Source organism: Capricornis sumatraensis, chromosome 9, assembly GCF_032405125.1.
Source record: "Capricornis sumatraensis isolate serow.1 chromosome 9, serow.2, whole genome shotgun sequence".
Lineage (NCBI taxonomy): Eukaryota > Metazoa > Chordata > Mammalia > Artiodactyla > Bovidae > Capricornis > Capricornis sumatraensis.
Window position 1 is genome coordinate 9,085,055 of NC_091077.1, and position 72,089 is coordinate 9,157,143.

At 40.6% G+C, this 72,089-nt stretch overlaps 3 protein-coding genes and 1 pseudogene across 3 annotated transcripts; 1 reads left to right on the plus strand and 3 right to left on the minus strand.

Annotated features, from left to right (window-relative positions):
* Positions 1-8,053: 8,053 nt before the first annotated feature.
* LOC138085906 (olfactory receptor 10H4-like) lies at positions 8,054-8,992 on the minus strand. The gene has a single exon (XM_068980518.1). The coding sequence runs from the start codon at positions 8,900-8,902 to the stop codon at positions 8,054-8,056; it is 849 nt and encodes a 282-aa protein (XP_068836619.1). The 5' UTR covers positions 8,903-8,992.
* A 26,207-nt stretch (positions 8,993-35,199) lies between these two features.
* LOC138085901 (olfactory receptor 10H3-like) lies at positions 35,200-36,138 on the plus strand. The gene has a single exon (XM_068980512.1). It carries the CDS (start codon positions 35,290-35,292, stop codon positions 36,136-36,138), a length of 849 nt encoding a protein of 282 aa, XP_068836613.1. The 5' UTR covers positions 35,200-35,289.
* A 12,171-nt stretch (positions 36,139-48,309) lies between these two features.
* LOC138085888 (olfactory receptor 10H1-like) lies at positions 48,310-49,242 on the minus strand. The gene has a single exon (XM_068980492.1). The coding sequence runs from the start codon at positions 49,240-49,242 to the stop codon at positions 48,310-48,312; it is 933 nt and encodes a 310-aa protein (XP_068836593.1).
* A 22,510-nt stretch (positions 49,243-71,752) lies between these two features.
* Positions 71,753-72,089, minus strand: part of LOC138085152 (olfactory receptor 1f45-like) — a 923-nt pseudogene continuing 586 nt past the window's right edge.

The following is a 72,089-nucleotide window of genomic DNA, read 5'->3' on the forward strand; positions in this document are numbered from 1 at the left end:
TTTGATCTCAGTTATTGCATTATTCATTATATATTGACTCTTTTTTATTTCTTCTAGGTCCTTGTTAAATTTTTCTTGCATCTTCTCAATCCTTGTCTCCAGAATATTTATTGGTAACTTCATTTTGTTTTCAAGAATTTGGATCATTTTTACTATCATTATTCTGAATTCTTTTTTAGGTAGACTCCCTATCTCCTCTTTTGTTTGGTTTCACGAGCTTTTATCATGTTCCTTTACCTGCTGAGTATTTCTCTGTCTTTTCATCTTGTTTAGATTGCTGTGTTTGGGGTGGCCTTTCTGTATGCTGAAAGTTTGTGGTTCCTCTTTATTGTGGAGGTTCCTCCCTGTGGGTGGGGTTGGATGAGTGGCTTGTCAAGGTTTCCTGGTTAGGGAAGCTTGTGTTGGTGTTTTGGCGGGCGAAGCTGGATCTCCTCTCTGTGGAGTGCAATGAAGTGTCCAGTAGTGAGTTTTGAGGCGTCTATAGGTTTGTGTGACTTTTGGCCACCTGTATTCTAATGATCAGGGTTATGTTCCTGCATTATTGTAGAATTAGCTTGGTATGTCTTGCTCTGAAACTTGTTGGCTCTTGGATGGAGCTTGGTTTCAGTGTAGGAATGGAGGCTTTTGGATGAACTTTTGTCGATTAATGTTCCCTGGAGTCAGGAGTTCTCTGCTGTTCTCAGGATTTGGATTTAAGCCTCCTGTCTCTGGCTTTCAGTCTTATTCTTACAGTAGCCTCAAGACTTCCACATCCATACAGCACTGATAATAAAACATCTAGGTTAATGGTGAAAAGATTCTCCACAGTGAAGGACACCCAGAGAGGTTCACAGAGTTACATGGAGAAAAGAAGAGGGAGGAGGGAGATAGAGGTGACCAGGAGGAGAAGAGGGGGAATCAAACCGGGAGAGAGCAATCTAGCCAGTAATCAGTTCTCCATGTGCTCTCCACAGTCTGGAACACTCAGGGCAGTTCACGAAGTTACATAGAGGAAAGAAGAGGGAGGAAGGAGATAGAGGTGACCAGAATGAGAGGAGGGGGAGTCAAAAAGAGAGACACAGATCTAGCCAGTATTCAGTTCCCTGAGTGTTCTCCACAGCCCAGAACACCCAAAGAGATTCATAGAGTTGGGTAGAGAAGAGAAGGGGGAAGGAGGAGATAGAGAAAAAGGAGAGTCAAAAGGGAGACAGAACAATCAAGCCAGTAATCACACTCCTAAGTAAAAACGAGTGCTGAAGATTGGCTCCTTAAAGGTACAAAATTGATAACAAATACCAAAAAGCAAAGATTAAAAATCTACAGTAGAGGTTAGACTCTCAAAAATACAATATTAAAAAAAGACTAAAATTATAAAATATATATATATATGAAATTTGCTTTTAAAATGGGGTCTTTTTTTGCAAAGTAATAGGGTACAAAAATGAAAATTAATGGGGTAGTAAAGAATTTAAAAATTAAAAAAATTAAAAATTAAAAGATGATGATAGTAAAATATATCTTGGAATTTCTCTGAATCTGTTGAGGGCAATGTGGGGTCAGTTCAGTTTCAAATAGTTTCTTATTCCAGCTTATACTTCTTCTCAAGGTCTATAGGCCCCTTCCAATGTAGTCAATGCTAACTACAGGGTTTTAATCTTTTGCACCTGTCACTTCCAGATCAGCTCCCTCTTCTTTGTTTCTTTTGGATTCCTCTGTTTGCAAGTCTCTTCAGTGTCTATTTTCTGCCCTGATACATGGGGGCGAAGGTGATCACTTATTTAGGCTCACTTGTTCAGTTGTGCTGTGGGGAGGGAGGAACACTTCAAACAAACATCACTGGCATTTGTGGGGAGTGCTCACAGTGTCTCGGCCACACTGGGTTTGCCCCTGCTCATAGCGTGTGTGCTTTCCTGGTCTACACTACTCAGGCTCTAGATTGCTCTGCAGGGGAAGTGTTTAAAGTGGGCCCTGCATTGCATGCACTTCCCAGGTCTAAGCCCCTCAAGTTGAGGTTCTTGTGTACTCCACAAAGTCGCAGAGTTGGTTGGGCCTGCGTTTTGTTCCCCTCCCAGGTCCAAGCAGCTCAGGCAACCAGGTGCTTGGCGAGCACATTCTCCTTCAGTGCAGTGCATCTTATCACCTCCCCAGTTCCAGCCCCTCAGTTTCCTGGGTGTGCAGTGAGAGCGCCATCTCAGGTGTGCAGTATGTCTCCTCTGGGGAGCTAATCTCTGACTGCAAACCTCCTGGCAGATGTCAATTGCCCAGGATCCCAGGAAGACTTGGTTAGCTACTGGGAGCCTGCTCACAGTTTGGTGGTGGATGCATCTCTGGAGAAGAGATTGCCCCTCGTCTTCCTGCTCTGGCTGTCGCCCACCTGCTTCTCTGCCTCTGGTGGGGGGATGGGCCAGTCCACAGCCGGCTAGCTCTCCTCTGGTATTCGCACAATCCTTTGTTCTGTGAGCAGGCTGGCAGTGCCTTAGAGCTTTTTGTGGGAACGCTCTCTCTCTCTCTCTCTCTCTCATTTTTTTTTTCTCTCAGGCTATCCCAGTTTGGGTTGCTATCTCACATTAGCTCCCTCAGATTGTCCTCTGGGCATTCAGGCCTGGTCCTTACCCTAAGCATGCAACCCGTGCCTCCATGTTCAGCCCCTGCTCGCTGCTGGTGGCCACGAGTGTCTGGGCTACTTCTCCCCTGGGAATTGCGGTTAGGTGCATAATTTGTGGGATTTTTGTTTTTGCTTTTCCCCTCACAGTTATGTTGCCTTCTGAGATTCCAAAACTCCCCACAGACCCACCAGTGAGAGGGTTTCCTGATGTTTGGAAACTTCTCCTTCATGACTCCCTCCTTGAAATGGGTCTCCATCCCTAACTCTTTGTCTCTCTTTTTATCTTTTATATTTTGTCCTACCTCCTTTCAAAGAGAATGGGCTGCCTTTCTGGGTGCCTGGTATCTTCTGCCAGTGTTCAGAAGTTGCTTTTTGGAATTTTCTCAGCGTTCAAATGATCTTTTGATGAATTTGTGGGGGAGAAAGTGGTCTCCTTGTCCTATTCCTCTGCCATCTTAGGACCACCCCCCAAAAGCATCATTTCTAAAGAAGGCTGAGTGCCGAAGAACCAATGCTTTCAAACTGTGGTACTGGAGAAGACTCTTGAGAGTCCCTTGGACAGCAAGGAGATCAAACCATTCAATCCTAAAGGAAATCAACTCTGAATATTCTTTGGAAGGATTGATGCTGATGCTCCAATACTTTGGTCACCTGATGTGAAGAGCAGACTCATTGGAAAAGTCCCTGATGTTGGAAAAGGCAATGGCACCACACTCCAGTACTCTTGCCTGGAAAATCTCATGGGCGGAGGAGCCTGGTAGGCTACAGTCCATGAGGTCGTGAAGAGTCAGACACAACTGAGCGACTTCACTTTGACTTTTCACTTTCATGCATTGGAGAATGAAATAGCAACCCACTCCAGTATTCTTGCCTAGAGAATCCCAGGGATGGGGAAGCTTGGTGGGTTACCGTCTATGGAGTTGCACAGAGTTGGACACGACTGAAGCAACTTAGCAGCAGCAGCAGCAGAGGCCAGGAGGAGAAGGAGACGACAGGAGATGAGATGGTTAGATGGCATCACTGACTCAATGGACATGAGTTTGAGCAAACTCTGGAAGATGGTGAAGGACAGGGAAGTCTAGTGTGCTGCAGTCCATGGGGTCACAAAGAGGCAGACATGAGAAAGGGACTGAACAAAGACAACAACAACAATTACTAGTGGGTTAAGAAATCTCTATTGTTTGTTAGCCATATGGATTTCTTTTTTGTTTTATGCTTATTCAAAGCCTTCCCCTTTTTCAAGATTGCTTTGTTCCTATTTATTTGCAGGCATAGAATTAGAGATTCTAAATCGTAACTTTGCCTATGAATCTTTTCCCTTTGGCTTCTGTTTCTTGTGCCTTAATCCTGTTTCTGTCAGAAACATTCTTCTTGGTTTCTTCTAATGCTTTTATACAATAAGTTTAGGGGTGAAAAACTGCACCATGTGGGGTCACTGCCTGTTTTTATAAAGTTTTACTGAAACCACACTCATGAAAATTCATTGACATATTGTCTATGGCTGGCTTTGTGGTATGACAGCAGAGTTGAATAGTTGTGATGGAGGTAGTGTGACCGGCAGAGCTGAAAATATTTATTATCTGATCAAGGATGGGACGATTTGAGAGAATAGCATTGAAATATGTACATTACCACATGTAAAATTGATTACCAGTGCAAGTTTGATGAAAGAAGCAGGGCACCCAAAGCCAGTGCTCTGGGACAACCCAGAGGGATAAGGTGGGGAGGGAGGTGGGAGAGGGGTTCAGGATTTGGTGGGACACATGTATACCTGTGGCCAATTAATATTGATGTATAGCAAAAATCATCACAATATTGTGACTATCCTCCCTTCCCTCATAGCTCAGTTGGTAAAGAATCTGCCTGCAATGCAGGAGACCTGGGTTCGATTCTTGGGTTGGGAAGATCCCCTGGAGAAGGAAATGGCAATCCACTCCAGTATTCTTACCTGGAAAACCCCATGGACAGAGGAGCCTGGTGGGCTACGGACCATGGGATCGCAAGAGTCGGACACGACTTAGGGACTAAACCACCACCACCATCCTGCAATTAAAATTAATTAATTAATTTTTAAAAAAGGAAAAAATTGTCAACCTCTAAAGCTTTAATCAACCAAAAATATTGTGCAACCATTTCAAATTTGGTTTCAACTAATTATTTTTTAAGACAATTTTTTTCAGAGTAGTTTCCATTTCACAGCAAAATTGAGAGGAAAGCAGAGATTTTCCATTTACCCTGTACCCCCTCACACATACACAGAGTCTCACATTATCAATTTCCTCTACCAAAGTGGTACATTTGTTGCAATTGATGAACCTAAGTTGACATAGTATCATCACCAACGTCCACAATTTACATTATGGTTCACTTTCATTGTGTCTTTTATGGATTAACATATATAGTGAGATGTATCCATTGTTATAGTATCATGCGGAGTATTTTCACTGCCTTAAAAATCCTGTGTTCTACCTAGTCATCCATCCCTCTCCCTTATCCTTTGGCAAACACTGGTCTTTTTATTGCCTCCATTGTTTAGCTTTTTCCACAGTATCATACAGTTGGAATCATATAGTTCATAGTCTTTTTAGATGGGCTTCTTTCACTTTGTAATGTGCAATAAAGGTTCCTCAAAGTCTTTTGATGGATTGATAACTCAAATTTTTGGTGCTAAATAATATTCCATTGTCTTGGTGTTGTTGTTCAGTCACCAAGTCATCTCCAACTCTTTGCGACTCATGGACTGCAGCACCCCAGGCTTCCCTGTCCGTCACCAACTCCCAGAGCTGATCAAACTCATGTCCATTGAGTCAGTGATGCCATCCAACCATCTCATCCTTTGTTGTCCCCTTCTCCTCTTGCCCTCAATCTCTCCCAGCATCAGGGTCTTTTCTAAGGAGTCTGCTCTTTGAATCAGGTGGCCAAAGTATTGGAGCTTCAGCTTCAGCATCGGTTCTTCCAATGAATATTCAGGACTAATTTCCTTTAGTATTGCTCAGCTTATTTATCTATTCACCTATTGTAGGATATCTTGATTCTTTCAAGTTTTGGCAATTTTGAAAAAATATGCTATAAACATCGGTGTGCAGATTTATTTTTTGTAAACCTAAGTGTTCAACTCCTTTGGGTAAATACTAGGGAGTGTGTTTTATGGATTATATAGGAAGATTATGTTCTGTTTTGTGGGACATCACCAAATTGTCCTCCAAAGTGGCTATACCATTTTGCATTCCTAGTAATGAATGAGAGTTTCTGTTGTTTCACATCCTTACCAGCATTTAGTGTTGCCACTGTAACAGACTTTAGTCATTCTAATAGGCAAGTTGTGGTAAAATGTACTTTTTAATGGATAACTAATTGCCCCAACAAGATTTAGTGAATAGTTTATGGTTTTGAAATTGGGTTATTCCATGACACTTATGCCATTCCACTGTTTTACATGTCTGTTTCTGTACAATATTGCTTTTTAAAAATGTTTTTAGCTTTCTAAATTAATTTTAGTGGTAGTAAAATATTTATAGTGTGGTATTTATATAACATGATAGTGATAATAGTTATAGTAGTTGATAGTGACTAAGACTTAGTCACTACTCTGACTCTGGTAGTCAATTATGATTTAATTATATAAGCAGATACATATGTAAGTCATTAATCCTCACAATAACCATATGAGCTAGGTACTTATGATATCTGCATTTCTCAAATTTAGGAAACAGAACCGTAAAAAATTACATAGCCATGGTTACATAAAAAAGTTACATAGCCATAGCTACATTGGCCATGAAGAAGTATATTTTTTCCTATGTGTATCTCTCCTTTTTAAAAAATTTATTTTTGCTGAGGTAACATTGATTTATAACATTATGTATGTTTCACATGTACAAAGTTATATATCTACTCTGTACACATTACAGTTACTATCAAAAATTTATTTTCTATTCATCTCTACACAGTTGACCTCTTTCCCCATTTTACCTTCATCTCTCCTTCCCCTCTGTGTCATGTTTATTTTTGTTTCGTTTTTTCATTTATTGTGGTCTTTATTTCTTTGGGTTTTTTTATATTGCACAAATGAGTGAAATTATATGCTATTTGTCTTTAACCACCTGAGTTATTTCACTTAGCATAATATGCTCAAGATCCATCCATGCTGTCACAAGTGGCAAGGTTTCATATTTCTCATGGCTGAATAGTATTCCATTATGTATTTAGATATATCTCACATCTTCCTTATCCCATGGTTAAGTTGTTTCCACTTCTTGACTATTGTAAAATATGCCATGATGAACATAGAGCTGCAAACATCTTTTTGAATTAGTGTTTTTGTATTCTTTGTATAAACACCCCCAAAATGGAATACCTGGATCATATAGTAGTCCAAGGTTTAATTTTTTTGAGGAAAATCCGTACGGTCTCCCATGTTGGCTGCACCAATTTACATTTTCTACAATGTTGCACGAGGATTCCCTTACCTCCACATCTTTGACAACACTTGTATTTTCTTGGTAGAAGAACTTGAGCTCACTTCCCCTCCTGAAAACACTAAAATCTAACTGCTGCATAACCTGGACAAAAAGACTGGAATCTGTTTTTCTGAGCCTCTTCTAAAATTTGCAGAGGAAGGACACTCTCAAGCTCATTTTATGAGGCCACCATCACACTGAAATCAAAACCACACACACACACAAAAGAGGAAATTGCAGGTCAATATCACTGATGAAGATAGAGGCAAAAATCCTCAACAAAATACTAGCAAATCAAATCCAACAACACATTGAAAGGATCAAGTGAGATTTATCCCAGAAATACAAGGATTCTTCAATATACACAAGACAACACATCAACAAACTGAAGAATGAAAATCATATGATCACCTCAAAAGATGCAGAAAAAGTTGTTGACAAAGTTCAACACCCATTTAGGACTAAAAATAAAACACTCTACAGAAAGTGGGCACAGAGAGAACCTCCTTAACTTAATAAAGGCTATATATAACAAACCCACAGCAAACATCATTCTCAACAGTCAGTAATTACTTTACATGTCAGTGTTTCATATATGGAAAAGACCCAGTCCTGGTGGTATTTCTTATTATCTTTAGGTAATTTTATTCATTTTTATTTTGGGGGATGGGGAATTAAAATCTACTTTTGCTAGTCCATTCAAGGATAACCACCTGTATCAGGGTCCTGATACATGCATTTGGTGCTTCCCACCTGCTTATAGACAGATAGCACATTCTTAGGTATAGATAATGGGATAAAGTTCATTTTACTGGTAATAAATAAAAGATTATGATGAGACAAACTATGTAACAGGGGGAAACATTGGAGAAAAGTGAGTAGCTAGTATGCATCAAACTCTGATGGAGTGTGAGTATTTTACAGACCTGAATCATTACAAGAGTTCTATGGAAACAGATAATATTAAACCCCTCTCATCCATTACAGATCCATATCACCAAACTGGCCATCAGAACCTTAGGGGACAGAAAGTTCTGTGCAAATTTCTCTTTATGCCAGTTTTCAGCTCCTTATTCCTGAGACTGAAAATGATGGGGCTAAGAAAGGGGGTAAAGACTGTATAGATGGTGGTCATCAGAGTGTTATTGTCCATAGAATGGGGGCCTTTGAGTTTCAGATAGATGATGGAGGCAAAACCGTAGTGCACGACCACTATGGTGAGGTGGGAGACACAGGTAGAAAAGGTCTTGTGCCGGCCCTCAGTGGAGGGGATCCTCAGAATGGCAGCCACAATGAAGACATAGGAGAGGAAGATGAGGAATAAGCACCCCATCAGGGCTGTGACGCAGACCAAGATTACAACTATGGTGACAGAGGCTGTCCCCTTCCCACAGGCCAACTTCAAGAGGGAAAGCACATGGCAGACAAAATGGTGTATCTCCTTAGACCCACAGAAGGTGAGATGAAAAACTATCAATGTCACCATCAACCCCACAGCTGAGCCACCAGCCCAGCACCAGGACACAAGACGGGCACAGTCACGGGTGCTCATGAGCACGTTGTAGCGCAGGGGGTGGCAGATGGCCACGTAGCGGTCATAGCCCATGATCATGAGCAGGAAGGAGTGGCTGTAGCCAAACGTAAAGGAGAAGAACATCTGGCTGGCACAGGCCACAAAGGTGATGGAGTGATGGGTGGAGAGCATGTCCGCCAGCATGCGAGGGGTGACCGCAACAGTGAACAGGATCTCAGAGATGGAGAGGGCACACAGGAAGAGGTACATGGGGGTGTGGAGGCTGTGCTCCCTCCAGATGGTGCCCATGATGAGCAGGTTGCCCAGGAGTGTGAACAGGTACATCAGCAGATACAGCAGGAAGAAGGTGGGCAGGAGCTGCTGAGGGAAGTTGGAGAAGCCGATGAGGATGAATTCAGACACTGTGCTATAGTTCTGAGCAGACGAGGATGCTGCATCTGGGGACATCAGAAAGAGAATGAAGGCATAGTGATTAAAACAGAGGCTCTAACATAGATTAATGGCAATTGAGGAGTTCTATACTATATGTTCAAGGGTTTCTCAGCAGTAAAGAATTCACCTGCAATGCAGGAGATGCAGGTTCAATACCAGGATTGAAGAAGATTCCCTGGAGAAGAAATGGCAACCCATTCCTGCATTCTTTCCTGGGAAATCCCATGGACAGAGGAACCTGGCAGGCTACAGTCCATGGGGGTCACAAGAGTGGGATATGACGTAGTGACTAAACCACCACCATCCTAAATATTCATTTGCTTAGCTTCTCTGGGTCTCACAATCTTCATCAGTAAGATGGAATAAATCATAATATTTACCATTTAGTAGTGTGATAAAGATAAAATGAGATCCCGTACATTAAATGCTGAAGACACAGTTTGGCTTCTAAGTTTTTGTTAACAGTGATGAAAAGAAATAAAAGATTCAGGTTTGTAATCAAGACAGACATAGGTGGTCAGAGTCATATTCTTTTGAATACTGTGCTTGTTGTCAAAAATATGTTTGGATCTTGGATTTATAAATTTTCACTGAAAGTCTTTGCCTTTAATTGAGTAACCAATTCATATTTATTTTAATACTATTTTATTAGTACTCATTTCTGTCAATGTATCTCATATTTTGTATTTACTCTTTCATAGGAACTGAAGAGAATGCTTGAAAATAAAAAGATGGACAAATATATGCACCAAAGGAATGATGAGGAAACAATCCTGAAAGCAAAAAAAAAAAAGAAAGAAAGAAAAGGAAAGCAATTGAATGAAACAATAATCATAATACCTATGTTGAAAGAAAGTGAAAGTGAAGTCACTCAGTCGTGTCCAAATTTTTGTGACCCCATGGACTGTAGTCTACCAGGCTCCTCCTTCCATGGGATTTTCCAGGCAAGAATACTGGAGTGGGTTGCCATTTCCTTTTCCAGGGGATCTCCCCAACCCAGGGATTGAACCTGGGTCTCCCACATTTTATATAGGCAGACACTTTACCGTCTGAGCCACCTGGGAAGTCCCTATACCACATGCCAATAAAAGGAACCAGGTTCCCTGAAGAAATACCCCAGGGCATGGGAGCAAGCCTAGGACATCTCTGCAACAGTTCAATGGAACTTTCACTGAGCAATTGTTAATGTTAAAGACTGTGGAAACCAGATTGAAAATGTGTCCACTGGAATAGGTGAGCATCAGAAAGATTGATCATATACAGAGGATGAAGGAACAAGCTAAATGACACCATGAAAACACAATCAGAAAATACAGAACCCAATATGTTCCACAGAATAATTTGTCTGGTCTTATGGGAATGGCATTCCAATCCAGTATTCTTGCCTGGAGAATCCCATGAACAGAGGAGTCTGGCGGGCCACAGTACATGGGGTTGCCAAGGGTCGGACATGACTGAGCGACTAACACCACTACTACACTACATCAATAAGCCAGGGTCATGAAATTCAAGGGACAAAACAATCATATGCAATATAGGGTAGTAGATTAGATGTTAATTTACATAAGATATTTATAAGTTTTTAAGGAATTAGAGAAGACTTTTATTATGGCATGAATGAATGATGGGTTATGAATAATATCAAGGGATTATTCTTAATCTAATTATCCATTTTTAACTGCAATGTTGTTGCAAAAAGGCTGTGAAGGAAAATATTACTATAAAAGCACACGAAAGTGGAAAATTTATGCACATAGGAAATGTCAAAGGGGAATATTTTATGAAAGTTAAAATAACATTGTAGCGACCTGCATATATACAATTAACTTATATAATGATATACAGGTTGAATATTAGGAATAAATATTTAAAATAACTTCAGTGAAATAGTTATAAAGTCAGTGCTAGATAGATATTTAAATTAAAGTTGGAAATTTTAACAGTTCTAAAATGAAATGCAATTTGGAAGTTATTAAATGAAATTAAGAGTGAAAGGGGAGAGTGAAAAAGCTGGTTGGAAACTCAACATTGGTAAAACTAAGGTCATGGCATCCAGTCCCATCACTTCATGGCAAAAGAAGGGGAAAAAGCAGAAGTAGTGACCAATTTTATTTTCTTGGGCTCCAAAATCACTGTGGATGGTGACTGTAGCTTTCACTTGCTACTTGAAAAGAAAGCTATGACAAACTTGCTGTTGCTGCTGCTGCTAAGTTGCTCCAGTCGTGTCCGACTCTGTGCGACCCCATAGATGGCAGCCCACCAGGCTCTGCCGTCCGTGGGATTCTCCAGGCAAGAACACTGGAGTGGGTTGCCATTTCCTTCTCCAATGCATGAAAGGGAAAAGTGAAAGGGAAGTGGCTCAATCCTGTCTGACTCTTAGCTACCCCATAGACTGCAGCCTACCAGGCTCCTCCATCCATAGGATTTTCCAGGCAAGAACACTGGATTGGGTTGCCATTGCCTTCTCCAATGACAAACCTAGACAGTGTATTTAACAGCAGAGACATCCCTTTTCTGACAAAAGTCCGTATAGTCAAAGCTATGATTTTTCCAGCAGTCATATATGAATGTGAAAGTTAAAGAAGGCTGAGCACTGAAAAATTGATGCTTTTGAATTGTGGTGTTGGAGAAGACTCTTGAGAGTCCCTTGGATTGCAAGGAGATCAAACCCATCAGCCCTAAAGAAAATCAACCCTCAACACTCATTGGAAGGACTGTTGCTAAAGCTCCAATACTTTGGCCACCTGATGCAAACAGCCAACTCATTGGAAAATACCCTCATGCTGGGAAAGACTGAAGGCAGAAGGAGAAGGGGGCTGCAGAGGGTGAGATGGTTATATAGTATAACCAACTCTATGGACATGAATCTGAGCTAACACTGGGAGATAATGGAGGACAGAGGAGCCTGGTGTGTTGCAGTCAATGGAGTCACAAAGAGTCAGACACAACTTAGTGAGTGAACAGCAACAATTCCAATGGATTCATAACATTCAGATGTTAGCTCCTGGACATAAGTAGTCTGTGTACTAAATGAGATTAAATATTTCTTTCATGCACATAGAGGACTTTAACAAAAATTTACCTATCAGAGCTATCAGAGTCCCTTGGACAGCAAGGAGATCAAACCAGTCAATACTAAAGGAAATCAGTCCTGAATATTCATTGGAAGGACTGATGCTGAAGCTGAAGCTCCAATACTGTGGTTCCCTGATGCGAAGAACTGACTCCCTGGGAAAGACCCTGATGCTGGGAAAGATTGAAGGCAGGAGGAGAAGGAGATGACAGAGGATGAGATGGTTCGATGGCATCACCAAGTCGATGGGCATGAGTTTGAGCAAGCTTCGGGAGGTGGTGATGGTCAGGGAAGCCTGTCATGGTGCCGTCCATGGGGTTGCAAAGAGTCGGACATGGCTGAGTGACTGAACTGACCGACCTTGTTTTAGGACATAGAGAAATCCTCCATTCATTTCAAAGTACAAATAATATGTAGATTATAATACACTGAGTTAGATTTATTAAGCAATCTTTTTTGTCAATATTAAATTGATGAAGAAATATTTACAAAGTAATTTAAGTATCAAATGTCAAAGTCTTAAGCTAAAAGAATACTACAATGGGAATGCACATTTTAAAATGTATGTAGAAGAAACATTATCCGGAAAATCATACTTAATACAGCTTAAATTGGGTGATAGATTAAGATAAAGCAAAGAAGAAAATACCAATGAAAAAGCATAAAATTAAAATTGGAAATAATTATAGAAACAATGGATATCTTAAAATGAATGAAATAGTAATAAAATATAAGAAATGGAATGAACTCTCAGAGACACATAAAATTGCAAAACTAGTATGAGAAAGAAATAGAAACCATTTCAAAAAAGTTTTAAAGAAGTTGAAATAGTTAGAGACCTTCCCTTCCTATAATTCATTAGACCCAGTGAGTTTACAAGTGAATGCTCATAAACCTTTAAGGAACAACTGATTAAATCTTATACATGCTCTTCACATAAAAGGGGAAAAAAGGGAAAAATCTGAAATCTGCTAAGCTGATTTCATCATTCTAAATTCTAAAACCAGGTAAACTGTTGTAAGAAACAGTTATGGGCCACTTTATCTATCCAAGCAAATTTTAAAATCTATTGTAGGATGTCACCTAATCAAAAACAATGTATAAAAATTAGTAAATTATTGTCAAGTGGTGTTGGTTTATCCCATGAATGGCAAGATGGTGCAGCATCATGTGATTCATCACATAAATAAACTAAAAGAAAAAAATGATAGAATTCTTTTGATCAATGGAGGTGTACATTTTCTAATATTCAACTCCAATTTATGATTTTTAAAATTTGTATATTATTTTTGTAATACTGCATGAGTTTTAGGTTACAACATAATGTTTTGCTATGGGTATGTTGACTTTTGATTTTTTTTGCAAACTTTTTTACAATGTGAAATTGAAGGGGACTTAGCCAGATAAAGAATACACACTAGAAAACAAATAAATAGTATATAAGTGGGACTTTAACATGCACTATTTTGTAATCAGAAAGAAGGCAAGGCTACTCACTCTTTCTGCTGTTCTTCTCCATGGAATTGAAAGTCATGAATGGTGCTACAAGGAAAGAAAAAGAAAGAAGATACATAATGATAGGAAGGGATGTGACCTGATCATCTATCCAGAAAAGATAAAAGAATCAAGGTGTAATATGTTAGCACATAAGAGGGCAGAATGCTGCAAAAAGCAAGATCAACTTCAAAAAATATAGTATGTATCAAAGTATTACACCAGCAGTAATCATTCAAAATATAGAATTTAAGTTAAAATTAAGATAAACTCTCCATAGTGACACAAACTGTAAACAACCATTTTTGGTTTCAAGATCCTTTTACAGTCAAACATGGCTGAGGTCCTTAAAGGGCTTTTGTTTGGGTGAGTTGGAGCTATCAATCTTTATCATACTAGAAACTAAAACAGACAATCTTTTTTTTAACTTGGAACAGAGTACGTGATTTTATTTATTTATTTTTCTTATTTATTTATTTATTTTTAAAATTTATTTATTTATGTTTAATCCGGATTCATGTTGATGTATGGCAAAACCAGGACAATCTTTAAAAATATTTAGCTATTAGTACATTTAAAAGAACAATAATAAACTTGATACATGTTAATATTAACAACATATGTATACAAGAGTAACGATATTTTCAAACGACATTTATTGAGAAGAGTGGCCTGGCTTTACACTCTGGCAAATATACCTAAGGCCTACATTGTAGGACACAGCTTGATGCTCACATCTGCTTCTTTATTTAATCTGTGTTCATATACTGTTTAGTACTTCCCTGGTGGCTCAGATGGTAAAGTGTCTGTCTACAATGTGGGAGACCTGGGTTTGATCCCTGGGTTGGGAAGATCCCCTGGAGAAGGAAATGGCAATCCACTCCAGGACTATTGCCTGGAAAATCCCATGGACAGAGGAGCCTGGTAGGCTACAGCCCATGGGGTCGCAAAGAGTCGGACACGACTGAGCGATTTCACTTTCACTATATACTGTTTTGGGCTCCACAGGGGGCGCTAGTGGTAAGGAAACTGCCTACCAATGTAGGAGACATAAGGGACACTGGTTCGATCTCTGGATGGGGAAGATCCCCTGAAGGAGAAAATGGCAACCCACTCTAGTATTCTTGCCTTGGAGAGAGGAGTCTGGAGGGCTACAGTCCATAGGTTCATACAACAGAGTCAGACAGGACTGAAGCTACTTAGCATGCATTAATATACTGTTTTAATTAGAGTATATGATGAAAACACAACCTCACATGTAATTGGAAAAGTTAGGACTTGATGAATCCCCCAAATGAGTTTCCAGGATTCCCAGGGTTCCTTACAACACGTTGAAAAACTTGCTTATATACAGAAATTAGGCCAAAACATACAATACTGCCAAAGACAATTTAATCATTAATAAAATTAGAACATGATTTGAATACTTGAAAACAGTCTACACTCTGTTGATGAGTTGAGCTAATTTGTAATGATATCACTTCTTTGCCAAATGCTATCATCAACACAATTGCAGTTACAGTTCCAGGAACTGACTGTGAAGCTGCTACAACTAACCTAAAATTCCTTCTTAAAATTAGTATAAAACTATACCTCTTAAAATTAGTACAAAACTTATGAAAGTGGAGTAAATAGGAAGATACGCCTTCCTGGGATACTGAGACACATTATACATAGTCATTTTTTTAAAGTATGAATTAAATTGCAAACATTAATTAACTTGAATCTATATCTCAGAAAATACCTCTCTATTATTAAAAATCTAATGTATAATAAGGTCAAAGCACATATCAAAGGGAAAAGATAAGATTGTTTGGTATTTTCCAGGAGGAAAACTGTTCATTTTAGGAAGCAAAGTAAACTTGAATTTCTGCCCAAGGACAAAATGCAAAGTAGAATCTAGATAGATTCAAAAAACATAATATGTAATATCAACTATAAAGTCAATAGGAGAGAGGGCAAAAGAATTGGTTTGTTAATTTTCAAAGGCACAAATGTTAAGAATATACTTTAAAAGATATGAAAACGTCAACATTAAAGATTTTTATTCAAAGGAAATCCTGGATAAAGGTATCAGGCAGATGGAACATTGGGAAAAACAATCTGCACTCTGTAAAACTGATAAAGGAAAACTATTTACAAAAATGGACAGGAAGTAGGAACCTCAGTACAGATATGGGTAGAGAAAGGACAGAAAAAATTACCCAGGCAAATATATAGATGCTCAGTTAAAAAAAAAAAAAAAGTGGAGGAGAGACAGAGAGAGGAATGGAATTTTGCTGAATAACTATTCAGTTCACCAAATTAGAAAATGCTGTATTCATTGGATTATGGGGAGAAAGGAATCCTCCTGCAATGCTGGTGAGAATGTAGAATGATGAGAATTCAGAATATATAAACTCTGCTACTGTTTAACCATTCAGACATGTCCAAGTCTTTATGACCCCATGGACTATAGCCTGCCAGGCTCCTCTGTCTATGAGATTTCCCAGGCAAGAATACTGGTGTGGGTTGCCATGCCCTCCTCCAGGGACCCACATAATCTTTCCCTTAGTAATCTCACTGAATGAAAAGGCAAAAAGATAGGACACTGAAAGACAAACTCCTCAGGTCAGTAGGTGCCCAATATGCTACTAGAGATCAGTGGAGAAATAACTCCAGAAGGAATGAACAGACGGAACCAAAATGAAAACAACACCCAGTTGTGTATATGGCTGGTAATCGAAGTACAGTCTGATTCTGTAAAGAGCAATATTGCATAGGAACCTGGAACGTTAGGTCCATGAATCAAGGCAAATTGGAAGTGGTCAAAAAAGAGATGGCAAGAGTGAACATCGACATTTTAGGAATCAGCAAACTAAAATGGACTGGAATAGGTAAATTTAACTCAGATGACCATTATAACTACTACTGTGGGCAAGAATCCCTCAGAAGAAATGGAGTAGCCATAGTAGTCAACAAAAGAGTCTGAAATGCAGAACTTGGAGGCAACCTCAAAAATGACACTATGATCTGTTTGTTTCCAAAGCAAACCACTCAATATCACAATAATCCTGACCAGTAATGCTGAAGAAGCTGAAGTTGAAGGGTTCTATGAAGACCTTCAAGACCTTTTAGTTCCAGACCCCTATAAAAAACATGTCCTTTTCGGTATAGGGGACTGGAATGCAAAAATAGGAAGTCAAGAAATACCTGGAGTAACAGGCAATTCGGCCTTGGAGTACAACATGAAGCAAGGCAAAGGCTAATAGAGTTTTGACAAGAGAACACACTGGTCATAGAAAACACCCTCTTCCAATAGCACAAGAGAAGAATCTACGCATGGACATCACCATAAATCAGATTGAGTATATTCTTTGCAGCCAAACATGGAGAAGCTCTATACAGTCAGCCAAAACAAGAGTGGGAGCTGATTGTGACTCAGATCATGAACTCCTTATTGCCAAATTCAGACTTGAATTGAAGAAAGTAGGGAAAACCACTAGACCATTCAGGTATGACCTAAATCAAATCCCTTACGATTATACAGTGGAAGTGACAAATAGATTCAAGGGATTAGATCTGATAGACAGAGTGCTGGAAGAACTATGGACAGAGGTTCATGACATTGTACAGGAGGCAATGGTCAATACCATCCCCCCAAAAAAAGAAATGCAAAATGGCATAATGGTTGTCTGAGGAAGCCTTACAAATTGCTGTGTAAAGAAGAGAAGTGAAAGGCAAAGGAGAAAAGGAAAGATATACCCATCTGAAAGCAGAGTTTCAAAGAATAGCAAGGAGAGATAAGAAAGCCTTCCTCAGTGATCAATGCAAAGAAATAGAGGAAAACGATAGAATGGGAAAGACTAGAGATCTCTTCCATCCAGTCCCATCACTTCATGGCAAATAGATGGGGAAACGGTAGAAAAAGTGGCTTTATTTGGGGGCCGGGGCACTCTGAAAGCACTGCAGATGATGATTTCAGCCATGAAATAAAAAGACACTTATTCTTTGGAAGGAAAGTTATGACCAACCTAGACAGCATATTAAAAGCAGAGACATTACTCTGCCAACAAAGGTCTGTCTAGCCAAGGCTATGGTTTTCTTCAGTAGTCATGTTTGGATGTGAGAGCTGGACTACAAAGAAAGCTGAGAGCTGAAGAATTGATGATTTTGAACTGTGGTGTTGGAGAAGACTCTTAAAAGTCCCTTAGACTGCAAGGAGATCCAATCAGTCCATTCTAAAGGAGATCAGTCCTGGGTGTTCATTGGAAGGACTGATGTTGAAGCTGAAACTCCAGTACTTTGGCCACCTGATGCAAAGAGCTGACTCATTGGAAAAGACCCTGATTCTGGGAAAGATTGAGGGCAGGAGGAGAAGGGGACGGCAGAGGATGAGATGGTTGGATGGAATCACCGACTCAATGGACACGAGTTTGAGTAAACTCTGGGAGTTGGTGATGGAAGGGAGGTCTAGTGTGCTGCATTTCATGGGATCACAAAGAGTCAGACACAACTGAGTGACTGAACTGAACTGAACTGAACTGAGAGATCTCTTCAAGAAAATTAGAGATACCAAGGGCACATTTCATGCAAAGACGGACTCCATAAAGGACAGAAATGGTATGGACCTAACAGAAGCAGAAGATATTAAGAAGTGGCAAGAACACTCAGAAGAGCTATACAGAAAAGATCTTCATGACCCAGATAATCACAGTAGGGTGATCACTCACCTTGAGCCAGACATCCTGGAATGTGAAGTCAAGTGGGCCTTAGGAAGCATCACTATGAACAAAGCTAGTGGAGGTGATAGAATTCCAGTTGAGCTATTTCAAATCCTAAAAGATGATGCTGTGAAAGTGCTGCACTCAATATGCCAGCAAATTTGGAGAACTCAGCAGTGGCCGCAAGACTGGAAAAGGTGAATTTTAATTCCAATCCCTAAGAAAGGCAATGCCAAAGAATGCTTCAACTACCACACAATTGCACTCATCTCACATGCTAGCAAAGTAATGCTCAAAATTCTCCAAGCCAGGCTTCAATAGTATGTGAACTGTGAAATTCCAGATGTTCAGGCTGGTTCTAGAAAAAGCAGAGGAACCAGAGATCGAATTGCCAACATCCATTGGATCATCGGGGAGAAGGCAATGGCACCCCACTCCAGTACTTTTGCCTGGAAAATCCCATGGATGGAGGAGCCTGGTAGGCTGCAGTCTATGGGGTCGCTAGAGTCGGGCACGACTGAGCAACTTCACTTTCACTTTTCACTTTCATGCATTGGAGAAGGAAATGGCAACCCACTTCAGTGTTCTTGCCTGGAGAATCCCAGGGACGGCAGAGCCTGGTGGGCTACCATCTATGGGGTCACACAGAGTCGGACACGACTGAAGCGACTTAGCAGCAGCGGCAGCAGCGTTGGATCATCGAAAAAGCAAGAGATTTCCAGAAAAATATCTATTTCTGCTTTATTGACTATGCCAAAGCCTTTGACTGTGTGGATCACAATAAACTGTGGAAAATTCTGAGAGAGATGGGGATACCAGACCACCCGACCTACCTCTTGAGAAATCTGTATGCAGGTCAGGAAGCAACAGTTATAACTGGACATGGAACAACAGACTGGTTCCAAATAGGACAAAGAGTATGTCAAGGCTGTATATTGTTACCCTGCTTATTTAACTTATATGCAGAGTATATCATGAAGAACATTGGGCTGGATGAAGCACTAGCTGAAATCAAGATTGCCAGGAGACATATCAATAACCTCAGATATGCAGATGACACCACCCTTATGGCAGAAAGCAAAGAAGAACTAAAGAGCCTCTTGATGAAAGTGAAAGAGGAGAGTGAAAAATTTGGCTTAAAACTCAACACTCAGAAAACTACGATCATGGCATCTGGGCCCATCACTTCATTGCAAATAGACAGGGGAAAAAAAGGAAACAGTGACAGACTTTATCTTTTGGGGCTCCAAAATCACTGCAGATGGTGACTGCAACCATGAAATTAAAAAACATTTGCTCCTTGGAAGAAAAGTTATGACCAACCTAGACAGCATATTAAAAAGCAAAGACATTACTTCGCCAGCAAATGTCCGTCTAGTCAAAGCTATGGTTTTTCCAGTAGTCATGTATGGATGTGAGAGTTGGACTATAAAAAGAGCTGAGCAAAGAAGAATTGATGCTTTTGAACTGTGGCGTTGGAGAAGACTCTTGAGAGTCCCTTGGACAGCAAGGAGATCCAACCAATCCATCTTAAAGGAAATCAGTCCTGAATATTCACTGGAAGGACTAATGCTGAAGCTGGAACTCTCAGTACTTTGGCTACCAGATGCGAAGAGCTGACTCATTTGAAAAGACCTGATGCTGGAAAAGATTGAAGGCGAGATGAGAAGGGGACGACAGAGTGTGAGATGGTTGGATGGCATCACTGACTCAATGGACATGAGTTTAAGTAAGCTCCAGGAGTTGGCGATGGACAGGGAAGCCTGTCGTGATGCCGTCCATGTGGTCTCAAAGAGTCGGACGTGACTGAGTGACTGAACTGAACTGAATCTCACTAGGGCTTTGCCTCTAAGTATTCTTGACTGTAGGAGTCAACCTGGACAGGGAATCACCAGGACAATGAGAAACTTGTTTGGAGTGAGGATTGTCTTTGGAGTGAGGAAGACTATAGTTTAACTGGAAAAGGAAAGCAAAAATGCACCCACTCAGAAAACAAGACTCTGGCATCAACATCCTTCTGGGCTTCATTTCTCCCTTGAGCATTCATGTCCCCACTAAGTAGTTCTGGATTTTTCTGTCTCCTCTCCATCCATATGGCTCCATTTCCTGTCTCCTGGACTACAGCTCCAGGTTCCACCCATGCCTCCCCCTCTGTTCCCACTCCACTCTGGCTTCCAGAGAAATTTTTTGAAACATACACAAGGTATGCAGTCATCAGACCCGGGGTTCAAACCCCAGCTCTTACTGTGTGTCTTTGAGAAGGAACATTCCAGTGCTGAGCCACCCTGCCACAATGGAAAACGAGAGTACATAGAGGACTCCTTTCAGAGATACATGAGGATTCGCATAAGGGCTTAGGGTTTATCAAATAAATGTAGTTATCACTGACTTTGAGATTGCATTTCTGATCTGGTTTGCTGTCATCCTTCTATACCTGATGGTACCAATTGGCCCCATTTTAAATGCATGGTCTCTGAGCACCATGGAGCACTTAGAACCTCACTTAATCACACAATGCAGTCCCCCCAGGAGTCTGATTGAACCTCCACTCTTTTCTCCAACTCATTGACTATCATTGCTATAGTCTACCTTTCCATTTCCCACTTGGTGGGCCATGATTCTTGAGGCTGGGGCTCTCCCAGTTCCTATGACAGGTGAACTGAATTCTGTCTTTCTGGTCTCATGGAGGAGTGCTCACACAGAGATGCTGAGCACAAATCACACACACATCACATGAGAGCACCCAGCGTATACCTCTGTCTCCCCTGGAGCCTCCTTCCCAGATTAGCAGGGGCCACTTTGGGCCAGACCACAATAGAGCAGCAAAGACAAGACATACATAGAACAAGGTTTCTCAGCATCAGTACTCACGATATTTGGGGCCAGATTATTCCTTGGCTGTCCTTTTCACTGTTTAATGTTCAGCAGAAACCTTAGGTTCAACCAACCAGATGCCATTGGCATCCCCTTCTCACCATATATTTTGAACAACCAAAAAAATTCCTGATGTGTCCAAACGTCCACTGTCAAGTAGAATCACCCTGGGCTGAAAACCCCTGACCTAAAAGCCACAAAGGGCACCTAGGTTAAGCAGGAACTAGGGATACAGATGGGCAAACTAAGAAGATCCCAACAGCCTCCCAGAAAAGAAGATCCTCTCTTATGACCCTTCTTCCCAGCCCTGACCTCATGCCCAGGCTAGATAGCACCATCCACACCTGTAGGATTCTTCCTTCCTACACTCTCCCTCTTGATCCCCCTTTGCCCGGGCTGCCTCTCCCAAGAAATGCCAGCAGAGGAGGACAGAAGAAGGTCTCCTTCTTGTTGCTGTCAGCAGCATCCACAGGCAGGCATGCAGTCAGATCTAAGGGATCCTGGAACTAATAGGGTGCTTTATCCCTGCTGCAGGTTCCAACAGGCTGATCCCAAGAGTTTCTCCATGAACCAACCTGAAACAGCAGTCCTCTGGGCCTGGAAAGGCCAGAAGGGACCTCAGGGGGTCTGCTGGGATCTTCAGTCTCTATTTGCTCTTCCAACTATCAACACAAAACAGGATTCCCTGTTGCCTCTCTCTGCCCAGAGAAGCTGCAGTCCCTACCAAGGGCTGAGGAGCACCTTATCTTGGGAAAGACAAGACTGGACACAGATGCCCAAAACCCTCAGGGTCAAGTCAAAGGGAAGGCAGGAGCTAAGGGAGCACAGAGCGAGAATCTAGGGCTATGCTCCCTTGTGTAAGGACACCTGGAAATCTTCCCAGAATAAGGGTGATTTGGAGAATGGTTTCTCTGGAGTATTATAAGTGCTCAGTGTCTTCTAACCAAACTGGAAAGCCTTACCTCTCTTCTCAATCAGGTTCTATCTAAACCCTCTTGCCCTGTTGATCTAAAGCAGAAAATGTGATATTGACATATGTCTCCCTTTGATAAAATATAAATATTTGATTTTTTGGCATTTGTCTCTCATTCCTTATACTCAGCCTAAAAAACTCCTAGTATCTTAAGATTGGGGCTTCCCAGGTGGTGCTAGTGGTAAAGAACTCCCTTGCCAATGCAGGAAACGTAAGGGACACAGGTTTGATCCCTGGGTCAGGAAGATCCCCTGGAAGAGAACAGGGCAACCCACTCCAGTATTCTTGCTTGGAGGAATCCACGGGCAGAGAAGCCTGGCTCCTTTGGCTACAGTCCATAATGTCACAAAGAGCCAGACGCAACTGAAGTAACCTAACACACACACACACACACACACACACACACACACACATCTTAGGACTGGTAAGAGTGTCCTTTTTATGCTGAGATAACTAGAGCCTGGGGGTATAGATAGCTTCAGGGAGGGGGCTGGTCTCCAGAAAGACTAAGCATGATAAGGGGACGAAGCTGTCAGTCCCACCCCTTAGACATCCAGTGAGAGGAGAGGGGCTCTAGACTAAGGTAAGCACAAATGGCCAATGATTTAATTAATCATAGCTCTGTGATGAAGCCTTTATAAATGTTCTCCGAACAACAGAATTGGGAGTTTCGAAGTTGGTGACCATATGGAGGTGCTGGTAGAGTGATGTATCCAAAGAGGGATGGAAGTTCCTTGCACCTTCCCCCACACCTTGCCCTATGCATCTCTTCTATTGGGCTGTTTATGAGTCATGTCTTTTATAATAAAAAATATATGAGCTGTGAACTTCCAGATGTTCAAGCTGGTTTTAGAAAAGGCAGAGGAACCAGAGATCGAATTGCCAACATCCGTTGGATCATAGAAAAATCAAGAGAGTTCCATTAAAAACATCTATTTCTGCATTATTGACTATGCCAAAGCCTTTGACTTTGTGGATCACAATAAACTGTGGAAAATTCTTCAAGAGATGGAAATACCAGACCACCTGACCTGCTTCTTGAGAAATCTGTACGCAAGTCAGGAAGCAACAGTTAGAACTGAACATGGAACAATGACTGGTTCCAAATAGGAAAAGGAGTACGTCAAGGCTGTATATTGTCATCTTGTTTATTTAACTTCTATGCAGAGTGCATAATGAGAAACGCTGGGCTAGATGAACACAAGCTGGAATCAAGAGTGTCAGGAGAAATATCAATAACCTCAGATATGCAGATGACACCACCCTTATGGCAGAAAGTGAAGAACTAAAGAGCCTCTTGATGAAAGTGAAAGAGGAAAGTGAAAAAGTTGGCTTAAAATTCAACATTCAGAAAACAAAGATCATGGCATCTGGTCCCATCACTTCATGGCAAATAGATGGGAAACAGTGGAAACAGTGGCAGACTTTATTTTTTTGGGCTTCAAAATCACTGCAGATGGTGATTGCAGCCATGAAATTAAAAGATGCTTATTCCTTGGAAGAAAAGTTATGACCAACCTAGATAGCATATTAAAAAGCAGAGACATTACTTTGCCAGCAAAGCTCTGTCTAGTCAAGGCTATGGTTTTTCCAGTAGTCATGTATGGATGTGAGAATTGGACTATAAAGAAAGCTGAGCGCTGAAGAACTGATGCTTTTGAACTGTGGTGTTGGAGAAGACTCTTGAGAGTCCCTTGGACTGCAGGGAGATCCAACCAGTCCATCCTAAAGGAGATCAGTCCTGGGTGTTCATTGGAAGGACTGATGTTGAAGCTGAAACTCCAATACTTTGGCCACCTGATGCAAAGAGCTGCCTCATTGGAAAAGACCCTGATGCTGGGAAAGATTGAAGGTGAGAGGAGAAGGGGATGACAGAGGATGAGATGGTTGGATGACATCACCAACTCAATGGGCTTGAGTTTGAGTAAACTCCAGGAGTTGGTGATGGACAGAGAGGCCTAGCATGCTGCAGTTCATGGGGTCGCAAAGAGTCAGACACAACAGAGTGACTGAACTGAACTGAACTGAATAGCAACTGAAGCACTTGCCTGAGTTCCATGAGTCATTCTGTCAAAGTGTGGAACCTGAAAAATGGGTGTGTTGTGGAAAGTTCCAACTTTTTGACCAATTAGAATGGAAGTGTGAGTCCCACAGGCACCCAGTACTTGCAACTGATGTCTGAAGTGGGGACAGTTTTGTGGGCCTGGGCCCTTCACCTCTGAAATCTGGTAGCTGGTGTCAGAATTGAATTGAATTGTAGGACACTGAGTTGGTGTCCAGAGTTGGAGATCTATCGTTGATATGGAAAGAAGCCACAGATTTGATGTCATAAGTGTTATGGGTAAAAACAATTGACTCCTTTCTCCCTCTGTCTTGTCAGCAACACTGTCCACTTCACTCCTGGAATCAGCTTCAAATCTGGCTATTCAGCTCAGTCCAGAGTGCCTACACATACCTGTCCTCACCTCTCCCCATATCTTCCTAGGTCTCACCACACCCAGCCTACTCCCCTCACAGCATCCACAAAGAGCTTTCTACATCAAGAATCTAATGATGTTTCTTGTGCTTGAAACCAACTCTGGTATCCTCGCTTTGGAAAATTGATTGGCAGCATCTATTCCAGGTGAACTTAGATCTCTGCTATGATTCAACAATTACACACCTAGGTGCAGACCCAATGGAACACAAATAAGCATTATTTACTAAAGGACATGTACTAGTTATTCACAGGAATACCATTATAGGATCCCTAAAGTGGAAACAACCCAAATGTCTATGAATATGTTCATATCATGGAATATCTTATAAACATTTTGTAAGTGTATTTAAAATATTTATGGTACTGCCATTGCCCTTATAACAAACTCTTCAAATGGCCCTCATAGTCTTGCCTACTCTTACCCTTCCCACCTCTATGCCTTCATATTCCAGAAACCCCTGAACCACATCTAATTCTACAGGGCTCACCAGACACACCATTGTCCCTGAATGCACCATGATTTTGTCGCCTTGATATTTTGTACTTTTCTGTTCCCTCTATGTAGAAATCCCTGATCCTATTTCCTACCTCAGCTTCACCACATCTACTTACCCTCCAGGTCTCATTTTAGACATCATTCCTCTCTAGCAGTTTTCTTTAAGCCCCAGGCTAGTCTTTGATTGACACTCAGCTCCCGCAGACCCTTAAGATTCCCTCATCACACCTCAGACCCTTTGTGTTGTCATCTTTTCTTACATGACAGCTTCCCCACTGGACCCTAAGAAGCCCAGGGAACAGATCACCTCTGTCTTTGGCCACTGCTGTGCACCATAATTCTATTTCAGCATTGGGCCCATGATACAAGATATCCGTACAGATGAGAATCAGTTGATTTATTTGGAGAAAGAACCTGATTTTAGACTTCTGCTCAACTCTATCATGAAAGGTCCTTGCCAGTTCTCAGTGAAGCTGAGGAGGCTATTCCAAGTTAAGCAATCATTCTAAATGCATGTCTCTTTAATTGCATGTTGTCATAGACATTCCCTTACACTTTTATTCTCTTACCATTATTTTAATTTTTATTTATTTATTTTAATTGGAGGATACTTACAATATTCTAGTCAGAATGGCGACCATCAAAGAGTCTACAAACGATAAATGCTGGAGATAGTGTAGAGAAAGGGAACCCTCTTGCACTGTTGGTGGCAATGCAAACTGATATAATCATTATGGAGAAAAATATGGAGATTCCTTAAAAAACTAGGAATAAAACTACCATAAATATGACCCAGCCATCCCACTACTGGGCATATACCCTGAGGAAACCAGAATTGAAAAAGACACAAGCACCCCAATGTTCATTGCCTCACTATTTACAATAGCTAGGACATGGAAGCAACCTAGGTGTCCATTGGCAGGTGAGTGGATGAGGAAGCTGCAGTACATATTATTTTAATTTTAAGTGTGGATCCAACAAGGAGGGATAATGGAACTAACTTATCTGGAATGTCCTCTATTTTCCAGATTCACTGCAAAACATACAAAATCCATTATCACATTTGCTCTTCACACGCATCCTACAAGGTTCAGTTCAGCTCAGTTGCTCAGTCATTTCTGACTCTTTGCAACCCCATGGACTGCATTACACCAGGCTTCCCTTTTCATCACCCACTCCTGGAGCTTGCTCAAACTCATGTTCATCAAGTTGGTGATGCCATCCAACTGTCTCATCCTCCCCCATCTTCAATCTTTCCCAGCATCAGGGTCTTTCCCAATGAGTCACTTCTCCACATCAGGTGGTCAGAGTATTGGAGTTTCAGCTTCAACATCAGTCCTTCCAATGAATATTCAGGACTGATTTCCTTTAGAATTCACTGGTTGTATCTCCTTGCTGTGCAAGGGACTCTCAAGAGTCTTCTCCAACACCAACAAGGTGAGAGCTATTTGTCAAATAAAGAGAGTGAGGCTCCAAGAGCTTTTAATACATTCCAAAGTGGTGGTAACAGGAGATGATTTCAAGAACAAGTAGCATCATTGGATTCTTGATATAGAGAGCTCTTTCTGGATGTTGTGAGGAGAGTACGCTGCTGACAGCAGGGGTGGGTGTGATGAGACCTAGGAAGAGATGGGGAGAGGTAGGGGGAGGGAGGGGCAGGCACCCTGGACTGTTGAATGGCCATATTTGAAGCTGACTACAGGAGTGGAGTGGGCAGGTTGCTGACTAGACAGAAGGAGATAAGGTCTAATTCTTTTTACTCACAACACTTAAGACACCAACTGTGTGGCTTCTTTCCACACCAAGGATAGTTCTCCAACTCTGCACACCAATTGGGTGTAGTACAATTCATTTCAACTCAGACACTAACTACCTGAAATTACTGTGAGACTTCAGAGGTGAAGGGCTCACTTCAGATATCAGTGGTAAGTACTGAGTGCCTGTGGGACCCATACTTCCATCTGAATTGGTCAAAAAGTTGAACTTTCCACAACCCACCCCCTTTTCAGATTTCACACTTTGATAGAATGACTCATGGAACTCAGGCAAGTGCTTCAATGGCTATGACCATTTTATCATCAAAGACACAGCTCAGTTCAGTTCAGTTCAGTCGCTTAGTCCTCTCCGACTCTTTGCAACCCCATGAATTAAAGCACGCCAGGCCTCCCTGCCCGTTACCAACTCCCGGAGTTCACTCAAACTGACGTCCATCGAGTCAGTGATGCCATCCAGCCATCTCATCCTCTGTTGGCCCCTTTTCCTCCTGCCCCAAATCCCTCCCAGCATCAGAGTGTTTTCCAATGAGTCAACTTTTTACATGAGGTGGCCAAAGTATTGGAGTTTCAGCTTTAGCATCATTCCTTCCAAAGAACACCCAGGACTGATATCCTTTAGAATGGACTGGTTGGATCTCCTTACAGTCCAATGGACTCTCAAGAGTCTTCTCCAACACCACATTTCAAAAGCATCAATTCTTCAGCACTCAGCTTTCTGCACAGTCCAACTCTCACATCCATACATGACTACCGGAAAAACTATAGCCTTGACTAGATGGACCTTTGTTTGCAAAGTAATCTCTCTGTTCTTCAATATGCTATCTAGGTTGGTCATAGCTTTTCTTCCAAGGAGCAAGCATCTTTTAATTTCATGGCTGCAATCACCATCTGCAGTGATTTTGGAGCCCCCCAAAATAAAGTCTGACACTGTTTCCACTGTTTCCCTATCTATTTGCCATGAAGTGATGGGACTGTATGCCATAATCTTCATTTTCTGAATGCTGAGCTTTAAGCCAACTTTTTCACTCTCCTCTTTCACTTTAATCAAGAGGCTTTTTAGTTCTGCAAATACGAAAAGGAGTACATCAAGGCTGTATATTGTCACCCTGCTTATTTAAGTTTTTTTACCCTTATGGCAGAAAGTAAAGTGAAGTGAAATCGCAAAGCAAGGGTGGTGTCATCTGCATATCTGAGGTTATTGATATTTCTCCTGGCAATCTTGATTCCAGCTTGTGCTTTTTCCAGCCCAGCGTTTCTCATGATGTACTCTGCATAGAACTTAAATAAGCAGGGTGACAATATACAGTCTTGATGTACTCCTTTTCCTATTTGGAACCAGTCTGTTGTTCCATGTCCAGTTCTAACTGTTGCTTCCTGACCTGCCTATAGGTTTCTCAAGAGGCAGGTCAGGTGGTCTGGTATTCCCATCTCTTGAAGAATTTTCCACAGTTTATTATGATCCACACAGTCAAAGGCTTTGGCGTAGTCAACAAAGCAGAAATAGATGCTTTTCTGGAACAGCCAAATAGAAGGGGAGGCATAGGCAAGGTGTGGGTGAAGGTGTAAGGAGCTTCCATCCTTCCCTGGACACACCACTCTACCAGCACCTCCATGTGGTCACCAGCTTAGTAACTCTCTAATTTGTGCTGTTTGGGAAGCATTTATAAAGGTTTCATCACAGAGCCATGGTTAATTAAATCATTGGCCATTGGTGCTTAACTTATTCTATAGCCCCTGGCCACTTGATTCAAAGAGCTAACTCATTGGAAAAGACCGTGATGGTGGGAAAGATTGAAGGCATGAGAAGACAGGGACGACAGAGGATAAGGTGGTTGGATGGCATCATCAACTCAACGGACATGAGTCTGAGCAAACTTTGGGAAAGAGTGAAGGACAGGGAAGCCTGGGATGCTGTAGTCTGTGGGATCACAAATAGAGATGACTGAGTGACTGAACCACAGCAGCCTTTCCTTTCAAGACTGGGCTGTCCAACCTCTTATGACAGGTGGACTGAATTCTGTCTCCTCTGGTCTCATAGAAGATCATTCGCACACCAGTGCTGAGCAAATACACATACACATCACAAGAGTGCACCCGTTTCACACCTCTGTCTCCCCCAGAGCCTCCTTTCTAGGTTAGCAGCAACCACTTTGGGCCAAACCAGGATAGAGCAGTAGTGACAAGGCATAGATAGAAGAAAATTTCTCATCGTTGGTCTTTCTGGAGAGCAGCCCTCATCCTGAAGCTGCCTTGAGGCCCCCAGCCTCCAGTCATCTCATCAGCATAAAAAAGAAACTTATCACTCCTAAGACACTAACAAGTTTACGTACTGTCAGGAACAAGATGAAGAATGAGAGATGAAATATGTGTATTTTATCCTAGGGACACATATGCTAATGTCAGACTGTCTGGTTTAGATCAGCAAGACAACAGGAATAGGGTAGAACTTGACTGAGAAGAGAGGTGAGGTTTTGCAATTTGGCTAGAAATTCACCCCCAAGAGAAGTCGTTCTCCAGGACCAAACTCCAAGTTACCCTTTTTCTGAGAAGTCTTCCAACTGCCCTTTCCCTGAGGGCACCACAGCGGATTCTCTCTCTGGACTCCTCTAGCTCCTGCCTTCCCTCTGACTTGACTCTGAGGGGGTTGGGCATCTGTATTCAGTCTTTTCTCTCCCACAGCTAGTTGCTCCTCAGCCCTCAACAGGGGCTGCAGTCTCTCTAGTTCACAGAGGAAGCAGAGAGTACAGGTGCCAGACAGTCCTCTGAGGTCCCACCTGTTTTCTCCATACCCAGAAGACTGCCCTTTTGGTCTGGTTTCATGGACAGACTCTTGGGGAACAGTCTGCTGGAGACTTCAGCAGGGATAAAGCACACCGTATCAGGGAGAGGAGCCCTTAGGTTTGACCCCACCCCTGCCTGTGGATGCCACTGACAGCAACAAGCAGGACACTCTCTTCTGTCCTTCCCTGCTAGCGACTTCTTGGAAGAGACAAACCAGGCAGAGGGGGGCCAGAAGAGAGAGGGTAGGAAGAAATGTGCGTCCCTAGTTCTTGCTTAGCCTGTGTGCCCCTGGCAACTTCTAGGACTGCGGTTCTGAGCCCAGGCTGATTCTGGTCCACAGTGCACATTTGGACATAAACAGGAATTTTTTTAATTGTCACAGTTCATGCTGAGAAGGGGATGTTATTGGCATCTGGTTAGTAAAGGCCAGTGTTTCTTCTAAACACTGTGCAATGAAAACGACAGCCCAAAGAATGATGTGGCCCCAAATTATCCTGAATGCTGAAGCTGAAGCTGAGTACTCTGATCTGTATATGTTCTTGCACGTTTGTCTAGATTTCCATTTGCATATCTTTTAAATTTTTTAATTCTCAAAATAATGGGCTTTAATTTATTAGAGACCTTTTAGTTTTACAGACAAACTGATCAGAAAGTATACGGAGTTCCCACTTGCTTCCTTTGCCATATAGTTTCTTCTGTCATTTACATGTTGCATTAGTGTGAGACATTTGTTATAACTGAGGGACCTATATAGATACATAATAATTAACCAAACTCCAAGTTTACATTAAGCTTCACTCTCTGTGTTACATGCTATGGATTTTGACAAATGTGCAGTGACATGTATCAACTGTTCCCCTTTCATATGATGTAGTTTCATGTGCTATATTTTTAGTGTGGAATTATAGAGAGGGCTGCCATCTCTGGGGTCGCACAGAGTTGGACACAACTGAAGTGACTTAGCAGCAGCAGCATAGAGAGTTCACTCTGTTTTCTGCTTTATTCACTCAATTTTATTTTTAAAAATCCACTTACAATGCTATGTGTACACCTGGTTGGGGCTCCAGTGTTTGCATCCATCCCATCTTTCTGCCTTCTGCAGGCTTGTCCAAGTCTCCCACTAATAAAGGGAACATCCTCTTACCTGCTCCCCTATAAATAGGTTTGAGAAATTGAAATATACTTATGACCAAATTTGCTGGAGTACGGAGCGAGCCTATTCTGAATTTCCATCATTCTACATTCTCTTTAGCATTGCAGGAGGATTCTTTTCTCCCCATAATCCAAGCATTTTCTAACTGGGGGAATTAAATAATTATACAGTGAAATTCCCCTCTGTGTGTATGTGTGTGTGCCCACTCCCCTTCCCTGTTTTACTGAGCATCTTCACATTTGGCACATCTTTCTAATTCGTGTTCATTCTTCTAGATGGTATTTCTTTGTCAGTTTTACACAATGCAATTATTTCCCCCAATATTCCATCTGCCTAATAACTTTGTCCAGGATTTCCTTTGTGAATAAAAATCCTTAATGTTGATGTTTGCATTTTTTAAAATATCCTTAGCATTTCTGTCTTTGAATACCAACAAACTAATTCTCTTGCCCTTTCTTCCATTAATTTTGGTTGAGATTACATATTTATGCTTTCATATTACATATTTATGTCTTGAATCTGTCTGAATGCCACTTGTGCATTTGTTCTTGGGCAGAAATTCAGATTTACTTTGCTTCATGAAATGAACAGTTTTCCCATCAAAAAGAAGTTAACAATCTTATCTTTTCCCTTTGAATTATGCTGCCACCTTTATCATATTAGGTTTTGGATAATGAAGGGATATTTTCTGAGATATGAAATTGATTTAATCAGTGCTTCCCTGGTGGCTCAGTGGTAAAGAATCTCCCTGCCAATGCAGGAGATGCAGGAGATGTGAGTTCAATCTCTGGGTTGGGAAGATCCCTTGGAGAAGGAAAATGGCAACGCACTCCTGTATTCTTGCCTGGGAAATCCCACAGACAGAGGAGAATGGCGGGCTACAGTCCATGGGGTTGCAAAAGAGTTAGACATGACTTAGCGACTAAACAACAAAAACATGTCTAATCCAGGTTCACACTTTTAAAAACTGGCTATGACTATAATGTTCTCACTACCCGGGAAGGTATGTCTCTCTTGTTTACTTAATTTTTAACATTTTACACCTTGATTTTTTAAATTTTTTTCTGGATAGATGATAAGGTCACTTCCCTTCCTATCTTTATGTATCTTCTTTCTTTGTAGATGCTCATGGCTTTCAGTTCCATGTTAAAGAACAGCAGAGACTGTGAGTAACCTTGGCTTATTCCTGTTCCTATAGAATGGTGCATGTAAAGGTCCACACTTAGTTTATAGTATTAGCTAGGTTTCTAGTATGTATTCTTTAGCCAAGAAAATCCCCTTCAAGTTCACGTTGTAAAAAGGTTTTTTAAAGAATCACAAATAAACATACATATATCAAATCATTATGCTGTACATGTAAAACTAATACAAGGTTATATGTCAATTATATAAAAAAATTTAAAAATCATAAATAGTAGTTTAACTTTAGAAAATATGTTCCTTCCTGGATCAAAAGAATTTTATCATTTTTCTTTTTCACTTTGTTTATGTGATGAATTAATGATGCTGTATCTTCCTGTCATTCATATGATAAATCCACATCACCTGATCATAACACACTAATGTTAATACATCATTTTATTTGTTTAAGTAATATCTTTTAATGGATTATAAAATTTGCAAGGATAGGTAAAGTGGACCTGTAATTGTCATTTCTTATGACATTCCTACCTGGCTTTAGAATCAGATTGCATTAACCTGATGAAATGAGCTCAGCGGATTTCATTTTTTTTAAAGCATATGTGTAAGATATTCATCAAGTGTTCCTCAAAGGTTTAAGAGCACTCAGTTGTAAACTGGGACTAATGATTATAGGAAGAGAAAGGCTTTATCCATTTCAGTTTCTTTAAAACTTTTTTGAATATCTAGGGTCTCTATTATTTTCTTGTAGTAGTTCTGTAATTTTATATGCTTCTGAAAATGCATTCATTTCATTTTCTGTTTCAATTCCTTAACTTATATTTTATTACTACCATTTCTATTCACTTAAAGGTGAAAGTGAAGTCGCTCAGTCGTGTGCGACTCTTTGCAATCCCGCGGACTGTAGCCCACCAGGCTCCTCCATCCATGGGATTCTCCAGGCAAGAATACTGGAGTGGGTTGCCATTTCCTTCTCCAGGTGATCTTCCTGACCCAGGGATCAAACCCGGGTCTCCTGCATTGCAGGCAGATGCTTTAACCTCTGAGCCACCAGGGAAGCCCAAGCATCCCTTATTTTTGTAGTTAGTTCCAATTTAATTTTAGGTTTTTTTTTATTGGCATTTTCTTCTTGTTTCTATCTTATTAATCTGTTCCAATCACCTGACTTTCATTGTATTAAGTGTTATTTTCTGGACAAAGTAGCTTGATAAATATATTTAAAGATGTGTACACCCCTCATAGTAATGTTTTAGGTTATAACTTTGACATTTGATGCTTACATTATTTAATTATAAATATTTCTTCATTTATTATATTATTTAATACTGAAACAAATGATTATTTAATGTTTATTTCCCACTTATGGAATTTGGAAAGCTACTGGTTCTCTACTGATTTCCATTTTTAGCACATTTTAATCTATTTATTATTTATACTTCCAAGTGAATGAAGGATTTCCCTATGTCCTAAAACAGGGTAAGATTTGGTTAAGGCCCTCTGTGTACTTAAAAAAATGTTTAATTTTGTTTGGTGAAGAACCTATGTATGTCTAGGAGCTAATGTTTGAATATTATTAAGGAATTGCAATGAATAATTCCCAAATTGCATTTCTAAGCTCTGTTTGAACTTCCAACTTCATTTTTTAAATCTATCTAGTACTGATTTAACTATCTCTATTTTTAACTATTTCATTGAAGTTATGTTGAATATTTCTTCCTAATATTCAAGTGTATATTGTTGTATGTGTTAATCATATATATGCAGGTTGCTACAATTTTCTTTCATAAAATATTCCTCTTACATAATACATTTCTTACATAAAACATTCCTCTTAGGCCCATCCTGTGTGCATATGTGTAATTTTTATATTTCAATATGATTTTAAACTGGTTATATTTTCCTTCACAGCCTTTTTATAACAAAAATCACATTCAAATGAATAACTAAATTAAGAATAATCCCTATTATTTGTATTTTATCATTCATTCACACCAGAAGAGACTCTAGCTCCTTAAAAATACTTTCCAGCTACTTCTCTAAATCAATACCCAGTATTGTATATTATTATTATGGCCTTTGCATGTCTATTCATTTTTTCTTGATTCTGGCTTATTGATGAGAACAGACCAACTGTTCTGTGTAGGGTTTCACCTTCTAGATTTTCTGATTGATCCCTCATGGTGTCATTTAGCTTATTCCTTCATCCTTTGCACATGATCACCTTTTTTGATGCTCAGTGGGCATCTGGTATCCTTTAACATTAACACATTTTCAGTGGAAGTTCCATTTTACAGTTGAAGAGATCTCTTAAGCTTCCTTCCATGACCAGATCACCTCTCCAGGGAACTTGTGTTTTTTTTTTTGTTTTTGTTTTTGTTTTTACTGGCATATGGTAACAGATTTTATGGCTATTATTACAATTAATTTCATTGTTCTTGCTTTCAAGATTGCTGCCTCACATTTCCTTTGGTGCACATTTTCCTGGCATACATTTGTCCATTTTTTCATTTTCAAATTTTCCATTTGGTTCTTTAGAAGAGCAAGTACAAAATGTGAGATAGGATGCCAGAAGTGAGTACCAATAAAATAGTATGAAAATAAAGATGAATGGGTTACTCAATAAAAGGACAAAGATTATCAGAGAGAAAAGATTTTTCAGAACACTAATAACCAAATATATGTTTTCTAGAACAGGAGCACTATTCAAGAGAATATGACCCAAATCATCCATGTCTGTTTTAATGATTACAAATCTAGATTATTTCTTTCCATCACTGTTAATAAAAATAACCCAGTAGCCAAACAATATCTTAAGCACTTAAGGAGCAGATGTTAGTTTATCAATATCACATTAATAAATGGTTAAGTATTATGGGCTCCCAGGTGGCTCAGTGGTAAACAATCTGCGTGCCAATGCAGGAGACATGGGTTCCATCCCTGGGCCAGAAAGATCCTCTGGAGGAGAAAATGGCAACCTGCTCCAGTATTCTTCCTGGGAAATCCCATGGACAGAGGAGTCTGGCAGGCTACAGTCGATGGGGTCACAAAGAGTCGGACATGACTGAGCGACTGACCATGAGCATGAGCACAAAGTACTATTATGATTTACTACATCTCACTGATGAAGATTGTGAGACTAGTATAGATGTCTTCGATTGCCATTTAACCTATGTTAGAGCCTCTGTTTTAACCACTGGGCCTTCATTCTCTTTCTGATGTCCCCAGATGCAGCATCCTCGTCTGCTCAGAACTACAGCACAGTGTCTGAATTCATCCTCATCGGCTTCTCCAACTTCCCTCAGCAGCTCCTGCCCACCTTCTTCCTGCTGTACCTGCTGATGTACCTGTTCACGCTGCTGGGCAACCTGCTCATCATGGGCACCATCTGGAGGGAGCGCAGCCTCCACACCCCCATGTACCTCTTCCTGTGCACCCTCTCCGTCTCCGAGATCCTGTTCACTGTCGCGGTCACCCCGCGCATGCTGGCGGACATGCTCTCCACCCACCGCTCCATCACCTTTGGGGCCTGTGCCAGCCAGACGTTCTTCTCCTTCACGTTTGGCTTCACCCACTCCTTCCTGCTCATGATCATGGGCTACGACCGCTACGTGGCCATCTGCCACCCCCTGCGCTACAACGTGCTCATGAGCACCCGTGACTGTGCCCGCCTTGTGTCCTGGTGCTGGGCTGGTGGCTCAGTCATGGGGATGATGTTGACATTGATAGTTTTTCACCTCACCTTTTGCGGGTCTAAGGAGATTCACCATTTTGTCTGCCATGTGCTTGCCCTCTTGAAGCTGGCCTGTGGGAAGGGGACAGCCTCTGTCACCATGGGTGTGATCCTGGTCTGTGTCACGGCCCTGATGGGGTGCTTGCTCCTCATCGTCCTCTCCTATGTCTTCATCGTGGCTGCCATCCTGAGGATCCCCTCCACTGAGGGCCGGCACAAGACCTTCTCCACCTGTGTCTCCCACCTCACCATCGTGGTCGTGCACTACGGTTTTGCCTCCATCATCTACCTCAAGCCCAGAGGCGCCCATTCTATGGACAGTAACACTCTGCTGGCCACCACCTACACAGTCTTCACCCCCTTTCTTAGCCCCATCATTTTTAGCCTCAGGAATAAGGAGCTGAAGAACGCCATACAGAGAAGCTTCCGCAGAACTTTCCATCCCCTAAGCTCCTGATGGCCAGTTTGGTGGTATGGAAGGTGACAGATGGTTTGGGTTTAATAATTTCTATCTCTATAGAACTCTGCAGTGATTCAGGTCTGTGAAACACTCACACTCCATAGGAGTTGGATGCACACTAGCTATTAGTTTTTCTCCAATTTTCCACCTCCTGCCATAGACTCTATCATCACAATCTCTTTTTTTAAACTGGAGTATAATGGCTTTACAATGTTGTGTTAGTTTATGCTTTATAACAAAACAAATCAACTGTATGCATAGATATATCCCTTCCTTTTGAACCTCTGTCCCACCCACTCCACATCCTACCCCTCTGGGTTATCATGGAGCACCCAGATGAGCTCCCTATGCTATAAGAGCAGGTTCCCACTACTCAACTATTATACACATGATAGTGTATATATGTTAATCCTAATCTCCCATTTCATCCCAATTCCCCTTCCCCCCAACTATGCCCACATGTCAGTTCTCTATGTCTGTGTCTCTATTCCTGCCCTGAAAATAGGTTCATCTGTACCATTTTTTAGATTCCTCATTTATGTGTTAATATATGATCTTTGTTTTTCTGTTTCTTACTTACTCCAGTCTGTGCCTGAAAAGGAATGAATATATGTACATGTATAACTGAATCAATATGATATACACTTGAAACTAATGCAGCACTGTAAATCAGCTATATACAAATTTTTAAAAAATGTTGTTAAAGATAAAAGACAGACTCTAGGTTCATCCTCAGTTCAACTGACTCACTTTTGTTCCTTTTTATGGCTGAGCAATATTCCATTGTAGATATGCACCACATCTATCCATTCATCTGTTAATGGATATCTAGGTTGCTTCCATGTCCTGGCTACTATAGATAGTGTTGCAGTGAATATTGGGGTGCATATATCTTTGTGCCCAGTGAGATGAACTTATCCCATTATTTTTGCCTAAGAATGTATTATTTATCTATAGGCAGGTGGAGAGCACCACATGGATGTGTCAGGACCCTGATGCAGCTGATTCTTCTTTAATGGATTAGTAAAAGGAGATTTTATTTCCCCATCCTCCCAAATTAAAAAAAAAAAAGCTAGAATAACCTGAAGATAGTAAGAAATGCTACCAGGACTGTGCCTTTTTCATATATGAAGCACTGTGTCTAGTGTTTTGTTACTTTTGTCTTTTTTTAAAAAATTTTTATTGGTGTATAGTTGATTTACAGTGTTGCATTACTTTCAAGTGAGCAGCATATTGATTCATGTTATAACATATACATATATTCATTCCTTTTCAAATTCTTTTCATATATAGGTTATTACAGAATATTGAGTAGAGAGAATTCCCTGTGCTATACAATAGGTCCTTGTAAGTTATCTATTTTACATATAGTATTGTCTATATGTTACTCCTAAATTCATAGTTTATCCCTCCCCCTCATGTTTCTCCTTCAGTAACTGTAGCTTCTTTTCAAAGCCTCAGAGTCTGTTTCTGTTTTCTAAATAAGTTCATTTATATCACTTTTATTTATTTCTTTTTTAGGAAACAACAATAAAACAATATTTTATTTTACTTTAAAAAATTTTTATTTTCACTTTATTTTGCCTTATAATACTGTATTGGTTTTGCCATATATTGACATGAATCAGCCACAGGTGTACATGAGTTCCCAATCCTGAACCCCCCTCCCACCTCCCACCCCATATCATCTCTCTGTATCACCCCCGTGCACCAGCCCCAAGCATCCTGTATCCTGTATTGAATATAGACTGGCAATTTGTTTCTCACATGATAGTATACATGTTTCAATGCCATTCTCCCAAATCATCCCACCCTCTCCCTCTCCCTCAGAGTCCAAAAGTCCATTCTAAACATCTCTGTCTCTTTTGCTGTCTCGCATACAGGGTTATCATTACCATCTTTCTAAATTCCATATATATGTGTTAGTATGCAGTATTGGTGTTTTTCTTTCTGGCTTACCTCACTCTGTATAATAGGCTCCAGTTTCATCCACCTCATCAGAACTGATTCAAATGTATTCTTTTTAATGGCTGAGTAATACTCCATTGTGTATATGTACCACAGCTTTCTTAACCAATCATCTGCTGATGGACATCTAGGTTGCTTCCATGTTCTGGCTATTATAAACAGTGCTGCGATGAACATTGAGGTACACGTGTCTCTTTCAATTCTGGTTTCTTCAGTGTGTATGCCCAGCAGTGGGATTGCTGGGTCATAAGGCAGTTATATTTGCAATTTTTTAAGGAATCTCCACACTGTTCTCCATAGTGGCTGTACTAGTTTGCATTCCCACCAACAATGTAAGAGGGTTCCCTTTTCTCCACACCCTCTCCAGCATCTATTGCTTGTAGATTTTTGGATCGCTGTCATTCTGACTGGTGTGAAATGGTACCTCATTGTGGTCTTGATTTGCATTTCTCTGATAATGAGTGATGTTAAGCATCTTTTCATGTGTTTGTTAGCCATCCATATGTCTTCTTTGGAGAAATGTCTATTTAGTTCTTTGGCCCATTTTTTGATTGGGTCGTTTATTTTTCTGGAACTGAGCTGCATAAGTTGCTTGTATATTTTTGAGATTAGTTGTTTGTTAGTTGCTTCATTTGCTATTATTTTCTCCCATTCCGAAAGCTGCCTTTTCACCTTGCTTACAGTTTCCTTTGTTGTGCAGAAGCTTTTAATTTTAATTAGATCCTGTTTGTTTATTTTTACTTGTATTTCCAGTATTCTTGGAGGTGGATCATAGAGGCTCATGCTGTGATTTATAATAGGCCAGTTAGATCTAACTGATATCTATAGGACATTTCACCCCCAAACAATGAATTTCACCTTTTTCTCAAGTGCTAATGGAACCTTCTCCAGGAGAGATCACATCCTGGGCCATAAATCTAACCTTTATAAATTCAAAAAAATTGAAATCATTCCAAGCATCTTTTCTGACCATAATGCATTAAGATTAGATCTCAATTACAGGAGAAAAACTATTAACAATTCCAATAAATGGAAGCTGAACAACACGCTTCTGAATAACCAACAAATCACAGAAGAAATCAAAAAAGAAATCAAAATATGCATAGAAACGAATGAAAATGAAAACACAACAACCCCAAACCTGTGGGACACTATGAAAGCAATGCTAAGAGGAAAGCTCATAGCAATACAGGCATACCTCAAGAAACAAGAAAAAAGTCAAATAAATAACCTAACTCTACACCTAAAGCAGCTAGAAAAGGAAGAAATGGAGAACCCCAGAGTTAGTAGAAGGAAAGAAATCTTAAAAATTAGGGCAAAAATAAATGCAAAAGAAACAAAAGAGACCATAGCAAAAATCAACAAAGCCAAAAGCTGGTTCTTTGAAAAGATAAATAAAATTGACAAACCACTAGCCAGACTCACCAAGACACAAAGGGAGAAAAATCAAATCAATAAAATTAGAAATGAAAATGGAGAGATCACAACAGACAACACAGAAATACCAAGGATCATGAGACTATTATCAGCAATTTTATGCCAATAAGATGGACAATGTGGAAGAAATGGACAAATTCTTAGAAAAGTACAACTTTCCAAAACTGAGCCAGGAAGAAATAGAAAATCTTAACAGACTCATCACAAGCACGGAAATTGAAACTGTAATCAGAAATCTTCCAGCAAACAAAAGCCCAGGTCCAGACGGCTTCACAGCTGAATTCTACCAAAAATTTAGAGAAGAGCTAACACCTATCCTACTCAAACTCTTCCAGAAAATTGCAGAGGAAGGCAAACTTCCAAACTCATTCTATGAGGCCACCATCACCCTAATACCAAAACCTGACAAAGATGCACAAAAAAGAAAACTACAGGCCAATATCACTGATGAACATAGATGCAAAAATCCTTAACAAAATTCTAGCCATCGGAATCCAACAACACATTAAAAAGATCATACACCGTGACCAAGTGGGCTTTATCCCAGGGATGCAAGTATTCTTCAATATCTGCAAATCAATCAATGTAATTCACCACATTAACAAATTGAAAAATAAAAGCCATATGATTATCTCAATAGATGCAGAGAAGGCCTTTGACAAAATTCAACATCCATTTATGATAAAAACTCTAAAGAAGGCAGGAATAGAAGGAACATACCTCAACGAAATAAAAGCTATATATGACAAACCCACAGCAAACATTATCCTCAATGGTGAATAATTGAAAGCATTTCCCCTAAAGTCAGGAACAAGACAAGGGTGCCCACTTTCACCGCTACTATTCAACATAGTTCTGGAAGTTTTGGCCACAGCAATCAGAGCAGAAAAAAAAAATAAATAAAAGGAATCCAAATTGGAAAAGAAGGAGTAAAACTCTCACTGTTTGCAGATGACATGATGCTCTACATAGAAAACCCTAAAGACACCACCAGAAAATTACTAGAGCTAATCAATGAATATAGTAAAGTTGCAGGATATGAAATCAACACACAGAAATCCCTTGCATTCTTATACACTAATAATGAGAAAGTAGAAAAAGAAATTAAGGAAACAATTCCATTCACCATTGCAACGAAAAGAATAAAATACTTAGGTATATATCTACCTAAAGAAACTAAAGACCTATATATACGAAATTATAAAACACTGATGAAAGAAATCAAAGAGGACACTAATAGATGGAGAAATATACCATGTTCATGGATCAGAAGAACCAATACAGTGCAAATGAGTATACTACCCAAAGCAATCTATAGATTCAATGCAATCCCTATCAAGCTACCAGCAGTATTTTTCACAGAACTAGAACAAATAATTTCACCATTTGAATGGAAACACAAAAAACCTCGAATAGCCAAAGCAATCTTGAGAAAGAAGAATGGAACTGGAGGAATCAACCTGCCTGACTTCAGGCTCTACTACAAAGCCACAGTCATCAAGACAGTATGGTACCGGCACAAAGACAGACATATAGATCAATGGAACAAAATAGAAAGCCCAGAGATAAATCCATACACCTATGGACACCTTATCTTTGACAAAGGAGGCAAGAATATACAATGGATTAAAGACAATATCTTTAACAAGTGGTGCTGGGAAAACTGGTCAACCACTTGTAAAAGAATGAAACTAGATCACTTTCTAACACCATACACAAAAATAAACTCAAAATGGATTAAAGATCTAAATGTAAGACCAGAAACTATATATCACTTTTAAAATTAGATTCTACATATGAATGTTATCATGAATATTTATCTTTCTCTGTCTGACTTACTTCACTTACTATGATAATCTCTAGTTCCATCCATGTTTCTGCAAATGGCATTATTTCATTCTTTTTTATGGTAGAGCAATATTCCTTTATATATATATATACACACAGATACATATATGTGTGTGTATATATATATAAAAAAATATATACACATCTTCTTTACCACTCTTCTGTCAATGGACATTTAGGTTGCTTCCATGTCCTGGCTATTGCAAAGAGTGAACATTGGGGTGCATATACATTTTCTAATTATGGTTTTCTCTATGTATATGCCCGAGTGAGATTGCTGTATCAGATGGTAACTCTATTTTAATTTTTAAAGAAACTTTCATAGTGGCTGTACCAAATTACATTCCTGCCAACGATGTAGGAGGGAAGCCTTTTCTCCACACTCTCTCCAGTATTTATTGTTTATAGCCTTTTTGATGGTGGCCATTCTGACTGGCCTGAGGTGATGCCTCATTATAGTTTTGATTTGTATTTCTCCAATAATTACCAATGTTTGAAAGGTTGTTGTTGACCCAGAAAAAGACACCGAGATTCTTGGCCTCTGGAGGAGAAGAATTCCAATCCGAGGCCAGAGATGAGGCTCGATCGCTCAGAACTTTTGTGTAATAAAGTTTTGTTACAACATAAAGGAGAGAGAGAAAGCTTCTGACATAGGCATCAGAAGGGGGCAGAAAGAGTACCCCCCTGCTAGTCTTCAGCTGGATGTTATATAGTCACTAGCAGTCTGTTAATGAAAGAAAGGAATGTCTTAAAACTCAGGATGGCACCAGGCCCCTCACCCATAACATGTATTTTGGGATAATCTTGGCACCAGACAGGCCATCAAAAGATTGATTTGAATCTTGTAGAAGGGCAGATTACCATACAAATAGTTTCATTTACATAGATTAGGGGAACAATGCCTGAGTATAACATACTGGTTTGTCAAGTGGGTTCTGAGCCATTAGGCAGAACCGACTTGAAGACAGAGTTTAGGGTAAATGCATAGTATATTAAGATAGATAGACAAACATTTCCATAAGAAAACTGCATTGGTTAACTCAAGGTTTGAAAATAGTTACCTTCAGGTGAAACCAGGTGTCATTATGGCAACACAGTATTTTAAAAGAAACCTCCTTTTAAATGTGTATAGAGAAGGAAAAAAATATTGCTAGTTTGTTTCCTCCTGCCACTTAAGAGAGAAAAAAATGTCTGACGCTTGCAGCCTATTTCCTCCGTTTGGAGACCCCTGGCCTTCCTGCCTGTTGAGCATCTTTTCATGTGCTTTTTCACCATCTGTTTGTCTTTGAAAAAAATGTCTACTTAGATCTTCCACTGATTTTGGATTGAGTTGTTTGTTGTTGCTATTTTATATATATTGAGCTGCATGAGCTTAAAAAGTACAACTTTTCAAGACTGAACCAGGAGAAATAGGATATGTAAACAGACCAATCACAAGATTTGAAACTGAAACTGTGATTTCAAAACACCCAACAAACAGAATTCCAGGACCAGATGGCTTCAAAGGCTAATTCTATGAGACATCTAGAGAATAGTTAACACCTACCCTTCTTAAACTTCCCAAAAAATTGTAGAGGAAAGAACACTTCCAAGCTCATTTATCACCTTGATACCAAAACAAGTCAAAAATACCATAAAAAAGCAAAATACAGGCCAATATCTCTGATGAATATACACACAAAAATTCTTAACAAAATACTAGCAAACAGCATATTAAAAGGATCCTACACCATGTTATGCCAGGGATGCAATGATTCTTCAGTATATACAAATCAATCAATGTGATACACCACATTAACAAATTGAAGAATAAAAACCATATGATCATCTCAATGGATGCAGAAAAGCTTTTAATGGACTTTTAAATTTGATTTCCTAGTATTTTGTTGAGATTATTTGTACCTGTATTCGTCAAGGATATTGGCCTGTTATTTTTTTTAATCTTGTAGTGTTGTTATCTTGTGATGTCAGGGCAAAGCAGTCATTTAAACTGAGTTTGTAAGGGTTCACTTTCTTCAATTTTTTAGAAGAGTTTGAAAATGATTGGAATTGATTCTTTGTAGAACTAATCTGCAAAACAGCTGGTTCTGGGCTTTTCTTTTCTAATTCTATGAAACATTTAGAGAAGGGTTAACATCTAAACAAAAACTGGACTCAAGGTTTTTGATTATTGATTCAATTTCTTTATTTGTTTTGATATGTTCATATTTTCTATTCCTTTATGAGTCAGTCTTTGGATTTTGAGGAGTTAATCATTTCTTCTTCTAGGTTGTCCATTTTGTTGTGTATAATTGTTACAGTCTCTTATGATCTTTTTCATTTTTGTGATATCAGTTGCAATATTCCCTTTTTCATTTCTAGTTTCATATGCATTCTCTTTATTTTTTCTGTTTAGTCTACATAAAGGTTTGTCTATTTTGTTTATCTTTCCAAAGAATCAGCTCTTATTTTCATTGATCTTATCTGTTATTTTTCTAGTCTGTTTTTTACTTCTGCTTTTACCTGTTTTATTTCCTTCTTTCTACTAACTAGTGAATTAGTTGGAGAAGGCAATGGCACCTCACTCCAGTACACTTGCCTGGAAAATCCCATGGACGGAGGAGCCTGGTAGGCTGCAGTCCATGGGGTCGCGAAGAGTCAGACACAACTTTACCTGTTTTTTTTTTTCCTTCTTTCTACTAACTTTAGCCTTTGTTCTTCTTTTTCTAATTCCTTGAGATTGAAAATTAATTTCTTTATTTGAGAGTCTCTGTTTTCTTCTTAACATAGATGTTTATCAAAATAAACTTCCCTCTTAGAACTACTTTTGCTGTATCCCAAGTTTTGGTATGTTGCATATCCATTTTTCTGTCTTCCAATATTTTTAAAAATTCTCTTTTGTTTTCATTATTGACCTAATGGTTGCTCAGCAAACAAAAGTCTAGGACTGGACAGATTCACAGGAAAATTCAATCAAACATATAAAGAAGAGCTAATATGTATCCTTCTCAAACTACTCCAAAAAGTTGAAGAGAAGGGATCACTTGAAAAGTGACCTGTCTGCTTATACCCTTGGGACACAGTATAAACTCTCCTGTGGTCAAGAGATCATGCTTCATCTTCAACATTATATCCCAGCCCTCCCCAGCTCTCCAGCTTTTCTAACTTCCTGGCTGTTCCTGGAAAAAAACCAAGCATGCTCAGACATCAGGGACTTTGCACATGCTGTTGATTCTACCTGAAATACCCTTCCTCTGGCATATTCTACACATCCTTGAGTCTGACCTTAAATGTCACCTTCTCAGGAAAGCCTTCCCTAATTTTCCCATACTAGGTCATCACTCCTGTTATAAGCCCTCATAGTGACTTCTTTCTTTTCCTTGTACCTTTTAATCACAATAGATCATGTATATTAATTAGTGTGATTTTTAAAAAATAGTCACATCTTTATCTCTCCACTACTGTTTGCTTTCTTGAACACTGGAATCAGGGTCACATCTAAATACTTCAACAATGGATCCCCTATAGCATCTAAAAAAGTGTTTAACACACATAGTGGGTGCTCAATAAATGTTTGTTAAGTATTACATCAGGGTTTATTACTTGGCACTATTGACATTTGGGACTGGCTCATTCTTTGCAGTGGGATCTGTTTTGTGCATTGTAGGGTGCTGAGCAGCATCCCTTACCTTTACCCACTAGATATTATAGCACATTTCCTCCTCCTTTGGTTGTAACAACCAAAAATGTCTACAAAACCTTCCCTACAGAACTAAGTGTCCTCTGGAAGCACTGGTGAGAGCTGCTGGAGTACAGAATGAGGGAAGACCTGGCTGATGCTCCCCAGCTGCAGAGTCATGCCCCTTTTGGTGGTTCTTAGCATCTGGTCCATATCTTGGTGAGAGCCCTGACATTTCTCTGTATGTCTTTCCACCACGGATCATGGGAACTCTTCAAAGACAGGGGCTAGCAATAAACCCATCTCTATTCTCCCAAAACTCTATTCTCCCAAAACTAGAACAGGATTTGGCACACAGGAGACCTCAAATAATTATTAAACAGAGGTTCAACTTATGGAGAAAGACTGAATGTAGATTTGAGATAAATGATGTATAGTTACACTTCAACTTAAACATGAATACTCATTTTTTTTAACTTTGGCTAATTTGATTAATTTATTGCTTATGCATTTCAACTCTATTTTGTTATTGTGTACATGGACTTCCCAGAAGGCACAATGGTAAAGAACGTGCCTGCCAATGCAGGAGACACAGGGGATGTGAGTTCGATCCCTGGGTCAGAAAGATCCCCTGAAGTAGAAAATGGCAACACACTCCAGCATTCTTGCCTGGAAAATTCCATGGGCAGAGGAGCCTGGTGGGCTACAGCCTGTTTGGACATGACTGCAGATGGTGGTTGCATCCATGAAATTAAAAGACGCTTACTCCTTGGAAGAAAAATTATGACCAACCTAGATAGCATATTGAAAAGCAGAGACATTACTTTGCTGACTAAGGCCCATCTAGTCAAGGCTATGGTTTTTCCTGTGGTCATGTATGGATGTGAGAGTTGGACTGTGAAGAAAGCTGAGCGCTGAAGAATTGATGCTTTTGAACTGTGGTGTTGGAGAAGACTCTTGAGAGTCCCTTGGACTGCAAGGAGTTCCAACCAATCCATTCTGAAGGAGATCAGCCCTGGGATTTCTTTGGAGGGAATGATGCTAAAGCTGAAACTCCAGTACTTTGGCCACCTCATTGAAGAGCTGACTCATTGGAAAAGACTCTGATGCTGGGAGGGATTGGAGGCAGGAGGAGAAGGGGATGACAGAGAATGATATGGCTTGATGGCATCACAGACTCAATGGACATGAGTCTGAGTGAACTCCGGGAGTTGGTGATGGACAGGGAGGCCTGGCGTGCTGAAATTCATGGGGTCGCAAAGAGTCAGACACGACTGAGCGACTGAAATGAACTGACCACACATTTGTGGTTCATGGTTGTTGTTGTGTGTAGCAGTATCACCATAACCTAGTCTCCATTAAGTGTTATAAATTGTTATTTTAAATAGCTGTAAAAATTCATATTCCAAAACAATTTCACTTTGCCAATGAAACTTTTTTAAACATTGAGATATGATTGCCAGATAACATCGAGTAAGTCTATGGTATACAGTATGATTTGATACATTTATTTATCACAATATGATTATCACTGCAGTGTTAACCAACACATCTCTAATATCACATAATTATTGTAACTTTTTGTAGTGGAACAATTAAGATCTAGAGTCTTAGCAACTTTGAAATTTCTAATACATTATTATTGTCTATGATCACTGTGCTGTACTTTAGACCCCCAGAGCTTATTTATCTTCTGATTGATCTACTGGTTGCAAGTTTGTGCCCTTAAACAACATCTCTCCAACGCCCCTCATTCCCTGGTAATCAACATTCCACTCTCTGTTTTTTATGAGTTTATCTTTTTCAGATTCCATTTATAAGAGATATTATACTGTATTTGTCATTCTCTTGAGTACACATGCTTTCAACAAATTATAAGTACTATTATGTGTGGTCAACTTTAAATCTTCCCCTCACACCCAAGGGATCATTACACATTTTGACTAAGGAATAAATTTAATCCTGGGCTCTGCACTCGTCATTGTTCAACAAACAGTTCCACACTAACTTGTGTGCAATGTCACTCTCTCACAGAGAAAGCGATTTCTTATGGTGGGACTTTTTCCTTAATTCAACTCTGGAGACTTTTCTCTACAGCTGCTCAAGATTCACATTTGAAATGTGGTGGTTCCCTGACTTTTTCTGAGGCTGCTTATTACTGTTTCTAACTGCTACTGCATAGATCCATGCAATGTTAAAATTCAGGGGTGTTTTGCTTTCCTCTACTGTAATCTGGCTTAGACTTTTGTAGCCTCACAAGCTAGGGTGGAGGCTTGACCTATTCCTTTTTACAGAGTTGATAAGAAGTCTAGGGTAGGTTGATAAGAAGTCCAGGGTTCCCAAGGAGGAGAAAGGGGTATGGGGCTCTCAAGAAGCAAAAAGGGACAGACTTTTTTTTCTACATTACTTGATCTTAGTCACATAAGAGATTTCTTCTTAAATTCTGAGTTGTTATGACAACAGTCTTTAACTTTCTTTAAGCCCAGAGCTAATGATTATACAACAAAATAACACATCTTGCTCAAAGGTATCTTTTTCCTTATGCTCTGTACTAATGATTATATAACAACAATAGACAACTATTGGAGGACATGTTCCTCCTTTCTAACAAGAACCTTGTGATTAATCTTGTTATCTTAAGATGACAAGATAACTTACATTGTGGTAGTGGCTTTAATAAAAGTATATAAGGCCTTGATAAGACTAGCAAGTGGGACACTCTCCATTCCCCTTCTGATGTCTATGTCAGAAGCGTTTTCTGTCCCTTTTCACTGTAATAAAACTTCTGCCACACAAAAACTCTGAGTGAGTGATCAAGCCTGGTCCCCAAAGCTATATCTTCTTCTTCAGAGATCACGAATCCAATATTATTCACTGTGAGCTATCACTTTTCTCTTAGCAATTGGGTTTATGGTGATGGGAGTAATTAGATCACCCTGGTTTCTGACAGAAGAACAAATTCCAGGTTTAATGCTACCGGACAAAGCGTTGTGCAAGAAATAGGAATCAATAAATCTGACTTTCTCAGTGTTGTCATCACATACATCTTTCGACCAAGAATATATGGAGAATGATGTTTAACCATTTTGCAAACATTTGAATGTTGCCTACAAGGGTCCTTATAAACCATACAGCATTAGGCAAATATAGGCTATTATGTGCTTACAGGGTGCCATCTCTAACAGTAGCCTCCGGTAACCTGATTTAACTATATCCAAGGAATTCCTCCCAGATAATCACTTTTCTTTTTTTTCTGGCTAGAGTTTGCTGAGGAAGGTCTTCTTCATGGCGATCTTCAGCTCCTTGTTCCTGAGACTGAAGATGATGGGGCTCAGGAAGGGAGTGAGGACCGTGTAGGTGATGCCCATCAAGGTGTCTATTTCCAGAGACTGGGGACCCTTGGGCTTGAGGTAGATGACAGAAGCAAAGCCATAGTGCTCTATCACCACGGTGAGGTGGGACACACATGTGGAGAAGGCTTTGTGCCGGCCCTCAGCTGAAGGGATCCTCAAGATGGTGGCCACGATGAAGGCGTAAGAGAGGAGGATGAGGAGACAGCAGCCCAACAGGGCGGTAATACACACAAGTCCTAAGCCCATGGCCAGAATGGAGACATTTTCTCCACAGGCCAACTTCAGAAGAGCCTGCACATGGCAAACAAAATGATGGATCTCATTAGATCCACAGAAAGTTAGTTGGAAAATGGCTACTGTCACGACCAAGCCAATGACTGAGCCTCCAGCCCAGGACCAGGCCACCAGGCAGGCACAGCCTCGGGGGCTCATGAGCACGTTGTAGCGCAGGGGGTGGCAGATGGCCACGTAGCGGTCGTAGCCCATGACAGTGAGCAGGAAGGAGTGGGTGAAGCCAAACATGAAGGAGAAGAACATCTGGCTGGCGCAGGCTCTCAAAGCAATGGAGTGGTCAGTGGAGAGCAGGTCGGCCAGCATGCGCGGGATGACAGCAAAGGTGTAGAGGACCTCGGAGGTGGAGAGGGCGCACAGGAAAAGGTACATGGGGGTGTGGAGGCTGCGCTCACTCCAGACGGTGGCCATGATGAGCAGGTTCCCCAGCAGCGTGAACAGGTACATCGGCAGGAAGAGCAGGAAGAACATCAGCTGAAGGTGGGGGAAGGTGGAGAAGCCGATGAGGATGAATTCAGCTGCTGATGAGAAGTTGCCTCCTTGCATGGGGGCTGTTCCTGAAGTGAGGTGTGACATGGAGAGATCAGCTAGTGGATGGAAGGTCTTCAGCTTCCATCATTCCTGGCTCTGCCCCAGGGACTGCTCCTGATCCTGATAAATGACAGGTGACCTTGGCTGAATTTCTACTCTGTGCCTCCTATGATTTAATCTTCTCATCAATATTGTGGGGGAGGAGGGTGTGTGTGCTGTTTTTATCACTGTCTAAAGAAGGGTTAGGCTACCTACTCCAGTGTTCTTGGGCTTTCCTGATTGCTCAGATGGTAAAGAATCTGCCTGCAATGCAGGAGACCTGGGTTCAGTTCCTGGGTTGGGAAGATACCCTGGAGGAGAGCACGGCAACCCACTCCAGTCTTCTTGCCTGGAGAATCCCCATGGACAGAGGAGCCAGGTGGGCTACAGTCCATGGGGTGGCAAAGAGTCAGAAATGGCTGAGCGACTAAGCACAAAGTATCTTGAGAATACACACTGAAAATATTTGAGTCTAAGCAACTTGTTTATGGTGCAGCTGTCAAAATGGCAGAACCCATGCCTAGCTGTCCCCATCACTTCTACATCTTCCAAAAATGGAAAAAGCTTCCAACCATTGCTTCTCTGCCCTTCTACTCCCTTCTGATAAGTCTTATTCTTTTCAGAGCTTCAAATACCATGTTGCTGTTGTTGTTGTTCAGTGGCTCAGTCGTGTCCAACTCTTTGCGGCCCTATGGACTGCAGCATGCCAGGCTTCTCTGTCCATCACCATCTCCTGGAGCTTGCTCAAACTCATGTTCATTGAGTCACTGATGCCACCAAACCATCTCATCCTCTGTCATCCCCTTCTCCTGCCTTCAATCTTTCCCAGCATCAGAGTCTTTTCTAATGAGTCAGCTCTTCACATCAGGTGGCTAAAGTATTGGAGCTTCAACTTCAGCATTGGTCCTTCCAATGAATATTTAGGATTGATTTCCTTCAGGATGGACTGTTTTGGGATTTGCCTGGATGTCAAATACCATGAGACATCCCTATTCCATGGCTACAGTCATTTGGACATGTGCACATCTCTAACTTAACATGCATCAATCAGATTTCTCTTCTGGACCTGAGTTATTCATGCAAGGAATCTGAGGCAAGACACAGTGTAAAAATAATGTTCTGGTTGTTTTCCAGATCCCATGAGCCTATCTGTGTGTTCTGAGGCAATGCCACACAGCCATCTGACAAAGGGATGAGAGAGTCAGCTGACAGACTTCAAATCCCTGCTCTCCCCACTGTGTGAAACTGAGCAATTTGTACACCTCTCTGTGCCTCTGTTTCTCTATACCTGTCTCAAAGAAGTTTTTGAGAAGTTAATGAATTATTCTTGGACTATGACCTGGAAAACAATAGGCGCTATCTATGAAAATTAAATCATACACTAAATGAGTACATGTATATTGTCTGTGCTCAGTAACTTCAGTTTAATGAGATTTCAATATCTCTTTATAAATAAAGTACCAATTTTTATGTGATATTTCTTATTAGGCACTGTCAACTGTAAAGGGACGAAAATATAAATCTACTTTCCACCTCTGTTGTTTGGCCTGCTCTGGGCAATATGGACTCATACACTATGTAGCTTTTGAGATCTGGCTTCTTTCACTCGGCATAATGTTTCTGAGGTTCATCCACATTGAAGAATGCATTTGAATCCATATATGAAGAACTTCCCACTTTTTCATAGCCAAACAATATCCCTTTATGGATAGACCGAATTTTGTTTACCCAATCACCTATTTTTTTCTTAAAATTTTTTTAAAGGCTTTTTTAAATTAATTAATTAATTTTAATTGAAGGCTAATACTTTGCAATATTGTGGTTTTTGCCATACATTGACATGAATCAGCCACGAGTGTACATGTGTTCCCCATCCTGAACTCCCCTCCCAACTCACTCCCTATCCCATTCCTCAGGGTTGTCCCAGTGCACCGGCTTTGAGTGCCCCGTTTCATGCATCGAACTTGGACTGGTGATCTATTTCACATAAGGTAATATACATGTTTCAATACTATTCTCAAACCATCCCACTCTCACCTTCTCCCACAGAGTCCAAAAGTCTGTTCTTTATATCTGTGTCTCTTTTGCTGTCTCACATATAGGGTCATTGTTACCATCTTTCTAAATTCCACATATATGCATTAATAGACTATATTGGTGTTTTTCTTTCTGACTTACTTCACTCTGTATAATAGGCTCCAGTTTCATCCACCTCATTAGAACTGATTCAAATGCATTCTTTTTAATAGCTGAATAATATTCCATTGTGTATATGTACCACAGCTTTCTTATCCCCATGTCCTAGCTATTATAAACAGTGCTGCAATGAATATTGGGGTACACGTGTCTCTTTCAATTCTGGTGTCCTTGGTGTGTATGCCTAGAAGTGGGATTGCTGGGTTATATGGCAGTTCTATTTCCAGTTTTTTAAGGAATCTCCACACTGTTCTCCATAGTGGTTGTACTAGTTTGCATTCCCACCAACAGTGTAAGAGAGTTCCCTTTTCTCCACACCTTCTCCAGCATTTATTGCTTGTAGACTTTTGGATAGCAGCCATTCTGACCGGCGTGAGATGGTACCTCATTGTGGCTTTGATTTGCATTTCTCTGATTATGAGTGATGTTGAGCATCTTTTCATGTATTTGTTACCCATCTGTATATCTTCTTTGGAGAAATGTCTATTTAGTTCTTTGGCCCATTTTTTGATTGGGTCGTTTATTTTTCTGGAATTGAGCTTCAGGTGTTCCTTGTATATTTTTGAGATTAATTCTTTGTCAGTTGCTTCATTTGCTATTATTTTCTTCCATTCTGAAGGCTGTCTTTTCACCTTGCTCATAGTTTCCTTCGTTGTGCAGAAGCTTTTCATTTTAATGAGGTCACATTTGTTTATTTTTGCTTTTATTTCCAATATTCTGGGAAGTGGGTCATAGAGGATCCAGCTGTGATTTAAGTCAGAGAGTGTTTTGCCTATGTTCTCCTCTAGGAGTTTTATAGTTTCTGGTCTTGTGTTTAGATCTTTAATCCATTTTGAATTTATTTTTGTGTCTGGTGTTAGAAAGTGTTCTAGTTTCATTCTTTTACAAGTGGTTGACCAGTTTTACCAGCACCACTTGTTAGAGATTGTCTTTTTTCCATTGTATATTCTTGCCTCCTTTGTCAAAGATAAGGTGTTCATAGGTGTGTGGATTTATCTCTGGTCTTTCTATTTTGTTCCATTGATCTATATTTCTGTCTTTGTGCCAGTACCATACTGTCTTGATGACTGTGGCTTTGTAGTAGAGCCTGAAGTCAGGCAGGTTGATTCCTCCAGTTCCATTCTTCTTTCTCAAGATTGCTTTGGCTACTCAAGGTTTTTTGTATTTCCATACAAATTGTGAAATTGTTTCTTCTAATTCTCTGAAAAATACCATTGGTAGCTTGATAAGCATTGTGATGAATATATAGATTGCTTTGGGTAGTGTACTTATTTTTGCTATATTGATTCTTCTGATCCACGAACATAATATATTTCTCCATCTATTTGTGTCATCCTTGATTTCTTTCATCAGTGTTTTATAGTTTTCTATATATAGATCTTTTGTTTCTTTAGATAGATTTATTCTTACGTATTTTATTCTTTTCATCACAATGGTGAATGGAATTGTTTCTTTAATTTCTCTGTTTTCTCATTGTTAGTGTATAGGATTGAAAGGGATTTCTGTATGTTAATTTTATATCCTGTGACTTTACTATATTCACTTATTAGCTCTAGTAATTTTCTGTGGTGTCTTTAGGGTTTTCTATGTAGAGGATCATGTCATCTGCAAACAGTGAGAGTTTTACTTCTTTTCCAATCTGGATTCCTTTTATTTCCTTTCTTTCTCTGATTGCTGTGGCTAAAACTTCCAAAACTGTGTTGAATAGTACTGGTGAGAGTGGGCACTCTTGTCTTGTTCCTGACTTTAGGAAAATGCTTTCAGTTTTTCACCAATGAAGATAATGTTTGCTGTGGGTTTATCATATATGGCTTTTATTATGTTGGGGTATGTTCCTTCTATGCCTGCTTTCTGGAGAGATTTTTATCATATATGGATGTTGAACTTTGTCAAAGGCTTTGTCTACATCTATTGAGATAATTATATGGTTTTTATGTTTCAATTTGTTAATGTGGTGTATCACATTGATTGATTTGTGAATGTTGAAGAATCCTTGCATCCCTGGGATAAAGCTCACTTGGTCATGATCTTTTTAATATGTTGTTGGATTCTGTTTGCTAGAATTTTGCTGAGGATTTTTGCATCTATGTTCATCAGTAATATTGGCCTGTAGTTTTCTTTTTTGTGGCATCTTTGTCTGGTTTTGGTATTAGGGTGATGTTGTTTTCATAGAATGAGTTTGGCAGCCCACCTTCCTCTGCAATTTTCTGGAAGAGTTTGAGTAGGATAGGTGTTAGCTCTTCTCTAAATTTTTGGTAGAATTCACCTGTGAAGCCATCTGGTCCTGGGCTTTTGTTTGTTGGAAGATTTTTGATTATAGTTTCGATTTCTGTGCTTGTGATGGATCCATTAAGATTTTCTATTTCTTCCTAGTTCAGTTTTGGAAGGTTATACTTTTCTAAAAATTTGTCCATTTCTTCCTAGTTGTCCATTTTATTGGCATATAACTGCTGATAGTAGTCTCTTATGATCCTTTGTATTTCTGTGTCGTCTGTTTTGATTTCTCCATTTTCATTTCTGATTTTGTTGATTTGACTCTTCTCCCTTTTTTTCTTGATGAGTCTTGCTAATGGTTTGTCTATTTTATTTATCTTCTCAAAGAACCAGCTTTTACTTTTGTTGATTTTTGCTATGGTCTCCTTTGTTTCTTTTTCATTTATTTCTGCCCTAATTTTTATGACTTCTTTCCTTGTACTGACCCTTGGGTCTTAATTTCCTCTTTTTCTAGTTGCTTTAGGTGTAGAGTTAGGTTATTTATTTGATTTTTCTGTTGTTTCTTGAGGTAAGCTTCTATTGCTATGAACCTTCCCCTTAGCACTGATATTTTTGAATCCCATAGGTTTTGGATTGTCCTTTTTTTTCATTTTCATTTGTTTCTATCCATATTTTGAGTTCTTTTTTTATTTCTTCTGTGATTTGTTGGTTATTCAGAAGCATGTTGTTTAGCCTCCATATGTTTTAATATTTTTTTCCTGTACTTGACATCTAATCTTACTGCTTTGTAATTAGAAAAGATGCTTGAAATGATTTCAATTTTTTTTAACTTACTAAGGCTAGATTTATGGCCTAGGAGGTGATCTATCCTGGAGAATGTTCTATGTGCACTTGAGAAAAGGTGAAATTTATTATTTTGGGGTGAAATGTCCTATAGATAACAGTTAGGTCTAACTGGTCCACTGTATCATTTAAAGTTTGTGTTTCCTTGCTAATTTTCTGTTTGCCTGATCTATCCATAGGAGTGAGTATTTTTTAAATTAAACTTTTATTTTGCATTATAGCTGATTATAAGTATATAGTTTTAGTTTGGATTATAGTTGATTAACAATATTGTAGCTTCAGGTGGACAGCAAAGGGATTCAGTCGTACATAGACATGTAGGCATTCTCCCCCAGACTCTCCTGTCATCCAGGCTTCCACATAACACTGAGCAGAGTTCCCTGAGCTATACAATAGGTCCCTGTTGGTGATCCACTTTAAATATAACAATGTATACCTGTCCATCCCAAATTCCCTAATGAACCTTCAGGTTGTTTCCATGTTTGCACTCATGTGAGTAGAGCTACTATGAAAATTCATGTAGGAATTTAAAACATATCGGTGGTTACCAGGGGCTGGGGAAGGGAAGAAAGGGGAGTGACTACTAATGGGTATGGCGTTTCCTTTGTGGATGCTGAGAAAGTTCTGGAAATAGATACAGATGGAAGTTCCACATCGTGAATATATTTACTGCCACTGAATTAATTGTATATTATAAAATGGAGAAAATGGTAAATTTTGTTTTGTGCATTATACCACAATGCAATGAATGCCTGATCAAATGGACTCATATCTTAGATCAAGTCTCAACAGGTTGAGAACAAAACTTTGGTAACTAAAGGCTGCATTCCCCAAATATCATCAGTTTCCAGAGTTTCTTAGCCTCCCTCCCTTGGAGTCACTTGTTTCTTTTTCTCACTTCTGGGTAAGCATTTGTTTACAGATCCCCAGGATTGTCCCACTCAGTCCTGATACTCTGAGATCCTAGATGGGGTAAGTCAAAGCCAACAACTTGGGAACAAGAGCCTCCAAGAAGAGCCTGAATGGATGAGACCAAGATCCTGTAGGCTGTCCTCTCTCTAGCTCTCCAACATCCAGTGCAAGCTTTCTTAATATTTGGGGCAAGATCATTCTTTGCTGTTGGGGGTGGTGGCCATCCTGTGCACTGTGAGGTGCTTAGCAGCATCCCTTCTCTCCACCACCCAGATGCCAGTAGCCCCTGCTCAGTAGTGACAGCCAAAAATGTCTCCAGACATTGCAAATGTCCCCAAGGTGGGGGGGGGGCAAACTCACCCCCAGTTAAGAGCCAATGATATACAGAGAACAGGTGTAATCCCTAAGTTGCTCATTTTCCCCAGATGTTGGTTCCTCTCCTTTTCCAACTGGCAAATACCTATTCATTTATTTTTTGTTGGGGGGGGTGTATTTTTAGGATAAAGGGAAGGGATAGTTAGGGAGTCTGGAATCAGCATGTACACTGCTTTATTTAAAATGAATAACCAACAAGGACCTACTGTATGCACAAGGAACTCTGCTCAATGTTATGTGCCAGGCTGGATGGGAGAGGGATTTGGAGAAGAATTGAGACATATATATGTATGGCTGAGTCCCTTTGCTGTCCACCTGAAACTATCACAATATTGCTAATCAACTATATCCCAACACAAAATAAAAAGCTAATTAAATTTTAATTGCTTTACAACAGTTGTGTTAGGCTCTGCTGTACAATAGCATGAATCAGCTATGAAAAGAAAAAGTGAAAGTGTTAGTCACTCAATCATGTCCAACTCTTTGTGACCCCATGGACTATAGCCCACCAGCTTCTTCTGTCTATGGAATTCTCCAGGCAAGAATGCTGGAGTGGGTAGCTATTCCCCTCTCCAGGGGACCTTCCTGACCCAAAGATTGAACCTGTGTCTCCCACATTGTGGGCAGATTCTTTATCATCTGAGCCACCAGGAAATCAACTATATGTATACATATATCCTTTCCATCCTGAACCTCCCTCCAACTCCCCCATCCCACTTCTCTAGGTCATCACAGAGCACTAAGTTGAGCACCCTGTGCTATACAGCAGCTTTCCACTAGCTATCTGTTTTAAACATGGTACTGTATACTTGTCAATGCTACTCTACCTGTTCATTTTTAAGACTCCGTTTAAGTGTCATCTTCCCCACACAGCCTTCCTGGGCATCAATTCCGAAAACAGATTTTGTCATTCATTCCTGTGTGCTTCTGAAACAACTCCTGCATGGGTCTCAAGTCCTTGCTTCTAACTTTTTTATGACTGTGGTTATAAGGTGTCATCTTGGAGATGTAACTCTCTCTGGCACTGGGTTTGGGGTTCTTGATAAGAATAACTACCATTTACTGGATGTTGGCACCTGTACCCACGTGTTTCTTATGAAATCTTTACCCCAGTATTGTGAGGCACCAGCTATTGATCCCTGTTTTCCGGGAGTGGTGGCTGCATTCCACAGAGGACACATCACTTGTCAAAGGGACCATGGCTCTTGAGTAAGGGAGCCAGGATCTGACCTATATCTGAATGACCCCAAGTCTATCTTCTAACTTCTTTACTACACTCACCACTTATTTCTGGCTGTTAATGAATATCAGAGCCACTTCAGACAAGGGAACTGTTAGTTCACCATACCAGACCATCCACACACTACCTCCTTATATTAATTCAGATGACAAGAGTCCATGGCCAGGAATAAATAGATAGGAACTATAAGAAGACAAGAGCTCACTATGTCCTGGGGAGGTGGTCCAGGGCTGCATATATACAGTTTGGGATGATGGGAATGCAGAACACAGCTGAGATTGGTTTCTGTTCATTCTGGGAAAAGGCAAAACTATGGAGACAGTCAAAAGATTGGTTTTCAGTACTCAGGAGGAGAGAGCGAGATGAATAGGTGGAACTTTTTTTAAGGTGGTGAAACAACTCCGTATTATACTATAGTGGTGGATACATAACATTGTACATTGCTCAAAACTCTTAGGATATACGGCACCAAGAGTGAATCCTAACATAAACTGCGGGCTTTACTTATTAATACTGTGCCAGTGTTGGTTCAGCAACTGTAACACATGTACCTTGCTTATGCATGATATTAATAATAGAGTTGAGTTCCTGTGCTACACAGCAAATTCCCACTGGCTATCTGTTTTACATATGGTAATGTATATATTCCCATGGCACTATCTCTGTCCCATCCTCTTCCTTCCACACTACGTCCACAAAACCTGTTCTCTCTGTTTGCATCTCCGCTGCTGCCTTGAAAGTGGGATGTGGTGGGAGATAGGAGAAAGGTTCAAGAAGGAGGGGACATATGCGTAGCTGTGGCTGATTCATGTTGATGTATGGCAGAAACTAGCACAATACTGTAAAGCAATTATCTTCCAAAAAATTTTTGTTAAGAATAGGGAAAGCTGTGTGCAGGAAGAGAAAGGGTTTGTGGAAATCCTCTACACTATCTGCTCAGTGTTCTGTAAACCTAAAACTGCTCCAAGAAGTAAAGTCTCTTAATTTTTTAAAGTAAAAAGAAGTGTTAGAACCAAGATGGGTGTGAGTTCAGGATGGCAGAGAGGTGGACTGACATCTCTTGTTATTGATCCACCAGGAGAACACTTAGGGGCTCCTCTGCAATTAAACTGAACAGCCCCAGAGAAGGAGTGTGACTGGGCTATGTGGCACTTAAAAGAACTCACAGAGGGACAAGTCCCTACCCAGAACTCAGAGGTCAAACCCACCTATGGACAAACCTTGTCCACACGTACCACTGCAGCAGGGTTTTCCAACTTAGCATCAGAAACACTAGGGGCTGATCATTTTCCATGGTTGGGGGCTGCCCTGGGCATTAAAGATGTTGAGCAGCATCCCTGTCACTCTCTAGATGCCAGTAGCATCTCCAACTATGACCATCAGAGGTATCCCAGGTATTGCACAGTGTCCCCTGTGGTGGAGAACCGCCCCTGGTGGAGAACCACAGGCTAGGTCTGTGTTGCATCCAACTTGCCTTACCTGTCTGCCCCCATCCTGGCTCTCTCTGCTCACGAAGCTGTTTGTGTTCCCCTCTCTGCATCCCCTCCTTCCCATCTCAGCCACCTACTGCCTCCTTATTTTATCCTCCTTATTTTCATCCTTGACTCCTTACCATCACAGCACCTATCCACCCTGGTGCCTTCCTGATATTAGTACTTTATACCTTCAGGGGATGACTGCAGCTTCTCAATCCTAAATCTTCCTGTTTCTCTTCCCTGCCTCCTCACAATCATTTTACCATTGATTTTTGGCTGATTCAGATAGAAGACAGTTGGACAGCTGTTCTGGGTAAGATAGAGAGGTAGCTCTTCTCTTGGCACCTCAGTTTCCTCACTTGTCTGGCAAAGTAACCACCACGTTACTCTGAAGCCAAGAAGTGGAGCCCTGACCTCTACATCTACCCATAGATTCAAATTAGACAAGGAGTTTTATAAATAGTGTGACTTGTCCAAGCAGCTCCAGGTTCCCCAGTTCTCTCCTGGTCAACTGGAAGGGTTGGAAGATGACTCACCTGGGCTCCAAGCTCTCTATCTGGTTCTGCCTCACTCCAACTGAAGCTCCTGGTTTGGCATTTCCCTGTAGATGAGGACCGTAGAGGTGAAGGCTGCAATGCAAGGAGCCTGCCACCCTGATCATGCCAACCAGGCGGGGGCAGTTTACTGAGCCTCCCCTCTACTATTTATGCTGTGTCTGCTCCTGCCTGCCACCATCTCCCTCTGTGATCCCACTGACTCTGCATCTGTCCTCTGGTACAGGGATGCTGGGACCCCTGGGGACTCCAGGAAGCACTGGGCACCCTCAGGGAGACTGCCCTCACTTTTCCTGTCTCCCTGCTGGTCAGGTTGAGTCAATTATCTCAGGGCCTTGAGCAGAGTTTAATGCTCTCAAATTTGGGATTTAGGGCTCTGGCTGCTGACACTGGCAAGAGAGCAGCCCTGCTATTGCTCACTGGGGCTGAGGAAGCTGCTTCATGTACTTCTCTATTGTTTTTCTTCCCCATTCATATCATTAGCCTAATCAAATGTCCTTCAAAATTTTAAAATAAATGCAAAACTGTGATTCTTCTACTAAGTAATGGAGATGCTACAGATAAGGCTAAAAGTCATTCAGTGGCCAGCTGTGTGATCAGGATGAAAGATTTGATGGGCATCCTTACAGACCTCTGTGTGCATGGGGCATATGAACAAACACAAACCCATAAAGTAAGAGTAGTATTGTGGGATTTCACTGTGTTGGGGGGAGGGGCTTTGTTTTATTTTTGAGGTGAAATTCATACAACTTTAACCACTTTAAAGTGAATAATTTGGTGACATTTAACATGTTTACAATATTATTCAATCACCATGTCTATCTAGTTCTAGACCATTTTCATCATCCCCCCAAAAGAGAGGAGGATGAAGGGAGAAGAAGGAGAAAAAGAGAAACAAGGAGGGGTGGGATAGGGAGGAGAAGGGGAAAGGGGAGGAAAGGGAGAGTGAGAGAGGAAAAGAGACATGGAAAAGAAGAGAAAGAAGATACGGAAGGGAAGGGGTTGGGAGGGGAGACAAAGAAAGAAAGAGTAAGGATGATACAGGCAACAAGAACATGAAGAATTTGGACACATTAAGTTCAAGATGTCTCCTAGATAGCCACTTGAAGTTGTTGAGTAGGCAAGCGGATAGGGATAAATGTAAGAAATTGAGCATCATCTGTGTACACAAGGTACATAAAGCTGTGATATCAGAGAGGATCCCCAGGGACAGAGGATGCTAATGAAGTCCAAGGAGTAAATGAACTTAATGGCTTCTTGTGTTCCATGTATGAATGAATCAAGATTTGTTTAGCGGTTCTTTGTTAATGGATATACCTAATGTGACATATACATGTCATGGCTCTGAACATCCTATTATGTACACATATGTGGAATATGTCTATAAAATGTCCATTAATTAGGTGGGAAAATGAGAGGCAGGATTTAAGCCAGGTCATCCAGATCTCAAACACAGCTTCCCACACACTATTTCCCACTGCTTTGGATGGCAATGAGGTTTCACATGGTAAAAACTGTAAGCCAACATTCTGTTTTATTTAGTGTTCTGGGGGTTGCACTGGTCCAACCAAGAAATATATGTTAATTAACTGTATCTTCCAAGTGCCATGTTGATGCTGGGTATGATGGTGAGCAAAATGCACAAACTTCCTGACCTCAAGAAGCTGATAGCCTAAAGAATTGTAATAAGTTGCATCAGACATTGGGTGCCTGACTCAGTGTGGGTACACAATCACATTCCAATTCACAATCTTTCCATTTGGATGTTAGTATTAATAAGATTAGAGGTCAAGTTGGCCTTTAATGAAGAAAATGAAAGAGCCTAGCTTGTATTCTCAGAGAAGGCAATGGCAACCCAATCCAGTGCTCTTGCCTGGAAAATCCCATGGGCGGAGGAGCCTGGTAGGCTGCAGTCCATGAGGTCGGTGAGGGTCGGACACGACTGAGCGAAATCACTTTCACTTTTCACTTTCATGCATTGGAGAAGGAAATGGCAACCCACTCCAGTGTTCTTGCCTGGAGAATCCCAGGGATGGGGGAGCCTGGTGGGCTGCCGCCTATGGGATTGCACAGAGTCAGACAGGACTGAAGTGACTTAGCAGCAGCAGCAGCTTGTATTCTTGTCCAGGTGCCAGGGGAGGGGAGCATACCAGCATCACTGTGAAAAGAGTTACTCAGGAATTTCTACAAGACTAGACCTTTAAACTGCTGAATCTATAGAAATATTCCCTCAATGTCCCAATGCACACTCCAATGTATAAAAGTGAAAGTGAAAGTGTCAGTCAGTCAGTCGTGTCCGACTCTTTGTGACCCCATAGACTATAGCCTGCCAGGCTCCTCTGTCCATGGAATTTTCCAGGCAAGAATACTGGAGTGGGTTGCCATGCCCTTCTCCAGCGAATCATCCCAACCCAGGGAGGGAACACAGGCCTCCTGCACTGCAGGCAGATTCTTTCCCGTCTGAGCCACCAGGGTGCCCACTCCAGGGTATGGTTGGCTTCAATTGCCCACCTGTGGTTTTAAAAGGCTCTTAAGATGGTGGTAAACATAGGCAAAACACTCTCAGACATAAATCACAGCAGGATCCTCTATGATCCACCTCCCAGAATTCTGGAAATAAAAGCAAAAATAAACAAATGGGATCTAATTAAAATTAAAAGCTTCTGCACAACAAAGGAAAATATAAGCAAGGTGAAAAGACAGCCTTCTGAATGGGAGAAAATAATAGCAAATGAAGCAACTGACAAACAACTAATCTCAAAAATATACAAGCAACTTATGCAGCTCAATTCCAGAAAAATAAACGACCCAATCAAAAAATGGGCCAAAGAACTAAATAGACATTTCTCCAAAGAAGACATACGGATGGCTAACAAACACATGAAAAGATGCTCAACATCACTCATTATTAGAGAAATGCAAATCAAGACCACAATGAGGTACCACTTCACACCAGTCAGAATGGCTGCGATCCAAAAATCTGCAAGCAATAAATGCTGGAGAGGGTGTGGAGAAAAGGGAACTCTCCTACACTGTTGGTGGGAATGCAAACTAGTACAGCCACTATGGAGAACAGTGTGGAGATTCCTTAAAAAACTGGAAATAGAACTGCCTTATGACCCAGCAATCCCACTGCTGGGCATACACACCAACGAAACCAGAATTGAAAGAGACACATGTACCCCAATGTTCATCGCAGCACTGTTTATAATAGCCAGGACATGGAAACAACCCAGATGTCCCTCAGCAGATGAATGGATAAGAAAGCTGTGGTACATATACACAATGGAGTATTACTCAGCCGTTAAAAAGAATTCATCTGAATCAGTTCTGATGAGATGGATGAAACTGGAGCCGATTATACAGAGTGAAGTAAGCCAGAAAGAAAAACACCAATACAGTATACTAACACATATATATGGAATTTAGAAAGATGGCAATGACGACCCTGTATGCAAGACAGCAAAAAAGACACAGATGTGTATAATGGACTTTTGGACTCAGAGGGGGAGGGAGAGGGTGGGATGATTTGGGAGAATGGCATTCTAACATGTATACTATCATGTAAGAATTGAATCGCCAGTCTATGTCTGACGCAGGATACAGCATGCTTGGGGCTGGTGCATGGGGATGACCCACAGAGATGTTATGGGGAGGGAGGTGGGAGGGGGGTTCATGTTTGGGAACGCATGTAAGAATTAAAGATTTTAAAATTAAAAAAAAAAAAAGATGGTGGTACATTTGATCTGAAAATGGCCTGGTTCTCCTTGGATGGAGAAACAAAAAACCCACTGGAGGAAATTGGTGTGTGAAGCATTGGGTGGAGAGGCGTGGGGATAGAGAAGTCCTCCATTGGAAGTCTGACTCTACTGATGTGTGTGATCTTGGTGAGTCATGCAATAGTTTTGAGGCTCAGTTTTCCCCTCTGTCAAGTAGCTGGGAATTTATCTGCCCTGATGCCTCATTGCAAGGTGGTAATGAGATAATATATTTGAGGTGTAACATGAAGCATGCAGTATATCATACAAAAGAGGACATTCTGAGATCCTCAGTTACACTGAAATTTTCTCCACATCTTCCCACTGCATGGTAACACAGGATGTCCTTACTGCTCAAGTTATAGAGAAAGATTGAATTCAACTTTAGGAAAATAAGGTATAGTGTAGTATTCAATTTATACATGAACATAGTGATTTACATTTTCACTTTCATGTGCATTTACTTTCTTAAAACATTGGCTAATTTGATCATTACTTACATATTTTAATTGCATTTATTGTTGTACAAAACGGTATCATCATAAGTGAGTGTCTGTTAAAATACTATAAATTGCCATTTTTAATGTATCAATTCACACTCTGAAATGCTATAAATTTGTCAAGGGACATTTTCTAAATTGAGATAAATTTGATACATAATAATGTGTAAGTTTAGAGTGTACATTGGGCATACATTTGTATACTGCAATATGATTACCACTGCAGTGTTAGCTAAAAGCTCTGTCATGTCACATAATTATCACATTGTTTTTGGGGTGTGGGAACAATTAAGATCTAGTTTCTTAGCAACTTTGAAGTTGATAATACATGACTATTGTCTATACTCACAATGCTGTATTTTACCCCCCAGATCTTGTTGATCTTCTGGTTGATTGACTGATTTCAAATTTGGGCCCCTAAACAACATTGTCCAAATTCTTTCCCTCCTTAGCCCCTGAAAACCACCATTCAACTCTCTGTTTTTGTGAATACCTTTTTACAATCCCTCTTGTAAGGGATGTCATACAGTATGATATGTCTTTCTCTTAAAGGCACATATTTTCAGCAAATTATAAGTACTGTGAAGTATTACTGTTGCTGTTCAGTCACTAAGTTGTGTCCAACTCTTTGCAACCCCATGGACTGTAGCCTCCTCTGTCCTCCACTGTCTCCTAAAGCAACAGTCCTTCCAATGAATATTCAGGTTTGATTTCCTTTAGGATTGACTGGTTTGATCTCCTTGCTATTCAAGGGACTCTCAAGGGTCTTCTCCAGCACCACAGTTCGAAAGCATCAGTTCTTCAGCTCTCAGCCTTCTTTACAGCCCAACTCTCACATCCATACGTGACTACTGGAAAAACCAAAAGGTTGACTATACAGACAAAGTGATGTCTTTGCTTTTTAATATGCTGTCTAGGTTTGTCATAGCTTTTATTCCAAGAAGCAAGCATCTTTTAATTTCATGGCTGTAGACACTGTCCTCAGTGATGTGAAGCCCAGGAAAATAAAATATGTCACTGTTTCCACTTTTTCATCTCCTGTTTGCTAGAAACTGTGAAGTATGATCAACCTTAAATCCTCCCTCGTGTTCATGGGAGATCATTAAACCAGCATGGCCTTGGGATACATTTTCAGCCTGGGCTCTACACTCATTACTGTGCTCCTCCAAAGAGTTGCTCTCTGGCCCATGTGCCATGTCACCGTCTAACACAACAGGTGATCTGTCCTGGTGGGATTTCTTTCTTTGCATTAGCTACAGAGACTTCCCAGTCTCTCTGCACTTGCTCAAGATTCACACTTGAAATATGGAGATTTCCTTGACTTTTTTCTGAGTCTGCTTATTTCAATATGAACAAAGCTGAAATTTAGGGCTCTTTGATCTGGCTTAGTCTTCTGTAGCCTCACAAAAGTTGGGTTGTAAATACCTGTTGCTGCCCAAAGCAGCAAAGCAAATCAAAACTACAATAAGGTACCACCTTACACTGCTCAGACTGTCCCTGATTAAAAAGTCGACAAATAATAACTACTGAAGAGGGAATGGAAAAAAGGGAACCCTCCTACATTGCTGGTTGGAATGTAAGCTGGTACAGCCAGTATGGAGGACAGTATGGAGGTTCCTCAAAAAACTGGAGTTGCCATATGACCCAGTATAAAGAGCTCATAATTCAAGGACAAAAAGCTAATAATCTAATTCACAAATGGGTAATAACCTCAAAGTGAAGTGAAGAAGTGAATTCGCTCAGTCGTGTCTGACTCTTTGCGACCCCATGGACTGTGGCCTATCAGGCTCCTCCGTCCATGGGATTTTCCAGGCAAGAGTGCTGGAGTGGATTGCCATTTCCTTCTCCCAGTCCATAGGCTATCTTTTTGTTTTATTAATGGTTTCTTTGCAGTACAAAAGCTTATAAGTTTGATTGGGTCTCATTTGTTTACTTTTGCTTTTATTTCTATTGTCTTAGGAGACTGAATGGTACAAATTATGTCACAGAATGTTTTGTCCACGGAATTTTGTGGTGTCATGTCTTACATTTTGAGTGTATTTTTGTATGAGGGTGTGTCCTTAACTTCATTGATTTACATGTGGATGTCAGCTTTCCCAACGCTGAAGAGACTGTCTTTTCTCCATTACATGTTCTTGCCTCCTTTGCTGAAGATTGACTATAGGTATGTGGATTTTATTTCTGGGCTCTCTGTTCTGTTCCATTGATCCATATATCTGTTTTGTTCTGGTACCATGCTGTTTTGATTACTGTAGCTTTGTAGCTGGAGAAGGCAATGACACCCCACTCCAGTACTCTTGCCTGGAAAATCCCATGGACAGAGGAGCCTGGTGGGCTGCCGTCTATGGGGTCGCACAGAGTCGGACATGACTGAAGTGACTTAGCAGCAGCAGCAGCAGCCCAAAGGAGGGCAGAGGCTTCAACTTTTCCATTTCTTTTTACCATATGTGTTTATGTTGATGGGAGTAATTAGACCACCCTGGTTTCTGGTAGGAGAACAGATTCCAAATGTTTAATATTTATTTATTTAACTGAATTGGGGTTTAGTTGTGACATAAGTGATCTTTGCTGCTTCCTGCAGGATCTTTTGTTGCAGTGCACAGACTCTGTAGCATGGCACACGGTCTCCAGAGCACACAAGCTCAGTAGGTGTGGGGTGCAGGTTTAGTTGCTCCAAAGCATGTGGAATCTTTGTTCCCTGACCAGGGATCAAACTCATGTCCCTGCATTGCAAGGTGGATTCTTAACCACTGGACCACCAGGGAAATCCCTCAGATTCCAGGTTTAATGCTCCCTGACAAAGGGTCTTGCAACAGATAGGACTCAGTGAAGCCAACTATCTCTGTGCTATCATCTCATCCATCTTCCCACCCTAATTCTGTTTAACCATTGTGGATACATTTGCATGTTGCCTACAAGGGTTCTCAAAAGTCTTAAAGCATTAGACAAACATGTACTATTACATGTTTGCAGGGTGCCATTTCTACTGTTAGCATCTGATAAGCCAGTTTAGCTATTTCCAAGGGATTCCTCCCACATAATCACTTTTTAATTTTTTTTCTGGGTAGAGTTAGTCAAGGAAGGTCTTCTTCATGGCTTCCTTCAGCTCCTTGTTCCTGAGACTGAAGATGATGGGGTTGAGGAGGAGTGAAGACCATGTAGGTGATGCCCATCAGCGTGTCCCCTTCCAGAGATGGGGACCCTGTGCTTGAGGTAGATGACAGAGGCAAAGCTGTGGTGCACGACCACCAGGGTGAGGTGGAGAGCAGGTCGGCCAACATGCGTGGGATGGTGGCAAAGATGTAGAGGACCTCTGAAATGGAGAGGGCACACAGAAAGAGGTACATGAGGGTGTGGAGGCTGGGGTCCCTCCAGATGGTGGCCATGATCAGCAGGTTCCCCAGCAGTGTGAACAGGTACATCAGCAGGTACAGGAGGAAGGAGGTGGGCGGGAGATGCTGAAGGAAATTTGAGAAGCCAGTGAGGATGAATTCAGTCACTGATGAGAAACTGGCTCCCTGCATGGAAGCTGTGCCTGAAGTGAGGTGAGATATAGAGAGGTCAGCTACTGGATGGAAGGAGGTCATCAGTTTTCATCATTCCTAGCCCTGCCCAAGCAGTGCTCCTGATAAATGACATATAGATTTGGTTGTCTTCCTACTCTGTGCCTCCTATGATTTAATCCCCTCATCAGTATAATGAGAGATGTCCTGCTTTTATCAACTCATTTTGTGTAACTTGAGAATGCTCATTGATAACATTGTGGTGCAGAGAAGCCAAGCATCTTGTTCAAGGTGAAGCTGTCAAAATGGCAACAGAGTTAAGACTTGAACCCATTGCTGACTCTCCCCAAAGACAATACACTTTCGTCCCAAGTTGCCTTCAAAAAAGTGTTTCTTCACTGGAGCTTCCAGGCATTGGTGCTCTGACCTCCTGCTCCCTCTGATAAATTCTGTCTTTCCCTGGCAACAACTGATCTTTTTACTCTCTCCATAGTTTTGCCTTTTCCAAAATCCAATGTGGGTTTTCTTATTATTTATTTTTATATTTTTTGCTGAGCTGGATCTTTGTTGCTGTACATGAGCTTTCTCTAGTGGCAGTGAGTGGGGACTATTCTCTAGTTGAGGTGCACATGGCTTCGCATTGCAATGGCTTCTCATGTCATGGAGCACAGGCGCTGGGGCTTCAGTAGTTGTGGCTCACGGGCCCTGGAGCATGGGCTCAGTAGTTGCGGCACACAGGCTTAGTTGTCCCATGGCACGTGCAGTCAGCCAGGACTAGGGATTGAACCAGTGTCCCCTACACTGCAAGGCAGATTCTTAACCACTGGGCCACTAGAGAAGCCCTGTCATGTGGTTTGAATTATACATTGTGTGGCCTCTTTAGATGTTCTTCTTTCACTTAATAACATGCATGTAAGTTTCCTCAGTGCCTTTTCATGGCTTCATAACTCAATTTTTTTGGAACTGAATAATATACTGTTGTTTGGATGTATCCCACTTTATTTATCCACTTATCTATTCAAGGACATCTTGGTTCTTTCAGGTCTTGGCAATTGTGGATAAAGCTACTATTAATATCTGCAGGTTTTTGTGTGAACCTGTTTTCAACTCTCTTGGGTAAAATGCCAAGGAGTGTGATTGTTGTTCTTGTTGTTCAGTTGCTAAGTCATGTCCGAATCTTTATGACCCTATGGACTATAGCATGCTAGGCTCCTCTGTCCTCCACTATCTCCCGGAGTTTGCTCAAACTCATGTCCATTGAGTCAGTAATGCTAACCATCTCATCCTCTGCTGCCCTCTTTGCCTTTTGCTTTCAATCTTTCCCAGCATCAGGGTCTTTTCCCATGAGTTGGCTCTTCACTGACTGTGATTACTAGATTATATAGTAACAGTATGTTTAGTTTTGTAATACACTGCCAAACTGTCCTCTAAAGTGGCCATACGATTTTGCACTATCAGAAGTAAATGAGAGTTCCTGTGATTCCACATCCTTGCCAGCATTTGGTTTGTCAATATTCTGTATTTTGTTGTTCAGTCACTCAATTGTATTTGACTCTTTGTGACCACATGGACTACAGCACACCAAGATTCCCTGTCCGTCATTATCTCCTGAAGCTTGCTCAAACTCATGTCCATTGAGTCAGTGATGCCATCCAACCATCTTGTCTTCTGTCATCCCCTTCTTCTCCTGCCTTCAATCTTTCCCAGCATCAGGGTCCTTTCCAATGAGTCAGCTCTTTGATTCAGGTGGCCAAATTATTGGACCTTCAGCTTCAGCATCAGTCCTTCCAGTGAATATTCAGGGTTGATTTCCTTTAGGACTGACTGGTTTGATCTCCTTACAGTTCAAGAGACTCTCAAGAGTCTTCTCCAACATCACAATTCTGGATTTTAGTCATTGTAATAGACACATTGTGATAAAATTTATTTTTAAGGGCTAACTAGTTCTACCAATACAATTTAATGGATAGCCTGCTGATTTGCATATAATAAGTTTATTTATACATGGGTCTGTTCCATGACTCTTACTCTGTTCCACTGTTTTATATTTCTATTCCTGTACAATATAATGTTGTTTTTTAAAAAATTATTTTAGAAAAATATTCTGCTGAAAGCGTATTGACCTAATATAGTTGACTAAGAGTTCCAGACTCTTAGTGGGCCTCATGACTATTGAGTTGGGCATATTGCTGACAATTTAAGTGACATGCATCCTAAAGGACCAATATGTTTTTCTTTCTCCATCAGATTTTATTTAGGACCCTCAGAGATACAATTTTCTTAAAAGGGATACATTAGAAGTATTTGAATCATGGCTTTTTCCCCCTACTTGCAATGTTTTTAATATTATACATTTCACAAGATTATGAGAAATTTTGCAGATGGGACTTGGAGATCCTGGTTAGTAAAGTGCCTGTTACAAGTAATGGAACAGTTAATGGTGCTCATTATTTTTAACCAAGCAGTGGGCACCACAGGAAATGACAGGGACAGAGAAATCAGTAAAACATGGCCCTAGACTTGGAAAGTTCAAAGTCTGATGGAGAAGACAGACATGTATGCAAAGAGCTGTCGCCACGTGCAGTGGTGTTACAGGAGCCTTAGACTCAGCTTGGGTGAGTTAGAAGAGCCCTGACAGAGGTGCCAGAATCTGATTTGAGTTCTGAAGAAAGAGGGAACGTGCAACCATCCTTAATACTCTCCCAGGCTACTGCAGCTGTTTCCTGAATGGCAACCCTGCTTTTACCACTGCCTCCTTACAATCCATGCTTCACACAGCAGCCAAAGTGAGTCCTTAAAAACATGTGAATAAAATACATGACTAATGAAAACCTGCTGTATAGCACAAAGAACTCTTCTCAATGTTCTGTGGTGACCTAAATCGGAAGGAAATTCCAAAAAGGAGTGGATATAGGTATGCACATAGGTGCTTCACCTTGCTGTACAGCAAAAACTACCACAATATTGTAAAGCAACTATGCTCCAATAAAAATAAAAATCATTTTAGTTTCCTAATTTAGTGTTAGTGGTAATAAAATATTTAGAGCATGTTATTTATGTTACATTATAATAATAGTAGTTATATTAGAAGTAGTTTATAATGACTAAAAGGTCAGTTTTGGAAATGACTGGAAAAGGTCAATTTTCATTCCAATCCCAAAGTGAGGCAATGCCAAAGAATTGTTCAAATTACCACACAATTCCACTCATTTCACATGCTGGCAAGGCAATTCTCAAAATTCTTCAAGCTAGGCTTCAACAGTAGGTGACCTGAGGAATTCCAGATGTTCAGGCTGGATTTTAAAAAGGCAGAGGAACCAGAGATCAAATTGCCAACATCTGCTGGATCATAGAAAAAGCAAGAGAATTTCAGAAAAACATCTACTTCTGCTTCATTGACTATGCCAAAGCCTTTGACTGTGTGGACCACAACAAACGAAAATTCTTAAAGAGATCGGAATACCAGACCACCTTATCTGCCTCCTGAGAAATCTGCATGCAGGTTAAGAAGCAACAGTTAGAACCAGACATGGAAAAACGGACTGGTTCCAAATTACGAAAGGAGTATGTCAAGGCTGTATATTGTCACCCTGCTTATTTAATTTATATATCGAGTACATCATGCTAAATGCCAGGCTGGATGATCATAAGCTGGAATCAAGATTGCTGGGAGAAATATCAGTAACTTCAGATATGCAGATGACACCACCTTTATGGCAGAAAGCAAAGGGAAACTAAAGAGCCTCTTGATGAAAGAGGAAAGTGAAAAAGCTGGCTTAACACTCAACATTCAAAAAACTAAGATCATGGCATCTGGTCCCATCACTTCATGGCAAATAGATGGGGAAACAATGGAAACTTAATTTTCTTGGGCTCCAAAATCACTGCAGATGGTGACTGCAGCCAGCCATGAAATTAAAAGATGCTTGCTTCTTGGAAGAAAAGCTATGACCAACTTAGATAACGTATTAAAAAGCAGAGATTACTTTGCCAACAAAGGTTCATATAGTCAAAACTATGGTTTTTCCAGTAGTCATGTGTGAATGTAAGAGTTGGACGGTAAGGAAGGCTGAGTGCTGAAGAATTGATGCTTTTGAACTGTGGTGTTGGAGAAGACTCTTGAGAGTCCCTTGGACTGCAAGGAGATCAAACCAGTTAATCCTAAAGGAAATAAATCATTCATATTCATTGGAAGGAACGATGCTGAAACTGAAGCTCCAGTTCTTTGGCCACATGATATGAAGAGTCGGCTCATTAGAAAAGACCCTGATGCTGGGAAAGATTGAGGGCAGGAAGTGAAGGGGACAACAGATGACAAGATGGTTGGATGGCATCACCGACTCAATGGACATGAGTTTGAGCAAGCTCCAGGAGATAGTGAAGGACAGGGAAGCCTGGTGTGCTGCAGTCCATGTGGTTGCAAAGAGTCGGACACGACTGAGCGACTAAACAACAATAAATAATGATTAAGACTTAGTCAGTACTTACACTTCCCCTGGTAGTCTTCTAAGATTATAAAAACAAGAATATGTGTGAGTCATTAATTTTCACAATACCTGTATGAGCTAGGTACTTTCTACTTCCCTATTTCACAAATTTAAGAAACAGAGACAAGACAAGTTTAAATAACTTGACCAAGGTAATCAGGCAAGGAGTGGATTTTTTCTGTTTTTAAAATAATGTTTATGTCTCCTTTCTTTTTTTAATTTATGTTTATTGAGATAACCTGGGTTTATAGCATTGTATAAGTTTCATGTGTGCAACATTATATTTCTGCTTCTGTGTAAAAAATAAAGTACTTAAATGAAAAATAAAACTTTTTCTTCTACCTTAAAAAAAATAGAAAACCACCCTGAGTTCTAACACTGGGAGACATTAGTTTTTTTTTCAAAATTAGTTGAGTCTAAAAAGCATCCTCATAGAGGCTTAGCAAAGGGATTCCCAATGAAAAGTTTCCTGAGGGCCCCCTTCAGATCTCAGTTCCTCAGGCCATAGATGAAGGGGTTCAGCATGGGGGTGACCATGGTGTACATCACTGTGGCTGCCATGTCCCTCTGGGTGGTGTGTGTGAATGCAGGGTTGAAGTAGGCCCCAATGATAGTCCCATAGAAGAGATAGACAACACAAAGGTGGAGAACGCTTTCCACTCACCCCGGACTGAGGGCACCTTCCACACAGCCACAGTAATAGATGTGTAAGAGGCCATGATGCACACAAAAGGGATGAGAACCACTGGGCCCCCAAGGACCAGCA

What these genes read in the sequence shown, in the direction of transcription:
- LOC138085906 (XM_068980518.1), bottom strand. Translation starts at nt 8,902, where the DNA reads ATGTACCTGTTCACACTCCTGGGCAACCTGCTCATCATGGGCACCATC.
- LOC138085901 (XM_068980512.1), top strand. Translation starts at nt 35,290, where the DNA reads ATGTACCTGTTCACGCTGCTGGGCAACCTGCTCATCATGGGCACCATC.
- LOC138085888 (XM_068980492.1), bottom strand. Translation starts at nt 49,242, where the DNA reads ATGCAAGGAGGCAACTTCTCATCAGCAGCTGAATTCATCCTCATCGGC.